This window comes from Quercus robur, chromosome 5 (assembly GCF_932294415.1).
Source record: "Quercus robur chromosome 5, dhQueRobu3.1, whole genome shotgun sequence".
NCBI classification, from domain to species: Eukaryota; Viridiplantae; Streptophyta; class Magnoliopsida; order Fagales; family Fagaceae; genus Quercus; species Quercus robur.
The window spans coordinates 66,355,804-66,422,184 of record NC_065538.1 but is presented as its reverse complement, the minus strand read 5'-3'; the positions used below and the strand labels follow the sequence as shown (position 1 = coordinate 66,422,184).

Sequence of the window (66,381 nt, the reverse complement as noted above, 5' to 3'; positions counted from 1 at the left end):
AAATTGAAAGTGCCGGATCGGCTTGAATTTCTTGTTGGATCTCAACAGGACTAGTGGGTATGTCGTCTTCGTAGGAGGGAGATTTCTCTTTCTTCTTCTTCTTGTTCTTGTTTTTGTTGAGTCGGTCACGGTTCTGGACGAAGAGGTCGATGAGAGAAGTGGGAAAGCCAGTCTGAACAACAAGAGACCCACCTCGCTTCGGCGAGGACTGAAGATCCGCCACTATTCTTGATATACGACTCCGCTTCTGCTTCTTCCATGGAAGAGGCATCGTTTTCTTTGATCTCGATGTTGATGTTGATGTTGACGATGATTTGAGAGTAGTTCTGTTCTGGGTTTTTGGTTGGGAAGTGAGTTGTGGAATCCTATGATGTTGTTTTTGTTTTGTTTTATAAAAGGAATAGTATATCCAATGATACTTATTAGTACTAAGAGACTTGGTGTTGTTGGTGGTGAGAAAAATGGAGTGGATTTTTGATGATCTTATACATTGTGTGTTGTTGTGTTTAGTAGTATTATTTTAAAGAAGTTTGGTAATCGAACCCAAGGCCAAGGCAAAGAAGTTTGGCAAAAGCAAAAGCAAAGAAAAGCGAGTATAGGAAGTTACTGAGACAGTGTTGTGGGAAAATGTCAAATAGGAAATTGAGAGTCAGACAGTCTATAGCCGCGTGTGTTAGCAGTTTTTTTATTTATGAGAACCGTGTGTTAGCAGTTGGCTTTGAATTTTGCAAAAGCTTTGAACCTTCAACGTTTACCAGAAGACAAAAACTAATACTTGTTCTTGTTTTTGTTTTTTTGTTTTTTGGTTTTTTGTTTTTCTGGTCGGTTCCTTGAATGTTGTTAATAAAATTCTATTGGAGGAATTTAAAATAAGATTTTTTTTTTTTTTAATTAACTGGATCTGGAAAGCTAATTTTTGTCTCCTAATTTTTGGAGGATAAAATCTAGCTGGGGAAGTAAGGTAAATAATGCTTATTTATATTATTATTTATTGCGTATATTTTATCCCGGATTTGTGGATTGAGTTATGGGGAGGTGAATTTTTTTTAGAACTTTTTTTATTATTAATTTTCCTTTTTACTCAAACAAGAATTAAATATGTATTTATTTAAAATATAAAGAAGATATTATTGATTAACTAATCTTAAATGTTTTTTTTTATTTTTTATTTATACTAAAACTAGTAAATGTTAAATATAAAGAAGAGGGAATATAACAAAGGTTACAAATCTTAAGATAAGAAGGAATTTTTAGAGTATTCTTGTAACTAATAATAATCTTAAAGTGGTTGGGAATAAAAATTGTGAGATGCAAGAACGGATTTGTCTGCCACAAATTTTATAACTCAATTAACATAACTTTGTGTAATTTGTAGAGACATTTAATATTCAAACTTCCTCTTCTCAAATAATTGAATTATCAAATAATAAATAATTGTGAGATGGATGAACGAAATTGTATGCCAAAAGTTTTATAACTCAATTGACATAACTTTGCGTAATTTGTGGAGACATTCAATATTCAAACTTCCTCTTCTCAAATAATTGAATTATCAAATAATAAATTATTGTGAGATGGAAGAACGAAATTGTATGCCAAAAGTTTTATAACTCAATTGACATAATTTTGCGTAATTTGTGGAGACATTCAATATTCGAACTTCCTCTTCTCAAATAATTGAATTATCAAATAATAAATTATTGTGAGATGGAAGAACGAAATTATATGCCAAAAGTTTTATACCTCAATTGACATAACTTTGCATAATTTATGGAGACATTCAATATTCAAATTTCTTCTTCCCAAATTATCGAATTATCATATAATAAAAATATAATAATTATTATTATGCACATGTTTTCCTTTTGTTGTTAATTCTAGCCTTTTACTTATCTCCATTAAACAAAGTTCTAAGTTCTAGATGGGATTGCGTGCACCTTGTTACCTGAGTATATTCCTTTGATTTCCTAATGGCTCTTGTTGCCAACTGTGTTTACTAGTGCTATTCTATAGTTTAAACTTTAAGCAGATGTTTTAGTATCAATTTTTAACAGGAGTGCTAATTGAAATTTTTGTTTGTTCTTTGGTATCTGCATGTTGTAAAGTCCGCAAGAGGGTGTTAGTTTTGTAGAGTCTGTAGGCATTGTGTCTTGTTTGTTCTATGAATATACTAAATTCTAAAAAAAAAAAAATTCTCCACTAATATGTATTGATATTAAAGAATCCCCTAGCACTGTTGGACAATTTATTTTTAATTTTGATGTTATGGGTATGAAGAAATCTTATATACTTTTAAGTGAATTTCTTCAAAGATTTTTTTTTTTTTTTTTAAATTGAATAAAAAGAAGTTGTTTACAATTCATAATATTGTTGACAAATAAATGTGTTTGCTAAGGGTTTTATCTTTTTGATAATTCCATTATTACAGTAAGCGGAGAAAGCGGATTCAAACATGTTTTAAACTTTAGGATTTGAAAATTTTATATTTTTTATTGGGGAAAAAAGTCTAAACATTCAAATAGCATGTGTGAAGATGTTAGTACTTAAAAATTACTCTCCTTTTTATATTTGCTTTCGAATAGACAAATATCATTTTATAATTAAGACGTAGCTTGTGTCAATATGCTAGGACTTAAAAATTATTATGCTTTCTATATTTAATTTCAAATAGACAAAAATCATTTCATAATTAAGATATGGATATGGATATGGATTTGCCACAAACTAAGTTGCAATAACTCCTACAAAAATGCACGTATATCAATACTTCAGATAAACACCTATTTAAATAAAAACTTCCATGTCAAAATTGAATTTTCCACCAAATAGCCACTTGACATGTGTGCATTTTGTAGGAGTTGTTGCAATTTAGTTTGCAACAAATCCTTACCCAATATTTATAACCAAATTTGTAACTAAATTTTATCCAAATTTCTTAGGATGCTTCTTCCCTTGAAATTTCCCATTTTTAACTTTCTTTAAATTCTTGTAACAAATATTAATATGTTGCCACCAACCAAGCATAACTTAATAACTTTTTTTTTCCTTACCAAAAATGCTGGTTTCAACTCTAAAGCCTCTGGCAGGTAGCTTCCCCCTTCTTTTCTTTCACGTCTTTTTCTTTTTCTTTTTAATTGTTTAATTATTTTTTTTAGAGAAAAATTACAACTTATCCACCTATAGTTTGGCTGAAATTTAAGTTGCCTAATTATAATTTGAAATTTGACATTTTATCTACTTGCGGTTAGCTCAATTAGAGTTTAGTAACCCACCTCTGTCAAAAAAATGGCTAAATATATAATTTTGCTCCACTTTCTCCTCCAAAAATACAAAAAATATAAAAATACAAGATCAAAAAGAATTTAACGGAACACTTGTATCACGAGATTTTAAATCATAAGTAGAAAATTTAAATTTTGGTTAAACCTTAAGTGGGTAAAGTATCAAATTTTAAACCAAAAATAGGCAACTTAAATTTCAGTCAAATCACATGTGGATAAGTTGTAATTTGTTTTTATTTTTATTTTTATTTTATTTATTTAATGTTTTGATGTTTTCTAAATAGTAAGTTCTTTTGGAGGGAGAGAGGGAAAATGGACTTCAATAACTGGGTTTTAGTAGAGTTTTTGTTTACTAATAAATGGATTAGGGAAAAAAAATTTGTTTCTCGATTTGTGGTGGAGTATATCTAGCTCAAGAAGTAATGTAAAGAGGGTTACATAGCACTAATTTTGGCTATATTTTTATCTTGGGTTTCACTACCGTCTAGTGGTTTTCCATTTTAATTGTATTTTTCATCTTAGACCATGGATCAAACTAAATAATGTCTATGTCAAATATGAGCGGGGTTCCACCATGTCACATCATAACCCTTTTAATAATTTATTAACTTTATTATTTGTTACATTGATTAGACAATATCAAGGTCACACAGTAATTCTATCTCAAACAAAAAAAAGAAAAGGACACAGTAATTTTTTTATATTCACGGATAAATCACAGTTGGAGGTTTTAGGATAGGATAGCTTCACAGTAGCTATAGAGTTACGAACTAAAATTATATCTATCCATTTTAAAATGAGCTAATTAAATTTTATCACATCATCAATAATTTATATGGAAATCATAATAAAAATAGTCAAATTTGTTTAAATAGTGATAACATCATAAAATCTAATACACTTTCAAAATGGTTGATTTTAGAAATTCTATGATGGAATTAATTTAAGAACTCTATATGACCATAATCTTATGACTTAAAGACATAATTTTAATGGAGAGTTTATTGTAGACATACTTATGTTTATGACAATAAGTATGTCTGGTGGACTTCAACAACAAAATAAACGAATATTTGATTTACTATTTTGTAATTAGTGATATATCAATAATTTCTAAGGTTATATGGTAAAAATTGTAATATTTCTCGCTCAATTTTAGTTGAATCAATAGAGATTAGCTTACTCATGCTATGCATGAGGTCATAACTCATAAGTTCCTGTCAACTTTTCTTTCTTTATGTTTTCCTTCTGTAATTTTATACTTTTTAAATCCCTGAAAGGTTGAAAGAAATATTACAATGTTGCAACCCACCAAACATCTCAGATTCTCTGAATAACCTTTTTTTTTCACTCAAAAACGCTGGCTTCAACTTTAGAACCCTCTAATGAGCGTTAATATTCGGCTCTTCAATACATATTGTTGCACATGGGAAATATGATTAATCTGAAAGAGTTGGCAAACGTCGGATGACTTTTTAAGAAAAGTTAATTCGAAAGGTTAGGAGGGTAAAGAGTAATTTAGGTATTATTTAAAGCTTTCATGTCACTTTTCTTTTTCTTTGTCTTTTTCTTTTTCTTTGTATTAGATTATTATTAGTATTATTTATTGTGGTTAACTATGCTTTTTTCAAGAGAAAAAATCAGATACAATACCTTGGTTATAAATTATAACACATTAGATTATTCAATTAAATTTCAGCAAAAAAACAAAAGATTCTTCAAATAAATTTAAATACCTAATTCTATTGACCAATAAAATATAAATAATGTTATTTAATGTAATTAATTGTTTGAGTTAGATAGAGAAATTTAATATATTGTATCTAAGATATTAAACTTAATGTTTTTTTTTTTCCCATTATAAGTGTATTTTTACATAATTTATATTTTAATAAATATATAACAATAAAAATAAACACATCCAAACAACATGTATCTTTACATAAGAAGTAAGGAACCTTAGTGGGGACAAGGCATTTGTGGACAAAAAAATGGATAGAAAATGTAGTGAAGCAATAAAAAGAATGGTGCACTCACATTATAATTTAATTCAACAAATCTTTCAACCCAACAATGCAATAATAGGAACCATCCTTTAATTGGTTACCTTTAGAAAGTGATGGGGAATTTGAATTTGATAATTAGCTTAAAAACACGCTGCATAGCAAACTACCACCAAAGGCTCTTTATAAAATTCTAAGTGAAAAACTTTTAGCCGCTTCCACATTTGAATAACTCCTCCATTTCACGATGATTTAAAAAAGAAAAACGAAAAAGGAACCTAACCTCGGTCAACACAACTTGTTACCATTGTTTAATCCAATAATTAAAAGATATTTCCATAGAGTGATAGACATCATCCTTTTGATTAGAATGACGTAAAGGATGCTTTTATTACAAAATTTTGCAACTTATTAAAGTTGTGGGAGGAGAACCCAGTTATGGCAAATAGTTTATTAGAATGACATAGGGGATGTTTTTTTTTTTTTTGCTAAAACATAGGGGATGTATTTATTACAAAACATTACAACTTATTTATTTATTTGTTTTTGATAAACAAGGCATTTAAACTTCTTTCAATACTTGACTATTTCTTTGGGTATGCACAAGCCCCCTCACAGTGGCGGCACCACCTTATGGCCAGGGTGGTCCTAGGACCACCCTGACTTTAAAAAAAAAAAATAATAATAATAATAATTTAAAATTTTATATTTATTTGTCTTTAAAAATTTTTTTGGGACCATCTTGAATTTTTTTCATGCTAATAAAATTAAATTTTGGTCAATAATTTGAGCAACTTAACAATATATTAGATTCTTTCAAGCAAAAAAGAAAAACTCAAAAAAAAAATTGAACTAAAATCTGAAAAAAGAAAAATTATAATAAAACTACTACAAGCTGGGCAGTGGCTTGATTCCTTCGACTAAGCACAATGCCCAATACAACACAATTTTCAACATTTTATTATTTTTTATTGCAATATTATTTTTCCTCACCAGACATATATTACTTACTTCTCATTTTTAATTATTTTTTCTTGTTTATTCTTGACCACACATGTCTTCTGTTTCCTCGATTTTTACACTTAATACATTTAAATTTTATCACATCTTCGTCTACACTTTTACATCTGCATTTTGCCTTCCTCCTTGTTTGTAACTTCTATGTCTTCTACCAGTACCAGTGCGGCAGTGGCTCTTCTCAAGTTTTAAGTCTCAAATTTCTCAATACGATTTTTTTTAGCTATACAGGTACCCTTGTTCATTTCTTTTCTTTTCATTTTTTTCCTTTTGAGATTTTTTGGTTTACATAATGCAAATTTGTTTTGGTTTTAAGAACAATTATTAATTTTTTTTTTTTAAGCACAAACTTCATGCCGGCTGAATCTTGAATTTCAGCTAGTATTTATTGAAACACCCCGAAACACCCAAAATAGACTGGAATGATCCGAATTTTTTTCCGAAATGGAATAGGGTGGGTTATTGTTTCGGTTTGTTTACTAGCATGGTATTTTCTAGCCGTTACAGCCGGAACGGAATGGAATTAATAACATTGAATCAAACCTAATTACCTAAAGGCTAAAAAGAAATAAAATTGTGTAATTTATGCTTTCTAAGGAACACTCTAAACAAAATTCCTAGAGCCACCACTGCCCCCTCTGTCTCACACACACCAAGTAGGGATGGCAATAGAGCGCCATAGAGTAATAGACATCACCCTTTTGATTAGAATGACATAAAGGATGCTTTTACAACCGATTAAAGTTTTTTGGGGGGGGGGGGGGGGGAGAACCCAATGACAAATAGTTTATTAGAATGACATAGGGGATTCTTTTATTACAAAACATTACAACTTATTTATTTTTGATAAACACGGTATTCAAACTTCTTTTAGTATTTGACTATTTCCTTGGGCATGCACAATCGCTCCTTGGTCCCACACACACCGAATAGGGATGGCAACGGGGTGGGGCAGGTTGAAGGATGGGGTCTTCACCCCCCCCCCCTCCTCAGGCACATGGTTTTGTCTTACCTCATTCCCACCTCGCTTAGTATCCCAGCATGTTGAGGAAATTTGCCCACAACTATTAGAATTATTTTTAATAAAACTTGTTTTGTTAATAAAAATATACTTGAAATTACAAATAAATTTATCCCATTAATCAAATTAATTTTAGAAAAAATTGAATAATTTATTAAAGTGTTTAATAAGATAATATCACAACAAAAACAAAAATCTCATAATACAAAATCAATGATTCAATAGTATATAAATTTGTGTATAATAAAGACAAAAGTAAATGTTAAAATTGGTACTTTATTTCCAACCTTGCTAGAGAAAAAAAAGGGCAGAAATCCTTATTGGGTAGAATAAAATAAGTTGATGATATATTTGTTTAAATAGTAGGGTTTTAGAATATGAAAAATTTACAATTTAACTCTTATCAATGTGAGGCGGGGTGGGTTAGGTCTAAAAGTTCTAAACCCTTCCTGGCCTTGCCTCACCTTGCCTCACTTTGTCCCGTGGTGCGGGGTTAAAATCTCGCCCTAACACTTTTATGAGGAGGGGAAAATTTGCGTGGGACGAAGCGGGGAAAGACGGGTCAAGCAAGAAAGGGCAAAATTGTCATCCCTAACATCGGGTTATTATAGGGAGGAATCCTATGAGAGAGGTCTCAAGACGCTAGTAAGAGATTTCAAACCTAAAATCTCATAAATATCATGATGCCTTAGGAACCACTAAGCAAGCTCTTTGGGGCTATATTACAACTTGTAAAAGTTGTGGGAAGAGAACCCAGTTTTGGCAAATGGGTCTAGGTTACGAGGCCTAAAAGACCGGAATAAGAGAGAAGTCTTAGACCAATGAGCACATGCCTAATCAAAATGGCCCCCAATGGCCCCTCCATAAAGACCAACTTAAAAGGAGGGAGGAGACAACCATTACAAGTCTCAAGAAGGAGCACTGGACGAGGATCCATCCCTTGGAATCTATTCAAGGAGCATTCCCTCCTCAGTGACATGTTGAAGCTTGCTTAGCTCCTAGATATAAGTAAGGGTTTGTACGTTCCAAACAATAAGCAATCTAAGAAGTTTAAAGGAATAAGTCTAGTGTCACAACTTGTGACACAACTTATGCCATAACTCGCTCATGTGACGAGTTGTGGTTGGTGAAGGGGTGATGGTGGGTCCATGTGGAGACAATTCTCCACCAACCATAACTCGCCACATGAGTGAGTTGTGGCACAAGTTATGACACAAGTTGTGGTAATAGACTTATTCAGTATGAAGAGGGAAGTTTCTAGAGAAAGCAACCATCCCCTCTATATTAAATGCACCTCACCTACCAATAAAGCCAAATTAATGGTTGAATGACATATCATAATAATGCTAAAAGTATCTTCTCCACTTAATACTGGTCCTACAGGTGGACGGCAGGGAGAGTGTCTCAAAGGGTATAAATAGGAATAGATCCCCTATGCACAAGGGATCCAGAAAATTTTTTTTAATTTTTTTATTTTTATATAAAAGAGGTTAGAACAAGTGTAGAACATAGTAAAGAAACTTCAAGTGTGATCTTAATCCACCATAATCCTTCTTTAGTCTTTTCGAGGATGCCTTCTAAATAATATTAGAAAAGAGTTTCTCTTATTTCTCATTAAGTACCACTATTATTATTCATCCATGACTTTTTTTTTTCTTACATAAGTCCTGGATGAATAATAATAGTGGTACGATATAGTGGTACCACTTATTTCTCTTATTTCTCCTTTTTGTTACGGTAGAGACAGTTGCCACGTTATGGGTGTGTTTGGATAGAACTTATTTTGCTGAAACTGAAAATTGAAAACATTGTAGCAAAATAATTTTTAAATATGTGAATAGTGTTGTGGGACTCATTTTTAATGAAAAAATTGATAAAAAATGAAATTTGTGGGTCCGTGAACAGTGCATATGTACACTGTTCACGGCAGAAAGTTCACTTTTGCGGTTACTGTTCATTGAACAGTAACCGCAATACTCAAAACGTGTGAAAAAAAAAAAAGAAAAAAAAAAAAGAGGAAAACGCAGCAAACGTAGGTTCAGTTGAATCCAAACATACACTATATTTGAATCTTGCCCCACACAAAAGTGATTAGATGTTATTAATTTTTACATGAATCTACTATTATTACTATTTTATTATTTATTCAACATTACAACTGCAGCAAATTTCATAATTTATTAAGATGGTTGATTATAATTAATGCAATATTATTTTTACATGAAATCATTAGTAGCATTATTTTAATTGGAACCATAGTAAAAATTAATATGAAGTTTGTTATTATAATAAAAAAAAACTTGTCAATTTAATGCTAAAATTTTTGTAACTCATCCAGTTGCTTAATTGACATTTTTTTAGTATTTTCAACGAAAACATTTAGAATTAAAATTCTCCCTCCCATCATTGTAATTATGGAATTAAAAAAAAAAAAAAACCCTTATCAATTGACTGATAGTTCATAATTGTAATAAAAAATTTGAAAAAATTGTGTCTATAAGTAAACTTATATATTCAAAAATTCGTTTTGGAGGCAAATAAATCTGAAGTGCAGAAACATGGTGCAGTGGGCACGTGGAATGTCACTGTGTGAAGGTGAAGCCAAGCCAGCAAGAGGAGTGGACCCGGCCGCTTTGCACACACAAGGTATCAATTTGCTTTTCTTTTTTTCAAAATAATAATTAGAGACAAAAAGGTTGTGGAATTTTTATTGAAAAAACAAAAACAAAATACTGATAGTGTAAAACGCAAGTGATGGAGACATTATCATGGTGAGAAACACGTGGTATGATGACGTTTGACTGACATTTTGTCCTGTCTTGTTTTGTTTCTCTTTGATTTTTTTTTTCTTTTTTCGCTTGATTGTTTTTGGGTTCTTTTGATTACAGCTGTTTTTGACCTAATTATTGTTCTTTTAATAGTGACTATCTTAGCAAGGCACGCCTGTACAGTTGAATTTTGTTTATTTATTTATATTTTTAAATAAACTTATACAGTGTAACTTGTGTTCTTAGATATCGGTTATTTTTTTTTAATATAAAAAAAAAACTCGTACAACCTTTATCTTTTTTTTTTTTTTTTTTAATTATATCTTTTTTTTTTGAAACTTTAATTATATCTTATTAAGAGAATATCAATTATGTAATTTTTAATGTAACGTTTGACTTGAGAAATCTATGTTTTAGTTACTAAATTATTAGAAAATTGAATGCATGAGAATTTTAATATTCATAAATGTAATTAGGTCAACATTTAGTTTAGTTTGATTTAAGAATATAATAAAACTCTATATTCAATTTACTTCCAGAAGCCTAACTTAAGGGAATGTATTTCGTATTCTTGTGCATCGTCGATCTCTCTCATTGACATGTATATTTAATTTACTTCTAGAAGCCTAATTTAAGGGTTCGTTTGTTTGGAAGAGTGACAAAGTGAGAGGATAGAAAATGGAAAGGAGATAGAAAAGTGAGAAGATAGAAAAAATTTAATTTTCTTCCGGCTTATTTGTGTTTGGTTAGGAGGATGGAAAAATAGAGCGATTAAAACACTTATTTGTTTGGTTTAGAAGAAAAATGAGATGATGGAAAATGAAGTTAGTATAAATTTACAATTATATCCCCATTAAATAATATAAAAAATAACACATTTTTTAATTAAAAAAATTGTGTATGAACACTTCAATTTTTTTTTTTAAAAATAGCCAAAAAAAAAAAAAAATGGAACCAGACAAAAAAAAAAAAGGGGCAACGTACTGAACGAAAGCGGAAAGCCTATGTGTAAGGCACATGACATTTTCATCAATTGGCCTCAATTAGACTTCCCCCCCTCCCCCTAGTTTTCTCCCCAATTTGGGGAGAAAAATTTCTGGTGGGCCTAAATGTTTTTTCCCTCTCTCCCTCTCAGTCACTCTCCAAACAGTTTTTCCTCCTAATTATATCTTATTAATACAGTATCAATTATATAATTTTTAATGTAACGTTTAATTTGAGAAATCTATGTTTTATTTTCTAAATTATTAGAAAAGTGATGCATGAGAATTTTAATATTCATAAATGTAATTAGGTCAACATTTAGTTTAGTTTGGTTTAAGAATACAATAAAACTCTATATTCATAAATGTAATTAGGTATCTCGTATTCTCTTGCGTCATTTCTCTCTCATTGACATGTATATTTAATTTACTTCTAAGAGCCTAATTTAAGGGAAGGTATATCGTATTCATGTGCATCATCTCTTCCATTAACAAATAAGACCCACATATTAGTGAGAGGAAAGGTTTATATAGAAATTTCTCCTAATCTAGATATATTTATTATTTCCAAAATATCAGTTTACACGTACGGTAAACTTAAATAATGTAAATAAAAATAAACATAAAAATCTTGCAGTGTTTATCTCTACCTAACGATAAATAGTATCATAAGCAATTTACCTATGTACTTAACGTATTTTTGATAAATGACAATATATGTACATAAATATATATATACTGTGGGTTGAGGCAACGAAATTGGCGGAACCATGCAATGACTCCGGGTGGGGCCATGCACGCTTGTTTCATTGTATTGGAAAGTTGTAAGATAGAAAAGAACTACTTTCTACTCCAAAGACTAACTAGTGAAGTTGATAATATGAGTTCCATTGAACAAGTTAGAAATGTTTCTTCTCCTAGATCTAGCAAATTAACTTTAGCACCAATTTTGATACTCCCTAATTCTAATAAGGTGTTTGAATTGGAGTGTGATGCTTGTAAGTTTAGGATAAATGTTCGACTTATGAACAAGACCTATATAGTATATATAGTTATTTCATTTGGGCCTTGAAGCATTGGAAACAATATTTAATCCCGAAGGTATTTGTAATTTTTTTTTAATCATAAATCAATGAAGTATTTCAGGAATCAAAGGAACTTGAATAAATTGTGTAAGGTGGGCTTCTTGGAACAAGGACATTGTGTTTTATTCCCTGACAGGTTTTCCAAGATGGTGAATTTTATTCCCTGCCTCAAGGTTTCCAATACGGTGCATCTTGCAAAAGTATTCTTTCAACTTTCAAGGTCATTGTGCGGTTACATGGAATTCCAAATTCCAATACTTCTGATTGTGATTTAAAATGTCTTGCTCGCTTTGTGGAGGAGATTTGACAAGAGCTTTAAATATAGAAGCACGGATTTTGATGGGCAAACAGTGATGAGTAGAACTTTGAGAAATTTAAATTCGTAATATTAGTTAGGATAAGCCGAAGCAATGGGATAATGCACTTGCACAAAGCTAAATTTGGCTAATACAATGTTACCCACAATTCTATTGGATGATCACTACTAGAAGGTCCCAAAGCATGCATTGGACTTATAGTCAGATTGCCTAAAGTCCCTAGTTTAAGCACTGCATCACACTATGATGAAACATTTAATTCAAGCAAAGGTAAAAGAAGAAGTTTGAGGAAGTCAATGTAAAGTGTAAGGCAGCAGCTGACAAACTTCAAAGGCACAAGGTGTTTTAAGAGGAGGATATATTCTTTTTTTCTTTTGTCGCAAAGAGAGAGGTTTCCTATTGGTATATATCTACAAAAAGCTGAAGCCAACGAAATACGACCCTTACAAAATTATGAAGAACAACATTAACAATGCGCATGTAGTTGATCTTAATTCCTAGTGACATGACAATTTCGAAGAAATTTAATGTGGCGGATTTATACTAGTAACTTTATTCAAAGATTAATTCGAGGGCATGTTCTTCATAAGTGGAGGAGATTGAGATGTAGAACAAGTGTTATTGAAATTTCTTGAAAGATTCGATATGCAGAAGTCAGGTTGCATAATTAAATAATTTTTTCTTTGCTATTGTTTATTTTTAGGCCTAAATTTAACTATTTATTTTAGCTTATTTCATTCAAGAAATTTGGTCTTTTTAGTGAAGTCATAGGAAATTTAAAAAATATTTTTGTAATTTTTTTACTTTCTTAGAAGCCTGTCAAAAGACTGAAATAAAATATTTCACGGAAAATTTCTCAAATTTCTGGTGAATTCACAATTCTTTTTCTCCTTGATTCATCAAAGTTTTGTTAAGCTAGAACAACATCTATCCGCGCTTAGTTCTGTTCTGCATTACTACAAGTCGTGACTAATAGTCTACATTGTAAACTACATGTCGTAGAGTTAGTTAGCTGTTCATCACTTTGTCAAATCTGTTACTGTTTTTTATTACTGACTGTTGGTTTGCTTTTTTATTTTATTTTATTTTGAGAAGAATTTGTTTCTTTATGTTAGAGTTTGTTGTAACTGAAAGGGGCTTTATTTCGTGTAAATAAGAACAGAGCACCCACTGCATCATAATTAATCTGAATAAATCTCATTTCTCATCAACTTAGATATCTTCTCTAAATGCATTCAGACTTCACTCCGCAAATCTTTCAAATAGTCGTTTTAATCACATTTTAATAATGAAAATCAAAAGGAGACAACAAGAATTATAATAATAAAATTACAAATGTAACGAATACACAGCAAGCAAAACAATGGACACAAATTTCCTATGAGGTTATGGCACGCAAATTGACACACTAGCAAAGTAAGTTGGGAGAAGTTGGTTCTGTATAGTAATTTTTTATGGCAATTATCATAGTTTATTAGAACTTAGACTGGATATAGTTGACAACATCGTTGTCCACCTGGAAGGCCTTAACTAAAATGTCACTAGGAATTTGAGGCTTGGACCCAAACACTGCATTGGCAATTGTGATAACACCAGGGTTTTGACTGCTTAGAGCAGCAATGACGATGGCACTTTCATTACCAACATTTCTTTGATAGTGGATGAGACCAATTGGGAATACGAACACATCACCCTTCTGTAGCACCTTTGTGATAAGGCGGTTTTGAGGATTAGAGGTGACAAACCCAACTTCAAGGCTACCTTCTAAGACTCTTAAGATTTCGGTGGCACGAGGGTGAGTGTGGGGACATGGGAAATTCCCAGAGAGTTAAGTCCTGGTATTTGTGTAGCGGTCATGGGAGTCACCCTTGACCCTGCAGGGTTTGATGTGTTGCCTGCTATATGAAGTTCACTGCTTGAAAAATCATTGGCTTCAACAATCTTAGGATCCTTGCAAGCCAAACCATTTAGGTGCACTGCCACCAACCATAACATTGCAAATAAGATACATGTAAGCCATACTATTAAAAGTTAATGATTTTTTCTCACACAACTTTCTCACAACTTATTTCACATGATTGTAAATATTCCTTTTCCACGTTTTAATCTTTTTAAAGCATAAAATCTTATTAAATACTACTTATTATTGCACACTACATACACACTTTATTTTGAAATTATGTTTTAAAATCACGATTTCAATTCATGTGATAGTGTGTGTACGGTGAGTGTATAATAAGTAGTGTGTACGGTGAGTGTATAATAAGTAGTGTGTCACTGTCATTACTTTTTAAAAAATGCATACATTGTGTGTACAATTGTGAATGTTGTGATACGAGCGGGTGAAAGAGAGTTTGAACAAATATTTATGGAGCTACTACTTATGGTTTTAACATTAAGCCTATAGGGAGTAGAAGTATACATGTTTAAGGCTCATTTTGTACCTTTACTGTTTGTATCTGCAACACAGAATCTTGGAATGGGGGAGGCCATCTGCAAATTGTGAGTATAGGAAGCTTTGAATCAAAGGAAGAAGGAGTTGTGTAGGAATAGGATGATAAAAAGTGATTGAGATTTTGGTTGTGAAAGACTTATGTATGTATGTAGCTTCCTATATATATAAGGTGGGGGCAGAGAGAGAATAGTGTAAAGACAATTAAAATGGCAAATCAAAGAAAGAAAGAGTCTTTGGACAGTTGGACTGTACGAGAATTGGTAGTATTACAGTGTGCCCGCAAGAAGGCAACTACATTAAGATATCTAATGTTCCAAAACTCATTATAGGGCCGGCTGTCACATTACATATGGCACCAAGTCCAAGTTACAAGGATTGTACATATACATAAGTGCTTCACTTCACTTGAAAACTTCTTTATTTTTATTTTGAAGAATGTATTAGATAATTGATTTGAAATAATCAACGAAAAAGAGAACAAGTTCGACAAAAACAAAACAAAAAGGTGAATTTATGATGTTTAATAAGTGAAAGATGACTGGTGAATTGATCGTAATTTGTTGTTACAATATAGAATGGATCAAATGTATATTAGTTGTTGAGGGCTGAAGGTTTTTGCCTGACTGACTTCTCTGAGCTTTAAAGCCCAGCCCAAATGGACGAAACTGAGCACTTTTTTTAAGCCGAAAATGAACAGATGAAATGAGGCCTGTTTGGACAGAGAAATGGATGAACAAAATGAGGGATCTGTTGGCCCACTACCACACCAGCTCATCAATCGCCACTAACGCCTAGATGATTAAGAGATGTATGGGGTTCTCTTTGCTGATGTGCCATTTTCAATTTTAATAACTCCTGTTGCCGACACACGCAAAAAACAACTAATATTGTGCTTTGAAGGTGCGATTTCTAATTTGAAATTATTTCTCCAATGCACGATTTCAGTTATTTTTTACATGTGTGTATAGATGTGTGTGTAATTAACACTACCCTTGCATTTTAATTAAGTGCCATATTGAGGCCCCTCGAGTCTAGGATGGGTATATTCAATTCCATAGGGAAAAAGAAAAAGGGTAAATTCCACAAACCTACCCTGAGGTTTGTGGAAATACCAATGAGGTCCACAACATTCTAAAACCTACCAATTTAGTCCTTAAAAGACAATTTTATCCCTACCCTTCAGTGATAATACCAATCTTTCCTCATCTTGCTTCTCTCTCTCTCCGTTCCTCTCCCCTTCTCTCTTCTCTCTTTCTTTCTCAAATCTCTCTCAAAACCCACCGCCCAACAAATCCATATCACCCACAGCCACTAGAAAAGTCACTGACCACCACACTCATACCATCTTCTCCGGCAATAATTTCGGCATCGTTGACCGGGAACGAAAGGCTACTCCGGCGAACGAGCCGTACAGTCTCTCAGCGTCAAGAGGAACGGTGTTCTGAATCAAAACATGTTGAAACTTATCCTCAAGCCGAGACATCGCATGCTGAATCGCTGAATAAGCTCGATCCACAATCTCCGAATCGGACCTCACCGAATAGAAAGAGAAGTTTTTTTTTTTTTTTTGTCTGAGCTGACATAAATAAATCTTACAATTTTATGGATGATTGTTCAGTAATTTTATCATGTGTATATGCATTGGTTTCTTGAAAAGCTAGTGGATGTTTCTGGGTTTGATTTAAAAATGGGTTCTTGGTGGTGAATGTTTTTTTTAAATGTGTTGATTTCTGTTGGTTTGTAGAGTAGGTTTCTGGGTTTGATTAAAAATGTGTTTTTGGTGGTGAATGGTTTGTGTAAATGTGTTGAATTTTGTTGGTTTTATAGGGTATGTTTTTGGGTTAGATTAGAGATGGGGTTTTGGTGTTGAATAATTTTGTGTTGGTTTTAACAGAGTAAAAAAAGAATTTATAAGAAAAGAAAGGAATGGCGGAACAGGTATTGGAAAGGAGCCAAACTGTGATTTTTGAGAGAGAGATCTGAGAGATAGAGAAAGAGAAGAGAGAAGGGGAGAGGAACGGAGACAGATTAGAGAAAGAGAAAGAAAGTTAGGACAAAATTGTCTTTTAAGAACTAAATTGATAGGTTTTAGAATGTCATGGACCTCATTGGTATTTCCACAAACCTCAGGGTAGGTTTGTGGAATTTACCCAAAGAAAAAACTAGTCGTATACCTTGTGTGCAAATGCACGTTGCCCAAAACAACTGAAAACGTGACTTTAGGTCACATTTTCAGTTGTGTTTTGGGCAGCATGCAATTGCACATAGCATGTGCAATAACATTACCCTTATCCATATCATACAACTAAATTTGCTTTCCATTTTTCTCTAAAAACAACATATTAATTGCCCAACTATCCACGCAATCTCAAAGTAGGCTTCCTACATTCATGCCAATCCCCACTATAAAATCAGGAGAAGATTACACTGAAGATCATTCAAACACTTAGCATAAACCCTTTATCCATCTAGCTAGAAGACATCCCATCGTCCAAGTAACATTCCAAATCTCTCTCTCCCTCTCTCTCTCTTTTTGTGTTTGGAGCCTTTCTATCCCAACAATTCAACCATGTTCGTGTTAGGAAAAGTTTAAGATTGTATATACGAAATCTCTAATTGCAATGAAGTGTTTGGCTTTCCATCTCATGCTAATTAAAATTAAGAACTACGTTCGAAAATGTCGTTTTTCTTTTTGATATAATTTCCCTAAGACATTTTAGTTTCATACCCTATGATATGCATTGATAATAGCTTAATTTTGCACATTTATATCATTATTAGAAAACATTATCATATTTATTTTGAGAAAATTCATGTATTTTATATTTGGTTTTTGAATAATGCTGAATAATCAATTTTGTGCTTAATTGAATTTTATTGCGTGAATTTGTTTTTTGTAGGAGAATGAAATTAAATAAGTGGATTTGTGCAAAGAAGATAGCTAATAGACTTTAATTTTACAGGGGCCATGATGGAGTTAAAGAAGGCCAACCCAATTAAATTTAAATCCAATTGAAGCAAGGAATCAAAGGAAATTTGCACCAAATCCAAGTCCAATTCGGATTAGGATTCCAGCTTGCCCATCAGTTAGTATGTTTGGCATAACTTTCGACTCAGATGTCCAATCGAGATGATTCAAGTTGGCTTGGAAAGTTAACTTAAAGGGCTACAACTTTGTGGTTTACCACAAGTCCAAATTCTGATCTTAAATGGGCCAAAATCATCGGTTAAGTGAAGCCTAAAAATTTACGATTTTCTCCAAACGGGAATTTAACTTGCAATAAGATTTCTTAATCTATTTAAAGGCTCTTTAGGGAAAAATTTAGAGGAAGCTAGTGTTAGGGCTGGGATGCAAAACAAAAAATTGGAGCAAGAGGTAGTGCCGCATGTGGTTTCTCTATAGCTTTTCTCCATGATAGCATTGTGACTATTTCTTTCTCTATTTTATTTGTCTAGTTTAATGTTTAGTATTTTATTCTTGTGTTTTATATTACCAAGAGTAGCTAAATTTAAAATTAGGATTGAGGATAAAACCTTATTAAGGATTATCAATAATATTTATGTGATTTTATTTTTCCCACAATAGTTGTTCTTTAATGATTTAAATTGTTTTTGCTTCATATCAATTGACTAAGACAGGATTCTAAATATGAGTTTAATCATGTTTTTCTTGTGATTTAGGATTTGCCTTAATTAATTAAATGCTTAGTTTTTTATTTCTTGATTTTAAAATTGGATATCTCTTGTGATTTGTTTGGCTACGGATATAATTGATGATTTGATTTTAATCCTAGAAAGCGAAGAAGAGCATGCTTTAGATATTTAAATAGAAGTTTTAATGATAATATTCTCCATGGTAGTGAGATTGATTTTTAGATTATCATGTAGTGGTTGGGAAAAATTAATGATCGTAAATATATGCTGATATGAATTAACAAGTTGGATCCCAAAACCTTAATTCCTTTCTCTAGATTGTTTTCATTTCTTTACTGCTTCATATTACATCTTTGCTTAGTTTAATTATTTGCTTAGTATATTTAATTTCAAACAACCAATTTTTATTAAACTAGATTAGGATTAATTTGGTTAAGATTTGATAAATTTTTCTACGTTCATTTAAGTCCTTGTGGGTTCGACCTCGTTCTTATCAAACTATACTTCAGTATGGTTTGTACACTTGCGAGTACTTAAAAATTTCACAACACCCTAAGTCCTAAAGCGTTAAATAGGTATTGAACCAATGATATTGACAACTTATTGTGCAATCATTGTAATATTTGGATGTTCTACTTTAATATATACTAATGTTTAGCCTCATACATATGCATGGATAAAATTAAAAACAATTACAATTATATGGTTCAAATTATTCTTTTTTTTAAAAGAGGTTCAAATTATACATGGTATTAGCTTACATTTTTTTAAACCATACATTTTTAAAATATATAATAATTTCTTATTATATATATGATTTAGAATTTAATTGGATTTAGATTCTTTGGTTTTTGTACTCAATAATTCACTTGCTACAAAAATAAAAATTTAGATGGACACATGGCAGAAAATTAGACTCCAATTGAAATCCAATTTAGAATCTAATTGGATTTGGACTTTTCGATTTTTATATTCAATAATTCACTTGGCAAAGAATTAAAAATTAAATGAGACACGTGGCGCAAAATTAAAAATCCAATTAAAATCTAATTGAATTTTATTCTAAGCTTTACCTATTAATATATACTAGCTTGTAACCCTATGCATATGTATGAATATACTTAAAAATATACAATAAGATGCATAATATAATTCATATATATATATATATATAATTTAAATACTATTTGTGGGGGCCAAGTAATTAGGAAGTATTATTAAAAGCAATATTAACTGGGCCTATGGCCCTATCCGAGGACGTTAGACCATCCGAGGAGGCCCAAATATGGCTATGAGGGGAGTAAAGTTAAGAGAGGAATAGAGACAATGAGAGATGGGTCCAATAAGCGTCCGAGGACAAAAGCCTTCTCGGCAACGTGTATCCGAGGTAAATCTGAGTGTAATATCATCGCAGACTCTCTTCAGAGTTACACCATGACTAAGGACAAGACTTTGTACCAGGAATAAGAAAAGAAAAATAAACAAATATCTTGAAAAGCTGCTACCTCCGCATTAAATGCCTTTCAACCAACTCTCTGACCGCATTAATGTTGAAATGATGCTTGAACAGTGATCAAGCAGCCTTACAGCTATTAGTTGATGGTTCTAAGAAGTGTTAGATGAGACAGGAAGGAGTCCTCCGAATCTAATCTACACGTGTGTGGTAAGGATAAAGCCAAGATTGTAATATATAAACCCGGAAGAATGCGCTGAAGGGGGGATTGGAACTTTTATACAATTGATGTTTCGAAGAAAACCATATGAAACAAAGAACTTAGCTTGTTCCGAGGATAAATTGATAATCATATTTGTGTCAATCCATTTTGAATCGTTAAATTTAATCGTTTTTCTTCTGGGGATAATCTAGTTCTTCTATCCACGCTCTACAAATTTATTGTTTGGGCCGTTAGCATTTGAACCCAATACGAGTTTAGGATCAATACAATTTGAGTCCTTACACTATTGATAGTCATTTTTATATTTTGTTAACTCTTTATAAAATTTTGTATGGATATTATTAGGTATAAAATATAAATTGTCAATATATATATTTATTTTATTATAGTGAAGCACTTTTTAATTTTTTTTTTTTTACGATTCATTTATTTTAGACTTTTTAGTTTTTTTACTTAATAACTTACTTGGATGAATATTTATGATGTGATCCCATATTTGATTATAAAATTACGAAATAATACTCTTTAAGAATAAATAATTCAAGATACATGACACAAAATTGGAATTTTGATTTGAAATTCTAATTTGAGTTTCTTTCAACTTCACCTATTATTAAATATATAGACTAGTGTATAATCAGTGCATATGCATGATAAAATTTAAAAAAATTACAATTACACACATATATGGATTCAAATTATTCTCTCTCTCTCTCTCTCTCTCTCTCTCTCTCTCTTATTTTATTTTATTTTAATTTCTTTTTGATATACGCATGTGTTTACTCTTTTTTTTTTTTATTTATTTATTTATCAAGTTTTTGATGATTTATTTATATTAGATCATTTGTCTTTTGCACCTCATTAGCTTACCTAGAATAGAAATTAAAAAAAAAAAGACATGTGGTGTATAATTAGACAACAATTGGAATCAAATTTAAAACCTAATTGGATTTTCTCTTAACTTTATCTATTAATATATATAAATTAGCATGTAACCCATGCAAATGCATGGATGAATTTAAAATTAAACACAAATTTTATTATAAAAATATAAATAATTAGTCAAATTATTTTAAAAAAAGCATGTAACACATGCATACATATATATATGCATTTAAAATTAAACACAATTTTTATCATAAAAATATAATTGTAGGGGTAAAATTCCCAAGACAAACAACGGGCTTTGGGCCCTATACAGAGTCCAACTACAACCAAAGGGAAAATGGGCCACCAAAATAACTGCCAGCCCAACCCTAATAAGTCCAAACTTATTTAAAGAAGACGTTCGAGGAGGTGTGTCTCCTCGGACGCGCCAGATATGAGCCCAACATGCACCCTATCCATAATAAGGAGTCATTCCAAACAAATATTGGTAGTAAGGATAAGCCTCACAAAGCAGGGAGAAGAACAAGAGCATAGGATGTCCAGAGAGAGGCCTCAACTACCGCATTAAATGCCAGGAAACTACTTTTCTGGCCGCATTAATGTGGAGAGGACAGGCGAACAGTCTTACCTTGGCCACTGCAACTCACAGAGAGGTAGGGAGGATGTCCGATGGGACAGACACTCAAGTGAAGGTCCAGATAATCAACAAGTATAGGGCTCCTGTTTCTTTAAGGAGTCTATATAAGAGAAGGGCATCCCCATGAAGAAGGGATCAGAAAAAAGTGAGGAGAAAGAGTAAAAGATTATATCCTTTAAATCAGAAACAGAGGTGCACCCATATGTCTCCTCGGACTGAGTATCCAGTAGAGATAAAGGAGGTGTTCTTATGTTTAAACCGTTGCTTGGTCTAGAATTAACTAACATTCACTTCGCCAAGTTCTAGTTCTGTAACCCGCTCTCTACAAATTCATTGTTCAAGGTCCTTTGGGCCAGAACCATCTACTTTTGGGCCTGGGCCCCAAAGACTGACCTTACAATAATAATTAGTCAATTTTTTAAAAAGTAAACGTAATTAGTCACATATTAAAATTTTTATCTAAATTTAATACTACTTATGATAATTTTTTTATTATAATTTTAAATAAGATAGAAGGAGTGGTGATCTTTGTGTTATGGTTATTTTTTTTGAGTATATGTGATTGATTTTTTAAAAATATTTTATAGTTCATTAATATTAAATTCTTAGTATTTTGCACTTATTAAGTCACTTGACACAAATATTAAAAAACTTAAGTGGACAAATGACACAAACTCAAGTTGATAATTATGGTGTGGTTCTCACATAAATTTATACATATAACGCAAAATTGAATTCTAATTGAACTTTCTCTAAGTTTTACCTCTCTCTCTCTCTCTCTCTCTCTTAATTGAAAATTTTAGATATAGACCTTAAATAACTAACCAGGGGATGAATTGTATCTCGACAACTGACACAAATTCAAGTGGATAATTATGGTGTGGTTCTCACATAAATTTAGACATATGACGCAAAATTCTCTCTCTCTCTCTCTCTCTCTCTCTCTCTCTCTCTCTCTCTCTCTCTCTCTCTCTCTCTCTCTCTCTCTCTCTCTCTCTCTCTCTCTCTCTCTCTCTCTCTCTCTCTCTCTCTCTCTCTCTATATATATATATATATATATATAAAATTGAAGATTTAGACCCTAAATAACTAACCAGGGGATTAATTGTATCTGGACAACTTTAGTTGTTTGACTTTGACCCAGTCTCCAACAAAATCTTTTGGGCTTCTCAACTTTTTTTTTTCTTTATTTAATATTTTTATTATATTAGTTGAATATGGTAATTGGGACCATGATTTTCTGTATTAAACCCAAATTCCCAATGCTTTTCTTTGAAAATTTCAAATGTGGCGTAATGTTATGAGATGGTATGTAATGATTTTTAACTTAGGATCCTTATAGAATTTAATCATATTTTATTAAAGAAAATAAAAAAGAGACAGAGATTTATAATAATAAAATTAATTTGCATGTATGAACTATATATCATTGAAAGCTATAATGCATAGTCGTAAATAACTATAATTGGATGCGTCTCCATGCATATCTACTTGAGTCACATGAGCTTCAATATGCATATAGTGAAAGAGCGTATTATTTACCATTCATTGTGAACTCTCATTGCTTTCAGGATATTTTCTTAATTATTTCCAAAAATTTTCCTAAAAATAGTTTTATAAAAGTTTATTTTGAAATCAAAAAGATTTTTCCCATAGAAAAGAAAGCATAGAGAGGGTCAATACTAAGGGGGAGTCCTAAATTTGTTTGCTTAAGAGTAAGAACTTAAACACTTCATCTTCTTTGTCATTTCGTTTTAAAAGGGGAAGTAGTATTGTGAGTTGATGCTAATTTTCTTAATTTCATGTGTTTTGAATACAATCTTATGTATCTAAGGCTTATTTTATGCTGGTCATTTTTTTTCCATACATGTTCTCTATGAGTTTAATGTATCTGTTCATATTTTAAGAAGGCATGTTTCAAGTCTCATGTGATAGAAAGTAGTCCTAATTCTTTTTCAGTGATTTATAAAGTTACTTTGGATTTCATTGATTTGTTGTTTTGTGATGTTTTTCCATAAAATCGTCACAAAAAGAACATTGAGTTGAGTCTAGAAGAAAATTGAAAAATTCAAGTTTCAGAAGACACAATCAAGTGAAATCATTATCGCTAAAGTGAATGTTAGAGCCTTAGAGGCATAAAGTTTACGAGACCTTGTACAAACTTCGTTGACTAAAAGTTGAACAGGATGTTTGCGAGACCTTTGCTTGACATTCGCTCGAGTGAATTGCGTGAATAATAAACCTATTTGTTGTGCCTTTAATTTAACCCATTTTTTTCTATAAAAAACTTTTTTTTCGAGAGAGAGGCTGCCAAACAAGAGCATATCAAGAATCAAACCTTGAACTTTATATGTGAGATTAAAAGATTATAAGTGTTGTTCATCCAAACCAGAAAAAAACTACAATCCTCTGCCAGTAAGTTCATTGGTCAGAAAACTTCTAGAGAGCTCTTTGGAACACCAAAAGTCCAGGTTGTTGCAGATGAGGATTGTTTGTGGAAAAAGTTTATGTAGAAGAAATCCAGAGTTATGGGATCCCTATGATAGGAAGGCAAGTGGATCATTTGTTGAGGATACAAAGATGTCTAGTTACAAAGGTTTTGTAAAGGTTTTGTAAGTAGACTACTAACGAAGGACAACAACACAATATCAATGGGAAAATTAAACAATTGCAAAACAAAGGATAAATCTTAGGAGTAAGCACCTAAGGGTTGTTTAGAGTTAGCACTAAGCAAAACTATAGTTGGCACCAGTGTAAGAGAAATACACATTTAATCTTATGATCAAAATAGACAAAACTGTTTTACAATAATCAAAAAAATGTGCTTAAATAGCAAACAACGAAATGCATAAAGAACCTCTAATTATTAAATGTTTAGATTTGCTTAATCTTCATGCCCAATTATTATTAGGCTCTATCCATAAGGCTATAGGTTGGGCTGTCTTCTGTTTTTTCCTCCTCTTATACGTGCAAATAATTGAAGGCTTGTACCTTGTGACTGAACTAGCTACCGTAACAATTAATTCTTCATTTGAAGAAGTTCTTCATGTGACTTTTATTATTTTCATAATTATTGCTTTCAGATTTGATAATTATTGTGATGTGAAAATAAAATGTTTTAAGGAAATTATATAAAAATGAAAAAAAAAAAAATGCTGTTGAACGTGGTTCATAATTTGAAGCAAAGGATTCTAGATGGAATGGAAGACGAATAAAGGAAAGTACATAAATCTTCTAAAAAAAAAAGAAAAAGAAGAGAGGAAAATTCATAAAAACTATATTTTATTAAATAAAATCGAAAAGGAAACCTAAAGTATCATAATAATAAAATTACAAATATAACATAGAAACAGCAAAACAATGCGCACAAACTTCCAATGAGGTTGTAAAATAACAAATTGACACACTCGCACAGAATGTGGAGAGGAGTAGGTTCTTTATCATTAATTAATGGCATATTTGGTAGACTGTAATAAGTTCTGTAATGTAATAGTTATTTCTATAATTTAATTATTTTTTAGTTTGATTATTTTTTTATTACAAAAAATAATCATTTCTTATGAATAGTTATTCTTCAAAATAAGGAATAATTATTCCTCTTTAAAAGGTTGTATTTCCTATTCCTTAGTAAGTACAATAATTTCAAATTTTAATATATTTCCAAGTAAATAAACTTTCCATATATATCTAACAATTATAAAAATAAAAAATCATAAAATATAACACTTATCTCTCTTAAATTTAAAAATAACAATTTTGTAAGGAGATATAATTGTATGAGTAAGAAATTTCCTAAAATAAATGTTAAGTTTCAGTTTAATGTTATAACTCACAACCAAACTAATGAATAAGTTTAGTTATTACATTACAACACATTTTATTCCTAGTAATAAAGATTACAATTTTTGTCGTAATCTCCATTTAGTGTACTAAACGTACCCTAAATTAATGAAATAAAATAATCATAGCTTGTCTAGAACTTAGACCGGATATAGTTGACAACATTTTTATCCACCTGGAAGGCCTTAGCTAAAACGTCACTAGGAATGTCAGGCTTGGACCCAAACACTGAATTGGCAATTGGGATAAAACCAGGGTTTTGACTGCTTGCAGCAGCAATGGCGGCGGCACTTTTTTTACCAACATTTCTTTGATAGTGGATGAGACCAATTGGGAATACGAACACATCACCCTTCTGTAGCACCTTTGTGATAAGACGGTTTGGAGGAGTAGATGTAACAAACCCAACTTCAAGGCTACCTTCCAAGACTGTTAAGATTTCGGTGGCACGAGGGTGAATGTGGGGAGGGTTGATACCCCATGGTGCGTAGTCAAAACGGAGGAGGGAAATTCCAAGAGTGTTAAGTCCTGGAATTTGTGCAGAGGCCACGCTTAACCCTTCAGGGTTTGATGTGTTGCCTGCTATATGAAGTCCACTGCTTGAAAAATCATTGGCTACAACCGTCTTAGGATCCTTGCAAGCCAAACCATTTAGGAGCACTGCCACCAACCACCACATTTGCAAATAAGAAACATGAAAGCCATACTATTTAAAGATAATGATTTTTCTCGCACAACTTTCTCACAACTTATTTCACACGGTTGTATATATTCCTTTTCTATGTTTTAAACTTTTAAATCAGAGAATCTTTTATTAAATACTACTTACTATTGCACACTACATACACACTTTATTTTGAAATTATGTTTTAAAATCACGATTTTAATTTATGTGGTAGTGTGTGTAAGGTGAGTATATAACAAGTAGTGTGTCACTGTCATTACTTTTTTAAAAATGCATACATTATGTGTACAATTGTGAATATCGTCGTGCGAGTGGGTGAAAAAGAGTTTGAACAAATATTTACGGAGCTACTGCTATTAACCTTATAGGGTGAAATTTTCAGTAGAAGTATACAGGTTTAAGGCTCATATTGTACCTGGACTATTTGTATCTGCAACACAGAAATCTTGGAGAGGGCTAGGATCAGATGCCAATGCAGCAAGGAAAAAGAAAGTTAGAAGTCCGAAGAAGAGAATGGGGGAAGCCATCTGGAAGCTTTGAATCAAATAAAGGAGTTCTAAAGGATTAGGGAGATAAAAGCAATTGAGATTTTGGTTGTGAAAGACTTATGTATGTAGCTTCCTATATATATAAGGTGGGGGCAGAGAGTATAGTGTAAATTAAGACAAAATTAAAATAGAAAATCAAAGAAAGAAAGAGTCTTTGGCCAGTTAAGACTGTACCAGAATTGGTAGTATTACAGTGTGCCTGCAACTGCAAGAAGGCAACTAAATTAAGATATCTAATTTTCCAAAACCTATTATAAGGCCTGCTGTCACATTACATATGCCATCAAGTCCAAGTTACAAGGACGGTACATATTTGTAAGTGCTTCACTTCACTTAAAAACTTCTTTATTTTTATTTTGAAGAATGCATTGATTTGAAATAATCGGCAAAAAGGAGAACAAGTTCTACAAAACAAAACAAAACAACTAATATTGTGCTTTGAAGGTGCGATTTCTAATTTAAAATTATTTCTCCAATGCACGATTTTAGTTGTTTTTTACGTGTGTATAGATGTGTGTGTAATTAACACTGCCCTTGCATTTTAACTAAGTGCCATATTAGGGGCCATCGAGTCTAGGATGGGTATATTCAATTCCATAGGGAAAAGCCAGTTGTATACCTTGTGTGCAAATGCATGTTGCCCAAAACAACTGAAAACGTGACTTTTGGTCACATTTTCAGTTGTGTTTTGGGCAGCATGCAATTGCACATTGCGTGTGCAATAACATTACCCTTATCCATATCATACAACTAAATTTGTTTTCCATTTTTCTCTAAAAACAACATATTAATTGCCCAACTATCCACGCAATCTCAAAGTAGGCTTCCTACATTCATGCCAATCCCCACTATAAAATCAGGAGAAGATTACACTAAAGATCATTCAGACACTTAGCATAAACCCTTTATCCATCTAGCTAGAAGACATCTCATCGTCCAAGTAACATCCCAAATCTCTCTCTCCCTCTCTCTCTCTTTTTGTGTTTGGAGCCTTTCTATCCCAGCAATTCAACCATTTTCGTGTTAGGAAAAGTTTAAGACTGTATATACGAAATCTCTAATTGCAATGAAGGAAGTGTTTGGCTTTCCATCTCATGCTAATTAAAATTAAGAACTACGTTCGAAAATGTCGTTTTTCTTTTTGATATAATTTCCCTAAGACATTTTAGTTCCATACCCTATGATATGCATTGATAATAGCTTAATTTTGCACATTTATATCATTATTAGAAAGCATTATCATATTTATTTTGAGAAAATTCATGTATTTTATATTTGGTTTTTGAATAATGCTGAATAATCAATTTTGTGCTTAATTGAATTTTATCACGTGAATTTTTCTTTTGTAGGAGAATGAAATTAAATAAGTAGATTTGTGCAAAGAAGATAGCTAATAGACTTTACTTTTACAGGGGCCATGATGAAGTTAAAGAAGGCCAACCCAATTAAATTTAAATCCAATTGGAGTAAGGAATCAAAGGAAATTTGCACCAAATCCAAGTCCAATTCGGATTAGGATTCCAGCTTGCCCATCAGTTAGTATGTTTGGCATAACTTTCGGCTTAGATGTCCAATCGAGATGATTCAAGTTGGCCTGGAAAGTTAACTTAAAGGGCTACAACTTTGTGTTTACCACAAGTCCAAATTCTGATCTCAAATGTGCCAAAATCATCGGTTAAGTGAAGCCTAAAAATTTACGATTTTCTCCAAACGGGAATTTAACTTGCAATAAGATTTCTTAATCTATTTAAAGGCTCTTTAGGGAAAAATTTAGAGGAAGCTAGTGTTAGGGTTGGGATGCAAAACAAAAAATTGGAGCAAGAGGTAGTGCCACATGTGGCTTCTCTATAGCTTTTCTCCATGATAGCATTGTGATTATTTCTTTCTCTATTTTATTTGTCTAGTTTAATGTTTAATATTTTATTCTTGTGTTTTACTTCAATTACCAAGAGTAGCTAAATTTAAAATTAGGATCGAGGATGAAACCTTATTAAGGATTATCAATAATAATTATGTGATTTGATTTTTCCCACAATAGTTGTTCTTTAATGATTTAAATTGTTTTTGCTTCATATCAATTGACTAAGATAGGATTTTAGATATGAGTTCAATCATGTTTTTCTCATGATTTAGGATTTGCCTTAATTAATTGAATGCTTAGTTTTTTATTTCTTGATTTTAAAATTGGATATCTCTTGTGATTTGTTTGACTATAGATATAATTGATGATTTGATTTTAATCCTAGAAAGCGAAAAAGAGCATGCTTTAGATATTTAAATAGAAGTTTTAATGATAATATTCTCCATGGTAGTAAGATTGATTTTTAGATTATCATGTAGTGGTTGGGAAAAATTAATGATCGTAAATATATGCTGATATGAATTAACATGCCGGATTTCAAAACCTTAATTCCTTTCTCTAGATTGTTTTCATTTCTTTACTGCTTCATATTACATCTTTGCTTAGATTAATTATTTGCTTAGTATATTTAATTTCAAACAACCAATTTTTATTAAACTAGATTAGGATTAATTTGGTTAAGATTTGATAAATTTTTCTACGTTCATTTAAGTCCCTGTGGGTTCGACCTCGTTCTTGTCAAACTATACTTCAGTATGGTTTGTACACTTGCGAGTACTTTAAAATTTCACAACACCCTACTAAGTCTTAAAGCGTTAAATAGGTATTGAACCAATGATATTGATAGCTTATTGTGCAATCATTGTAATATTTGGATGTTCTACTTTAATATATACTAATGTTTAGCCTCATGCACATGCATGGATAAAATTAAAAACAATTACAATTATATGGTTCAAATTATACTTTTTTTTAGAAGATGTTCAAATTATGCATGGTATTAGCTTACATTTTTTTAAACCATACATTTTTAAAATATGTAATAATTTCTCATTATATATATGATTTAGAATTTAATTGGATTTAGATTCTTTGGTTTTTGTACTCAATAATTCACTTGCTACAATAATAAAAATTTAGATGGACACATGGCAGAAAATTAGACTCTAATTGAAATCCAATTTAGAATCTAATTGGATTTGAACTCTTTGATTTTTATATTCAGTAATTCACTTGGCAAAAAATTAAAAATTAAATGAGACACGTGGCGCAAAATTAAAAATCCAATTAAAATCTAATTGAATTTTATTCTAAGCTTTACCTATTAATATATACTAGCTTGTAACCCTATGCATATGTATGAATATACTTAAAAATATATAATAAGATGCATAATATAATTCATATATATATAATTTAAATACTATTAATAGTCATTTTTATATTTTGTTAACTCTTTATAAAATTTTGTATGGATATTATTAGGTATAAAATGTAAATTGTCAAAATATATATATATATATATATTTTAAATATTATTATAGTGAAGCACTTTATTTATTTATTTTTACGATTCATTTATTTTAGACTTTTTAGTTTTTTTATTTAATAACTTACTTGGATGAATATTTATGATGTGATCCTGTATTTGATTCTAAAATTTCGAAATAATACTCTTTAAGAATAAATAATTCAAGACACATGACACAAAATTGGAATTTTGATTTGAAATTCTAATTTGAGTTTCTTTCAACTTCACCTATTATTATATATATAGACTAGTGTATAATCGGTGCATATGCACGATAAAATTTTAAAAAATTTACAATTACACACATATATGGATTCAAATTATTCTCTCTCTCTCTCTCTCTCTTATTTTATTTTATTTTAATTTCTTTTGGATATACGCATGTGTTTACTCTTTTTTTTTTGTTTATCGAGTTTTGATGATTTATTTATATTAGACCATTCGTCTTTTGCACCTCATTAGCTTACCTAGAACAGAAATTAAAAAAAAAAAAAAAGACACGTGGTGTATAATTAGACAATAATTGGGATCAAATTTAAAACCTAATTAGATTTTTTCTTAGCTTCATCTATTAATATATATATAAACTAGCATGTAACCCATGCAAATGCATGGATGAATTTAAAATTAAATACAAATTTTATTATAAAAATATAAATAATTAGTCAAATTATTAAAAAAAAATAGCATGTAACACATGCATACATATATATGCATTTAAAATTAAACACAATTTTTATCATAAAAATATAATAATTAGTCAATTTTTTTAAAAAGTAAACATAATTAGTTACATATTAAAATTTTTATCTAAATTTAATACTAATTATGATAATTTTTTTATTATAATTTTAAATAAGATAGAAGGAGTGGTGATCTTTGTCTTATGATTATTTTTATTGAGTATATGTGATTGATTTTTAAAAAATATTTTATAGTTCATTAATATTAAATTCTTAATATTTTGCACTTATTAAGTCACTTGACACAAATATTAAAAAACTTAAGTGGGCAAATGACACAAACTCAAGTTGATAATTATGGTGTGGTTCTCACATAAATTTAGATATATAATACAAAATTGAATTCTAATTGAATTTTCTCTAAGTTTTACCCCTCTCTTTCTCTCTCTCTCTCTCTCACATTGAAGATTTAGACCCTAAATTACTAACCAGGGGATTAATTGTATCTGGACAACTTTAGTAGTTTGACTTTGACCCAGTCTCCAACAAAATCTTTTGGGCTTCTCAACTTTTTTTTTCTTTATTTAATATTTTTATTATATTAGTTGAATATGGTAATTGGGACCATGATTTTCTGTATTAAACCCAAATTCCCAATGCTTTTCTTTGAAAATTTCAAATGTGGCGTAATGTTATGAGATGGTATGTAATGATTTTTAACTTAGGATCCTTATAGAATCTAATCATATTTTATTAAAGAAAATAAAAAAGGGACAGAGATTTATAATAAAAAAATTAATTTGCATGTATGAACTATATATCATTGAAAGCTATAATGCATAGTCGTAAATAACTATAATTGGATGTGTCTCCATGCATATCTACTTGAGTCACATGAACTTCAATATGCATATAGTGAAAGAGAGTATTATTTACCATTCATTGTGAACTCTCATTGCTTTCAGGATATTTTCTTATTTCCAAAATTTTTCCTAAAAATAGTTTTATAAAAGTTTATTTTGAAATCAAAAAGATTTTTCCCATAGAAAAGAAAGCATAGAGAGGGTCAATACTAAGGGGGGAGTCCTAAATTTGTTTGCTTAAGAGTAAGAACTTAAACACTTCATCTTCTTTGTCATTTCGTTTTAAAAGGGGAAGTAGTATTGTGAGTTGATGCTAATTTTCTTAATTTCATGTGTTTTGAGGAAAATTATTAGGTACTCCCGGAGTACCATAAATGCGTATTCCCTCCTCTCACATAAATGATGGGTCCCACCATTAATTTAATTAGTGGAATCTACCATTTATGTGGGAGGAGGGAGTACGCACTTATGGTACTCCGGGAGTACACAATAATTTTCCGTGTTTTTGAATACAATCTTATGTATCTAAGGCTTATTTTATGCTGGTCATTTTTTTTCCATACATGTTCTCTATGAGTTTAATGTATTTGTTCATATTTTAAGAAGGCATGTTTCAAGTCTCATGTGATAGAAAGTAGTCCTAATTCTTTTTCAGTGAGTTATAAAGTTACTTTGTATTTCATTGGTTTGTTGTTTTGTGATGTTTTTCCATAAAATCGTCACAAAAAGAACATTAAGTTGAGTCTAGAAGAAAATTGAAAAATTCAAGTTTCAGAAGACACAATCAATTGAAATCATTATCGCTCAAGTGAATGTTAGAGCCTTAGAGATAAAGTTTACGAGACCTTGTACAAACTTCGTTGTCTAAAAGTTGAACAGGATGTTTGCGAGACCTTTGCTTGACATTCGCTTGAGTGAATTGCGTGAATAATATATAAACCTATTTGTTGTGCCTTTAATTTAACCCATTTTTTTCTATAAAAACTTTTTTTTTTCGAGAGAGGCTGCCAAACAAGAGCATATCAAGAATCAAACCTTGAACTTTATATGTGAGATTAAAAGATTATAAGTGTTGTTCATCCAAACCAGAAAAAAACTACAATCCTCTGCCAGTAAGTTCATTGGTCAGAAAACTTCTAGAGAGCTCTTTGGAACACCAAAAGTCCAGGTTGTTGCAGATGAGGATTGTTTGTGGAAAAAGTTTATGTAGAAGAAATCCAGAGTTAGGGGATCCCTATGATAGGAAGGCAAGTGGATCATTTGTTGAGGATACAAAGATGTCTAGTTACAAAGGTTTTGTAAGTAGACTACTAACGAAGGACAACAACACAATATCAATGGGAAAATTAAACATTTGCAAAACAAAGGATAAATCTTAGGAGTAAGCACCTAAGGGTTGCTTAGAGTTAGCACTAAACAAAACTATAGTTGGCACCAGTGTAAGAGAAATACACATTTAATCTTATGATCAAAATAGACCAAACTGTTTTACAATAAAAAAAAAAGTGCTTAAATAGCAAACAACGAAGTGTATAAAGAAACCCTAATTATTAAATGTTTAGGTTTGCTTAATCTTCATGCCCAATTACTATTAGGCTCCATTCATAAGGTTATAGGTTGGGCTGTCTTCTGTTTTTTCCTCCTCTTATATGTGCGAATAATTGGAGGCTTGTACCTTGTGTCTGAACTAACTACCGTAACAATTTCTTCATTTGAAGAAGTTCTTCATGTGACTTTTATTATTTTCATAATTATTGCTTTCAGATTTGATAATTATTGTGATGTGAAAATAAAATGTTTTAAGGAAATTATATAAAAATGAAAAAAAAAAAATGCTGTTAACGTGGTTCATAATTTGAAGCAAAGGATTCTAGATGGAATGGAAGACGAATAAAGGAAAGTACATAAATCTTCTAAAAAAAAAAAAATAAAAAGAAAAGAGGAAAATTCATAAAAACTATATTTTATTAAATAAAATCGAAAAGGAAACCTAAAGTATCATAATAATAAAATTACAAATATAGCATAGAAACAGCAAAACAATGCGCACAAACTTCCAATGAGGTTGCAAAATAACAAATTGACACACTCGAACAGAATGTGGAGAGGAGTAGGTTCTTTATCATTAATTAATGGCATATTTGGTATACTACAATAGGTTCTGTAATGTAGTTATTTCTATAATTTAATTATTTTTTAGTTTGGTTATTTTTTTATTACAAAAAATAATCATTTCTTATGAATAGTTATTCTTCAAAATAAGGAATAATTATTCATCTTTAAAAGGTTGTATTTCCTATTCCTTAGTAAGTACAATAATTTCAAATTTTAATATATTTCCAAGTAAATAAACTTTCCATATATATATCTAACAATTATAAAAATAAAAAATCATAAAATATAACACATATCTCTCTTAAATTTAAAAATAACAATTTTGTAAGGAGATATAATTGTATGAGTAAGAAATTTCCTAAAATAAATGTTAAGTTTCAGTCTAATGTTATAACTCACAACCAAACTAATGAATAAGTTTAGTTATTACATTACAACACATTTTATTCCTAGTAATAAAGATTACAATTTTTGTCGTAATTTCCATTTAGTGTACTAAACGTACCCTAAATTAATGAAATAAAATAATCATAGCATGTCTAGAACTTAGACCGGATATAGTTGACAACATTGTTATCCACCTGGAAGGCCTTAGCTAAAACGTCACTAGGAATGTCAGGCTTGGACCCAAACACTGAATTGGCAATTGGGATAAAACCAGGGTTTTGACTGCTTGCAGCAGCAATGGCGGCGGCACTTTTTTTACCAACATTTCTTTGATAGTGGATGAGACCAATTGGGAATACGAACACATCACCCTTCTGTAGCACCTTTGTGATAAGACGGTTTGGAGGAGTAGATGTAACAAACCCAACTTCAAGGCTACCTTCCAAGACTGTTAAGATTTCGGTGGCACGAGGGTGAATGTGGGGAGCGTTGATACCCCATGGTGCGTAGTCAAAACGGAGGAGGGAAATTCCAAGAGTGTTAAGTCCTGGAATTTGTGCAGAGGCCACGCTTAACCCTTCAGGGTTTGATGTGTTGCCTGCTATATGAAGTCCACTGCTTGAAAAATCATTGGCTACAACCGTCTTAGGATCCTTGCAAGCCAAACCATTTAGGAGCACTGCCACCAACCACCACATTTGCAAATAAGAAACATGAAAGCCATACTATTTAAAGATAATGATTTTTCTCGCACAACTTTCTCACAACTTATTTCACACGGTTGTATATATTCTTTTTCTATGTTTTAAACTTTTAAATCAGAAAATCTTTTATTAAATACTATTTATTATTGCGCACTACATACACACTTTATTTTGAAATTATGTTTTAAAATCATGATTTTAATTCATGTGGTAGTATGTGTAAGGTGATATAACAAGTAGTGTGTCATTGTCATTACTTTTTTAAAAATGCATACATTATGTGTACAATTGTGAATATTGTGGTGCGAGCGGGTGAAAAAGAGTTTGAACAAATATTTACGGAGCTACTGCTATGGTTTTAACATTAACCTTATAAGGTGAAATTTTCAGTAGAAGTATACAGGTTTAAGGCTCATATTGTACCTGGACTATTTGTATCCGCAACACAGAAATCTTGGAGAGGGCTAGGATCAGATGCCGATGCAGCAAGGAAAAAGAAAGCTAGAAGTCCGAAGAAGAGAATGGGGGAAGCCATCTGGAAGCTTTGAATCAAAGGAAGAAGGAGTTCTAAAGGATTAGGGAAATAAAAGCAATTGAGATTTTGGTTGTGAAAGACTTATGTATGTAGCTTCCTATATATATAAGGTGAGGGCAGAGAGAGTATAGTGTAAATTAAGACACAATTAAAATAGAAAATCAAAGAAAGAAAGAGTCTTTGGCCAGTTAAGACTGTACCAGAATTGGTAGTATTACAGTGTGCCTGCAACTGCAAGAAGGCAACTAAATTTAGATATCTAATTTTCCAAAACCTATTATAAGGCCTGCTGTCACATTACATATGTCATCAAGTTACAAGGACGGTACATATATATAAGTGCTTCACTTCACTTAAAAACTTCTTTATTTTTATTTTGAAGAATGCATTGATTTGAAATAATTAGCAAAAAGGAGAACAACTTCTACAAAACAAAACAAAACAAAACAAAAAAAATGAATTTATGATGTTTAATAAGTGAAATATGACCGGTGAATTGATCTAATTTGTTGTCACAATATAGAATGGATCAAATCAATCAATCAATCATATACTATATAATAAAAGTTGGGTTTAGAAGCTGTGGTTGTACCAAGTGGCTATATCATATTGCAGAAATTTTTTTAAAATTTTTAAAAAATAAATATAATTTTTTTTGTACTTATCTTCTTTTCCTATAATTTCTAAATTGATAAAAATCGTAATTTGATTACAATCCAAACTTTTCATCTAAACCTTTTATTATTATAATTTATAAGTTGATAAATTTTTTTACTTTGATTACAATTCAAATTCTTCATCTAATCCTTTCTTATTTAAATTATATTAATATGTGTAAAAAAAAAAAAAAAAACAAAAACAACATGGTACACGTAAAAAAACAAAAAAAAAAACAGCAACAATTATCATCTATTCCTTTTTTAAATTAAAATTATATTACTTCGTGTAAAAAAAAAAAAAAACCTATAAAAAAAAAAGCAACATATTCAACAGCAAAATCTTCCTCTTCATATGTGACTTTTTTTTTAGATAATTATTGTTCATACCGATTTACCAAAAATGTTTTTGTATAAAGTTAAAAAAAAATTGTAAATAAGGTGATAAGTATTTGAGTTTAAAGTAAACACCTTCTCTTTCTTCTCCAAAAAAAAAAATGTATCTATATATAATTGTAAGGACACGATTCGTAACGACACGATTCGTAACAACTCGCAACGGTGTTGGGTTTGTACGTAAAAAGGCCCAAACAATATCATTTGTAGAGCGTGGGTTTGAAAGGCTAGGCCTTGGTCACTAGATGGTGGGTTTTTCGTGGTGTTCATACATGGTTAAGTCGTCTTCGCCCTAAGAATCTTTCTCCTGGAGGCGGGCTGGGAGGCTTTGGTTTTTGGCCATTTTTCCCAGCCCTCTCTCTGGATTGTTTACTTTTCCTTTTATACTAGCTTGTGTTCCTTATCCTTCGTCCACGTGTAGGACCGGCATTCCAAGACTGATACTTGTCCCATCAGCCCATACCCAGAGTGGTTGGGGGTGGTTGTAAAAGCTGAAGAGTATGGCTCTGTCAGGCGCAGAGTATTGAATGGCAGTAAGGGCAGCTTTCCCTGGTCGTTATACTTTCCAGCATACCCATATCTATTGACATAGATATTTTAGATTTTTTTCCCAAGCTATTTCTATACCATTTTTGCCCCTCCTTCCTGTGAGATCTCGGACATGCCAAGGACTGAATTGTCCTCGGCTGTGTCCCAAGGCTATTTTGTACTTGTATTACCGATCCTGGGCTATGACTTTCCTCGGCCTGGACCTTCGGGCCTCAACGAGTAAATGGGCCTAGCCCACGAATTATTGAGCCCCACAATAGCCCCTCAAAATCCTGCTGTCCGACCTCTTGGTTGGAGAGGAGGGTTTTGATAATGCTAAGCCTTTATTAGGGCTCGTTTAATTCTGTCCTTCATTAATGTTGGTGTCTCTTCATCTACCCAGGAAACATTCCGGACTACGAGACATTCCTCTGATTTCATTCGTGATGCGTTCTTGCCGTTTGATTATCCAAAATGCGCCTTTAATGATTTCCCTTTACGAGACCATTCAAATTCGACGGTATTTGACGGTGTGGGGAAGTGGAACGGGTATGTTCTAGTTTACAGATTTTCTTGGAAATCTGGACAGATTAAATACCTCTCGTTTTGCCCTTCATATAAGAAGAAAGGCATGAGGTTATTTCTTTCATATAGAGACCCTTTCAATCCTTCTGAAACCAGAAACCCTTAGCCACCTCCAGAGTTTTCTTTATCTGCTAGTTACATCTTAAAGTGTGATACGTTTGAGATAGGAGTGAGTAATGAAGGAACCATACCCTTCTCAGAAGTACCATGTTCTTATGAAGCTAGAAATGGCTCGGTCAGGGCAGGAATGGCAGAGACTCAAGATCCTTCTTACCCTCCTTTCAGCCAAAATCCGAAGCAGGGCTCGTCGCGTCAAACTTTTGGCGCGACTGAGCTGGGATCACCCATTATCAGTACCAGCCGCTCTCTTACGAGTATAGCTAACATGACACTAGCGTGTTAGGAGTCAGGACTGACGTAGGGACAAAGTGTCCCTGCTTCTTCCTCTCTTCCTTCACTGGTGCCTCATTTTGCCTCTCTTTCTTCTTCTTTCCACCGCCAGATCCATCTTGGCGCTTTTCCTTCTTCCTCTTCTTCTCCTCCTTCTTTCTCTTCTTCTCCTCCTTCTTTCTCTTCATCTCCTCCTTCTTCTTCTGAAGAAGGTCCTCCTCTCAATATGGGCGCTACTGGGGCAAAGTTTGGAAGAACTTTGAAGACGAGTTTAAAAAGACGTCTGACTGTTTATTCGTCATATTGTTGTTGTTTTTTATTATTATTATTATTATTTTTGTAATCCACCTTCTGTATAGGCTTGTCTAAGCCCTTCTTTGTACGTTGTAATACCTCTTTATATTAATAAAAGTCGTTATTGCTTTATTTCACATGCTCTATCTCTTTATTTCTGAAATGGTTACGCCGTGAATAGACATACTATCTTGTGAATTCTTTTCATTCTTACACTTTGACCGATGTCTAGGACTGAAATCCTAGTTACTAACAAGATCTTACTCTGTGTTTATAGAAACTATTCGACTTAATAATACTGAATCGAACAAATGATACTTAGGGCTGAAACCCATATCAAGAAGAAAAAGAAAAGATATTATGATGAGCTTATTGGGGTGGTTTGGCACAATACCGCCGACCTTAGAGCACAATACTTAGGGCCGAAATCCCTTATCAAGGAAAAAAGGCGCTATTATGAGCTTACGAGTGCTGTTCGGCTCAATAATACCGACTTGAACAAATGACACTTAGGGTCAAAACTCTTGCAAATGGAAAGATGCTATCATGAATTTAATAGAGTTATTTGGCACAATAATGCCGACCTGAGAAAACAATACTTACCCCAAAATAGCCGAGATGACAACTGAATGCTCGGTGCGGTTTAGGAGGTAATCATCCGAAGATATATAACCCAAAAATGAACAGCCCCTCCAAGTTGCTGAGTAATAGGGTGTTCCACCATCTTCCTAACAACTTTCATAACTTTAACCTTTTTCTGGTATTTGAGCCGAGGATTGAGCAACTTAGAACTTTTATTAAGTAACCGACTTTTCTGTCCAAAACTCAGTTTTTCTCATTTAAGTAGTTGGTTTCCCCATAGGTTTGAGTCCGAGAACCATGCAATACCTTGATTCTGTCAAAAACTCAGTTTTCTCATCTAAGTAGTTGCTTTCCCCATAGGTTTGAGTCCGAGGACCATGCAATACCTTGGTTCTATCCAAAACTCAGTTTTCTCATCTAAGTAGTTGGTTTCCCCATAGGTTTGAGTCCGAGGACCATGCAATACCTTGATTCTGTCCAAAACTCAGTTTTCTCATCTAAGTAGTTGGTTTCCCCATAGGTTTGAGTCCGAGGACCATGCAATACCTTGGTTCTGTCCAAAACTCAGTTTTCTCATCTAAGTAGTTGGTTTCCCCATAGGTTTGAGTCCGAGGACCATGCAATACCTTGGTTCTGTCCAAAACTCAGTTTTCTCATCTAAGTAGTTGGTTTCCCCATAGGTTTCAGTCCGAGGACCATGCAATACCTTGGTTCTGTCCAAAACTCAGTTTTCTCATCTAAGTAGTTGCTTTCCCCATAGGTTTGAGTCCGAGGACCATGCAATACCTTGGTTCTGTCCAAAACTCAGTTTTCTCATCTAAGTAGTTGGTTTCCCCATAGGTTTGAGTCCGAGGACCATGCAATACCTTGGTTCTGTCCAAAACTCAGTTTTTCTCATCTAAGTAGTTGGTTTCCCCATAGGTTTGGGTCCGAGGACCATGCAATACCTTGGTTCTGTCCAAAACTCAGTTTTTCTCATCTAAGTAGTTGGTTTCCCCATAAGTTTGGGTCCGAGGACCATGCAATACCTTGGTTCTGTCCAAAACTCAGTTTTCTCATCTAAGTAGTTGGTTTCCCCATAGGTTTGAGTTCGAGGACCATGCAATACCTTGGTTCTGTCCAAAACTCAGTTTTCTCATCTAAGTAGTTGGTTTCCCCATAGGTTTGGGTTCGAGGACCATGTAATACCTTGGTTCTGTCCAAAACTCAGTTTTTCTCATTTAAGTAGTTGGTTTCCCCATAGGTTTGAGTCCGAGGACCATGCAATACCTTGGTTCTGTCCAAAACTCAGTTTTTCTTCAAAACTCGGTTTTTGGCATAAGGTCTTGGTTTTAGGGGGATTGGCTCCTCGGCCAAGCCCCCAGAACCATCCATGCGATTGACGCTACAAAGCGTAGCCCCTAGTCAAGAATCATAGCCCCTAGTGGAACTCTACGCTAGAACACTATAACCGGCTGTTAGAAATGACAAGGGAACTGTCTTGACCTACCGTCTATGCCAACACATAAGCCTTTCCCACAGACGGCGCCAATTGTAAGGACACGATTTGTAATGACCCGCGACGGTGTTGGGTTCGCACTTAAAAAGGCCTAAACAATATCATTTGTAGAGTGTGGGTTTGAAAGGCTAGGCCTTGGTCACCAGACGGTGGGTTTTTCGTGGTGTTCATACATGGTTAAGTCGTCTTCGCCCTAGGAGTCTTTCTCCTGGAGGCGGGCTGGGAGGCTCTGGTTTTTGGCCATTTTTCCCAGCCCTCTCTCTGGATTGTTTACTTTTCCTTTTATACTAGCCTGTGTTCCTTATCCTTCGTCCACGTGTAGGATCGGCATTCCAAGACTGATACTTGTCCCATCAGCCCATACCCAGAGTGGTTGGGGGTGGTTGTAAAAGCTGAAGAGTATGGCTCTGTCAGGCGCAGAGTATTGAATGGCAGTAAGGGCAGCTTTCCCTGGTCGTTATACTTTCCAGCATACCCATATCTATTGACACAGATATTTTAGATTTTTTTTCCAAGCTATTTCTATACCATTTTTGCCCCTCCTTCCTGTGAGATCTCGGACATACCGAGGACTGAATCGTCCTCGGCTGTGTCCCAATGCTATTTTGTACTTGTATTACCGATCCTGGGCTATGACTTTCCTCGGCCTAGACCTTCGGGCCCCAACGAGTAAATGGGCCTGGCCCACGAATTATTGGGCCCCATAATAATAAATGTTTGTTCTTCTTAAAAAAAAAAAAGTTTGTTTGTTTGTTTGTTTGTTTGTTTTAGTTATAAAAGAAAAGTTTCCTTTTTTCCAAAAAAAAAAAAAAAGTTTTCTTTTTTCTTTCTATTCATATGACCTTTTTTTATTCCACTTTTTATGGGATTTATGAGATAGCAACAAACAAATTGATTAGAAATCTTAATTCCAATAGGATTTATATTCTATATAAAATGAAACTCTACTTTTATATATATATATATATATATAAATCCTTTTTGAAGTGAAGTTTATTCCAATACGTGAATGCCTAAATCCCATGACAGGTATGCATTATTTCTTTATTATTATTTTTTCATTTTGTTTAAGCTATTTTTCTTTAACTTCAAAAAAATTAATAAAAACTTCTCACATATGTTTTAACTCAATTCATAATATTAAACTTTTGTACTCATTTATTCTCTTTTACAATAATTAGTTCAGGTTTTAGTTACATACTCACTCTTTCATCTCTCAAAGTGATAGAAAAAACAAACAGGTTTATTCTTTTTTATTTTTCTAAATTTATATCTTAATTTATAATTTGTCTTAATTTCTTATTTAAATTATGAATAAGTTTGATTATATTCTTTATATTGAATGTAAATAGTTGTTCATAGGTTTTTGGTTGTTTTATATTCTTCAAAAAAAGAAAAAAAGAAAAAAAGAAAAAAAAAGAGTTTATATAAATTTGACCATAAAGCTAAATAGATAAGCTTAAGAAATGTTTACTAATAATAGTTTTATTAGTAACTTTTTATTAACATGATTTTTTAAAAAAATTGAAGAGACATAATTTATTAATGTGATTTAAATTCTGCTAAAACTTTTTTAAGGGATTGGTTTAAAAAAATTTCAAAGTAATTTTCTAATTATTAACTACTACACAAAGGGATTATACACATGCTACACATGCTACACACGCTACACATGCTACACACGCTAATTTTCAAAGTAATTTTCTAATTTTCAAACTTTTTAAGATCATTTTTCATGCATATACACATGCTACACAAATGGATTATAACAAGAATTAACTAGATAGGGCTAAGACTTCACCACCTCTTTTCTATAATAAATGTTAAATTCATATAATTTTTCATGCATATACACACATTTAGCATGCAATGCACATGACTTAAACTTTAAGTTTCTTCTTCCATGCTTTCAAGGACAAAAATTAAATTCTCATGTGAATCTCTCTCTACTTCTAAATTTTAAATGTTTAATAAAGTTAGATTGTTCCTTATTATTGAATTGAGGTTTCTACTTAAACATGATTTAAATTATTGTTTTGGATAGTTTTTAACTATTAAATTTAAGGGTTTTCTATTTAAATATATGTGAATAATTGAGCCTTAAAGTTCAATGTATTATTGAAAATCGTTTTATATATGAAGTATATTTTTTAGGTACCTCTACCATCTTCCATTCAATAATATATGTGTATATATATATATATATATATGCATTTTATGATACCTTAGTCTCACACATCATGCATTCATTATGTAACTTAAATGTAAAATGTTCATTTATTTTTATTATTTATTTTAAGTAAATTAATAAAATAATTATTTACATATGAATTTTGATTAAGCCGTGCATTGCACGGGCATAATACTAGTATATATATAAAATCAGAGAGCTCATGCGAGAGTACTTAAGGTCCTGCCATGTGACGCTTTAATTTTGTATTTAGCCATTTTTACCGTTGCCCAATAAATTATATTAACTTATTTTTACTATTATATAAAATGTGGGCTATTCTTGACAATTAGACTAAATGTTATTCTCTATAATATTGACTTCCTTTTAAAAATTGACCAAACCTTATGACAAACCCGAGCTTAGTTATTACTTTACATATTATGATTCAAGTCTAACCCTTCCCACAAGTAAATCAAAACTAAATCTCTTACTCACTTACAAACTTTCTTCCTCCTCCCCTGTATAAATGATACTTCTAGAAAATTTCATTCTCATGAAATCATCTCTTCCTTTTTTTCTCAATTTCAATTCAATATGCTTTTGTCTATTAACAATGTTCTATGCAATTTATGCAGGCAAATTCTCTTTGTCATCGACCGGTGCAAAAAAAAAAAAAAAAAAAAAATATATATATATATATATATATATAAATCTTGAGATTCTTGAGGTGGCTGAAATAATTAATAAGTGCATATTTCTAAAAGTTATAATAAAAAAAAGTCTAATAAATAGCATATACTATCTCACAAAATGTCATTTACATAATATTTTCTTTCAAAAAAAATCCAATGATAGGAATGATAAAGAACATGATTCTATAGGAACAATAAGCAACATTGATACAAGATTCAAATTGAAGTTTTTGATGCAACTGAAAAAAAAAAACTTTTGTGATTAAGATGCTGAGAAATAAACTGAGGTACAACTTATTTAAATAATTAAATTATCGTAAAACTATTGATCATAATATATATTAAATTCCTCATATGCATATTGATATTAGAGAAGGAATCCCACATGATTTGAAGAAAATTTTAGGAAAAAAAATGCATTTTCATACTTCATTTGAATGAATTCAATCTATAGAATGGTTTTGAAAATTACACAATTACTATGATTTTTGATTCACCTTCAAATAACAAAAAGGTATGGAAGAAAAAAAAATACACAACCCAATGTGCTATATTAACTCTTTTGCTACACTGTTCCTAAATTAAAAAAAAAAAAAAAAACATTTACAAAAAACTGTCATATCATTGAAATTTAATATGAATGCAAATACTTAAGAAAAATCTTAGCAACAACAAATTTGCAAATCCAAACTTTGTAAGATCCAGTCAAGAGTCTTTCAATACCAATTCATTAGTGATTAATACAAATAATGCAACAAAAGGAAAAAGTGATGAAAGCTCAAAAATTGAACAAATAGGGGTGGACCAAACTTCAAATATTGAAAATAAAGAAATAGATTATGATGTACATAACCATCAAGCATCGCCATTCCACAATAACAAAACATTGAAGAAAAAAAAAAAAAGATTTAGTAATGAAGGTCTTTATTACATCACATAATAAAGATCAATAATATGAAATAAATTAATGTTTTTATCAACTTTTATTACACAAAATTACTCCAAAGTGTTTTTTTTTTTTTTTTTTGCTTATTATTAAACTCATTACTAGCAAAGTTTTATAACAAATATACTATAATATATGTATAACATTTTCTAAAAAAAAAAAATTATATAAAAAATTATAACATTATTTGCGCATTGCACAAGCAACTTACTAATATATATTATTTGTTGAGGGCTGAAAGTTTTTGCATGACTGACTTCTCTGAGTTTTAAGGCCCAGCCTAAATTGGCGAAACTAAGCACCTTTTTTAAGCAGAAAATGAACGGATGAAATGAGGCCTATTTAGATGGAGAAATGGATGAACAAAACGAAGGATCTGTTGGCCCACTACCACCTAATACAACACTAGCCCATCAATCGCTACTAACGCCTAGATGATTAAGGCATATATGGAGTTCTCTTTTGCTGATGTGCCATTTTCATTTTTTTGTAACATCTGTTGCCGACACACGCAAAAAACAACTTTTATTGTGCTTTGAAGACACGATTTCTAACTTGAAATTATGTCTTCAATGCACGATTTTAGTTGTTTTTTACTTGTGTGGATAGATGTGTGTATAATTAACACTATCCTTTCATTTTAACTAAGTGCCATATTGGGGGCCCTCGAGCCAAGGACTTTAACGGGTATATTCAATTCCATAGGGAAAAACCAGTTGCATACCTTGTGTGCAAATGCCTGATGCCCAAAACACAACTGAAAATGTGACCTATACAGCTAAATTTGCTTTCCCTTTTTCTCTAAAAGCAACATATTATACATTTATTGCCCAACTACCCATGCAATCTCAAAGTAGGCTTCCTTCATTCATCCTCACAAAGGAGCTAACTAATTCAATGGAAAACGTAACCCCCTTTCCCTTGTGGATAAAACAAAATTTCCTAACCAAATCTTATTTCGAAAACCAAAAAAATGGGGTGCAACCAGTGCTTGAAAATGGTGCATATCCATTACCTTGTGCAAAAGCAAAAAATTGGCTTCTTAGTAGGGGGTGTAGAGAGGGAAAGTTCCCGACCTATCACAAATTGACACACTAAGACATCAAGGAAGACACCCACAACACAAGCAGCATCAAGAAGATTCAGCAATGTAGAAGCTCTGCTGGAATCAAGCCCTCCAGGAACTTCAAGAACTTCAACTTTCTAATAAGAAGAAGATTTAAAGAGATATCATCCAAATTATTTTCTTATATCTCAAAGTTCATGGGAATCAAGCTCAAAAGCCTCTAGAAACTTTAACAAACCATAAATCGAAGAAGCTTTATGGATTCAAACCTTCAATGCCCTAAAGAATTTCCACCACAAACCTTTAAAGAGGAAGAATGCATGAAGAACAAAGGATTTCTAACAAGCTCATAGCTAGAAATTCGTTATAATTCTGTTTTAAAAATTTTCCATCCATTCCTCAAACAAATTGAAGCATATTTGTGTTCGAATCTATAAAGTTGTAATTTTCAACTATCTTGTGTTGGTTTTAATTCTGTGCCAAATTTGATTGTAATTTCTTCAATCATTTTTCTTTGTATGTATGTGGGTTTATTTGTGAGGGATGAGTGTGAGAAATCGGTGAAGAATCAAGCATCAAAAGGTGAATCAGTGGAATTCGCGACTAGCTTGTGAGTAGCTAGCAAGATGCAATCCGCGAAAAGGCCACATATAGAGCACATGACTGGAAGTTGAGGAGTCATGCCTGGCTGTCAGGTTCGCGAGTGTTTTGTGAGAAAGGCCAACCCGTAAAGTACCCGAGAAACTTTCTGTTTGGCAAAAAGTTGTGTTGCTTTACCAAATTCTTTACTCACACTATAAATACCCTTATTATCCACGAATTGTAAGGAGTGCTTTTTAGAGAGAAAACCCTAGCAAATACACTTGAGATTTAGAGATTGTTATACCCACAATCATTTACACATTTCCTTGTGATTTTCCTCAACTCCTACCTCTCCATCTCTAAATCTTTGAGAGGTTGTTAGTTGAAATACAAACACTTACCACATCCATTCTGAGTGTCAAGTGAGATTTTGGTGCTGTTAGGAAGCATTGGAAGGATGCAATTGGGCTGAATTGTGGGATCTAGGAAGTTAGAGAAGACAAGACTTTGAGAAGTCTGTTGGTAGCAGGAGCTTGGAGGGTTCAAGTAAATGGGGTAGACTAGGCTTGGAGGGTCTTTTGTTATTCGTGTACTCTAACTTTATTCTCTAATGAATCGATTTCGACTTGGAGGGTCGCGTAGAGGTTTTTTGCAGAGTTCTTCGGTTTCCTCTTCGATAACACGTCTTGGTGTTATCTTTTGCATCTCTCTTCTCAACTCTTTAAACTTTCATTTTATTGTTGATGATGGATGAATTTGGCTTAGGGTAGTGTTATCGGTTCATTGCGCTTATTTACTCTTGTTCCGCACTTAGTCTAAGTTAGAGTAAAAGCAATTTAGCCGTAATTTTTAATTGTGGGTCTGAACAAGCTCTTATGTTTTAGCACAAATCTGAGCTTTTAATTGGTATCAGAATGGGTACACTTGTCGAATTTCAATATCCTAGTGTGATCTAAGACCTCGTGTGAGATGGATAAATTTCAATCTCTTAATGCACCTCTCTACTTTGACAGGAGTAACTATGCTTTTTGGAAAATATATATGCGTGTTTTTCTTTATGCTATTGATGAGACGGTGTGGGATTCTGTTGAGAATGGATGGGTAAGACCTACAACAGCCAAATCCGAATGGGATAAAGCTACTCTTGCTTTGGCAAACGCCAATAGCAAAGCTATTAATTCTATTTTTTGTGGTCTCTACTCACAAGATTTCGCATGTGAAGACTATAAAAGAGGCGTGGACCATTCTTGAGACAACTTACAAAGGTACCAAGAAGGTCAAGGACACCAAGCTTTGAATGCTCACTACTCGATTTGAGGAATTAAAGATGAGCGACGATAAGTCATTCGATTCCTTTTTTAGAAGACTAAATGAGATTGTGATTGCCAAACTCAATCTTGGAGAGAAGATTGAAGATGCCAAAGTTGTGAGGAAGATCTTGAGATCTTTACCCGAAATTTTCTGGGCTAAGGTCACCGCCATTGAGGAGAGAAAAGATTTGGATGAGATTAGGATTTAAGAGCTTATTGGCTCTCTCCAAGATTTGGATGGAACTTAATATGTTCAGATTGCTTATAGAATTCTTGAAGCTGATGCAAATAGCCAGAAACCAAGCTCTTTTTCAATGGATGGTGGAATCAGGGTGTGGAAGGGAATTTGGAAGATTCGGACACCAAATAGAATCTGTCACTTTGTTTGGCGAGCTGCAAGGGACTCCCTACAAAGCGGAACCTAAAGACTAGGCATATTCCAATTGATGATATATATGCTTTATGTGGGGATTATCAAGAATCTCTGATGCATCATGTGTGGTTGTGTGAACAAGCCCAATAAGTTTGGCATTCAGATATGAGTTTTGCCAAGTATTATAGGAAACCTCATAGAAGCTTTTTTTGATTTGCTGGAGGAGGTGATGATTAACGGATCGGGTAACCACGTTGCATTGTTTTCTACAATTGCTTGGTGTTTATGGCAGAGGTGTAATCTGTTGCGAGAAAATCAGTCTACCTGGCCACTTCATGAAGTCGGAGATAGAGCTAAAGCTTTAGTGATGGAGTTTTTGGAGACAAATAAACCAGCTGCAAGGTTGACTGTGCGAGCTTCTTCAGTTTGGTTGTCACGCCCTCCAGAGAGTTTCTATAAAATAAATTTTGATGCTGCTCCGTTTGAGAATCTGGGTTTAGCAGGTATCGAGGTAGTGATTTGGGACTTGAATGGAGAGATAATTGCTGCGCTGTCGCAAAAAATTAATCTACCTCACTCATTGATGGCTGAAGCAACGGCAGCACACACAGCAATTTTATTTGCACAAGAGCTGAGTATTCATAAGGTCTTAAGGTTGTTAATGCTCTGAAGGCCAGTGACTGGTGTAAGACTTTGTATGGGAATGTCATAGAGGAGACACGCAGACAGCGGCTTCATTTACAGCAGTGTCAGTTTCAGCATGCGAGACTTGAAGGAAATAAGTTAGCTTATGTGCTCACTAGAAGAACAGTTTTATCTGCAGATTGTGATGTTTGGGTAGAAAAGCTACCCTTTGATTTGGATGATGTTTTCCAAATCGATTTTATTCAATAAAATTACCTTACATTTTTCTCAAAAAAGAAAAAAAAAAAGACACAAATAATAAAGAAAGTCAAAGAAAGAAAGAGTATTTGGCCAATTAGCCTGTACGAGAATTGGTAGTATTATAGTGTGCCTGCAAGAAGGCAACTAAATTAACCTATCTAGTGTGTGTTTGGCTTTAAATTAAAAAGTCATCTTATTTTATTTTTCAACTTATTTTTACTACTATTTATGGGTCTTACTGTACTTTTTGGTATTATTCATGGGTTTCATTGTACCATTTTAGCTAATTTTTATTTTAATCTACAATATTTTCAGTAAAAAGTTTTCAGTTTCAACAAAATAAGCGGATTCCAAACATACTCCTAATCTTCCAAAACCCATTATAGGGCCGGCTGTCACATTACATATGCCACCAAGTCCAAGTTACAAGGACGGTACATATATATAAGTGCTTCATTTCACTTAAAAACTTCTTTATTTTTATTTTGAAGAATGCATTGCTTTGAAATAATCAACGCAAAAGAGAACAAGTTCTACAAAACAAAACAAAAAGGTGAATTTATAATGTTTGAATGATATACAATATAGAATTTGAGTTCCATCTATCACTACTATAGAATAGAATGGATTGCTACCAAAAAAAAAAAAGAATAGAATGGATTAAATATATGGTTGTTGAGGGCTGATTTTTTCGCCTGACTTATCTGCGCTTTAAGGCCCAGCCCAAATAAACGAATCCTAACAGTCTTTTTTAAGCCGAAAATGAAAGGATGAAATAAGGCCTATTTGGACCGAGAAATGGATGAACTGAACAAGGGATTTGTTGGCCCACTACCACCTAAAAACAACACCAACACATCAATCACCACTAACGCCTAGGTGATTGTAGGGAGTGAGGAGTTTTCTTTGTTGATGTGTCATTTGGATTTTCGTTTATTATTACTACACATAGCTAGTTACATATAACTCGTATAATCGTGTTTTTAAAACACGATTTTAATTATAATTGTGAAAGAGTGAAATTGTGTTTTGAAAACATGACTTTTAGTTATATATCCCGTTCACACCATATGTAATTATTATCACTCTTTGATTTTAACCAAGTGCCATCCTTAAAGACACTCGAGCCAAGGACATCGACAAGTGCATACAATTTTCCATACCATGCAGCTAAATTTACTTTCCTTTTTCCCATCTAAAAACAACATATCATACATTTATTGTCCAACTATGAGGTGCAACCACTTGAAGACGGTGCATATTAGCATATAATATACTCATTGCACTATTCAGAAACAAGATATTGATTTCTCTTTAGTGAGATCTTAGTATTTCCCACCAAGTCAAGCCAATTCCCACTATAAAATCAAGTTAAGCTTACACAAAGATCATTCAGAGAGAATATACCCTTTATCCATCTAGAAGACATGCCATTGTCCAAGTTACATTCCAAGGGTCTCTCTCTCTCTCTCTCTGTGTAGATACTTTCTATCCCTGCAATTTAACCATGTTCGTGTTAGGAAAAGCTTAGGACTCTGTGTATATTAAATCTCTCATTGCAAGGAGAAAATGGGTTTTTGTCCCTTTTGTTTTAAACTTTCCAGTATTTTGCCTCATTTCTCAAACTATTTAGGAAAATGTCCTTGTTTTGAAACTCGATTTTTTAAAAATTGAGTTCCAATTTAAAAATCGAATTTTGGACAATCGAGTTATACAGAACTAAAAATTAAAAAAAAAAAAAATTTGGAACTTGAGTTCCTTGAATTTTTTTTTTTTTGGAACTCGAGTTCCAATTTTTATATTTTTTATTTTTAAGTCCATGTTCGCTATAACTCTATTGTCCAAAAATCGAGTTTTACATTTGGAACTCGACTTTTAGAAAATCGAGTTTTAAAACAAGAGCATTTCCCTAAATAGTTTGAGAAATGGGACAAAATATTGGAAAAAAAAAAAAAAAAAAGAGTAAAAGCCCATTTTGGCCCTCATTGCAACGAAGGAAGTGTTTTGGCTTTCCATCTTATGCTTAAAATTAGGAACTACGTTTGACAATGTCCTTTTTCTTTTTCTTTTGATATGACTTCCCTAAAACATTTTAATTCCACACTCTACTAACTCTTTAAGTGTTGGATAGGTATTGAACCAATGATATTGACAACTTATTGTGTGCATCATTGTAATATTTGAATGTTCCACTTTCATATTCATGATAGCAAAATTTAGATAACTAACCACGGGATTAATTAATGTGCAGTTCTCGACAACTTTAACAGTTTCTCCCAGTCTCCAACAATGTCTTCCACAGCCTCTTGACTTTTTATTTATTTATTTATTTAAATTTTTAAATTTTAAATTTTTTATTTTAATATTCTGATTATATTGATTGAATATGGTAATTCGGATTGTGATTGTGTGAATTAGTCCCAATGCGTTTATTAAAAAATTCAAATTTGGCATAATGTTATATGACGGTATGTATATGGTTTAATTTAATTTAATTAAAAACAATCAAAAGAAGAAAAAAAGAATCATAATAATAAAATTAATTTAATGTATGAATTATCATTGATAACTATAATGCGTAGTCATAAATAATTATAATTAGACGTGTCTCTATGTATCTACATAGGTCACATGAGGTTCTATGTGTATCTGCATCATTGTATTTAAAGCTTATTTTATGTTGGTCATTTTTTCCGATTCATGTTCACTATAAATTTAATGTATTTGTTCACATTTTAGGAAGGCATGTTTCTTTTACTCAAAAAAAGATGTAATAGAATGTGTAGTCCTAGTTTTTTTTTCCTAGTAATTTATAAAGTTACTTTGTTTTTCATTGATTTGTTGTTTCATGACATTTTTTTACGGAATCGCTAAAAGGAGAGATTATTGGCTAAATTCTTATGTCAAAACAAAGTGTTGTAATTTATTCAATTTTTTGTTTGTATTAAGTTGAGTCATGAAGAAAATTGAAGAATTCAAGTTTCAAAAGACACGATTAAGTGAAATCATTAACGCTTGAGTGAATGACAAGTATAAAGTTTACAAGACCTTGCTTAACTTTGTTTGACTAAAACTTAAATAGGATGCTTGCAAGATCACTGCTTAACATTAACCTGAGTGAAAATTGCGTGAACAATAAACCGATCAGTTATGCCTCTAGTTTAACCTATTTTTTCTATATACACTAAGACTTTTAATAGAGAGAGAGAGAGAGAGGCTGCCATACAAGAGCATATCAAGAATCCAACCTTGAGCTTTACATGTGAGATTAAAACATTGTAAGTGTCGTTTATCCAAACCAAAAATAAAAAACTATAAACCTTTGCAAATAAGTTCATTGGTCGAAAACTTCTAGAGAGCTCTTTGGACCACCAAAAGTCTAGGTTGTTGCAAACGAGGATTGTTTGTGGAAAAAGTTCATGTAGAGGAAATTCAGAGTTATGGGGTCACTTTGATAAGAAGGCAAACAAATCGTTTGTTGAGGATATATAGATGTCTAGTTACAAAGATTTTGTAAGTAGGCTACGGTAACCATTTCTTCATTTTAAGAGGTTCTACATTTATTGGCCACTTCATTACTAAAATGTGTATCTTTTATTATTTTCATTATTATTAAAATGAAAATGTTTACAGGAGATTATATTAAAATGAAAAACATGCTGTCAAATGAGGTTCATAATTTGAAGCATAATATTCTGAATGGAATGAAAGACGAATAAAGGGTAGTACATAAATCTACTCAAAAAAGAAAAAAAAAGAAAAAGAAGACGAAAGTAAATAAAAACTATATTTAAAAAAAAAAAAAAAAGAAACCTAAAGAATCATAAAATTACAAATATAATATAAAAACAGCAAAACAATGCACTCAAACTTCCAATGAGGCTATAACACACAAATTGACAGACTTGCACAGAAAAGTGGGGAGGAGTAGGTTCTTTTTTCATAAATTAATGGAAAAATATTCATAAATGGGTTGTCTAGAACTTAGATTGGACATAGCTGATAACATTGTTATACACCTGGAAGGCCTTCGTCAAAATGTCATTAGGAATATGAGGCTTGGACTCAAACACTGCATTCGCAATTGTGATAACACCAGGGTTTTGACTGCTTAGAGCAGCAATGGCGATGGTGTTTCCATTATCAACATTTCTTTGATAGTGTATGAGGCCAATTGGAAATACAAACACATCACCCTTTTGTAGCACCTTTGTGATAAGGTGGTTTTGAGGATTAGACGTGACAAACCCAACTTCTAGGCTACCTTCCAAGACAGTTAAGATTTCGGTTGCATGAGGGTGAGTGTGGGGAGGGTTGATACCCCATGGTGCGTAGTCAATACGTGCAAGGGAAATGCCAAGAGAGTTCCTGGTATTTGTGTAGAGGTCATTGGGCTCACCTTTGACCCTGCAGGATTTGATGTGTTGCCTGCTATATGATCAAGTCCACTGTTGGAAAAATCACTAGCTTCAACCATTTTAGGATCCTTGCAAGTGAAACCATTAAGGAGCATTGCACACCAAGCATAATATTGCAAATAAGAAACATATAAGCCATACGGAGAAAAGTTAATAAATTTTCTCACACAACTTATTTTACATAGTCAGACGCATCACTTCATATCATCTCTTGTCTTCATATATCATCATTTCATATATATATATATATATATATATATGAAATGATGATATATGAAGACAAGAGATGATATGAAGTGATGCGTCTGACAAAGGTTTCAATAAAGCCAACAAAGGTCATATTGAAGTCTTTTAAAAAGAAAAGAGAATCTACGTACATTGCTTGCATGATATTCCTATTGCCATGTTTCTCCTGACAATGTTTGGACCAAGAAAAGGACAAAAAAGTTCAGATGTTTTTAAGTCAAAAAGTGGAAAAAATACTATTCACTTTTACTGTTCATGGATTACTGTTCACTGACACTGTTCACTTTTTACTGTTCATGACACTGTTCACTCTGAAATTTTGCCTATTTAAGGGGATTGTCCCTTAAGTTTGGGGGTTTTTTAACTCAAGTTTACTTCAGATTTCTTTTCCCTTAGAATTCCTTCCCTTAGGAAGCCTTCTTAGAGAGAGAATTCACCCTACTTCCACTATTACTACCTTGTTCATCCTTGTTCACTACAAACTTTGTAACTCTACAAATCTTCTAACTAGGACTAGTTCAAGTTTTGTAATTGTTAACTTGTACTGTTGAGATCTTGTATTCATTACTACTGTAAGTGTTTATCTTACTTTCAATAACAAGTATTTTCAGTTTATGTTCATTGTTATATTTGTTGCTACCGCCACTTTAGACGGATTACCACCATAACAGACGGTTCTAAATTACTTTCATTTACTTTGAATTATTTTCATATATACTTGGCTGGTTCTACTGCCTTATAATTGTTCTTGCTTTCAAGTTATTTATTTTCAAGATACGTATCTTATTTTCATTACAATATTACTGTGCCACTCTTTAAAACTGAGAAACTTTTGATTGATTTACCCAGTCAAAGAGAAAAGGTTATTTTTAAAACTTCTCAGTCCAAGACTCTTGAAATTGTTGAAAAAATGCTTTCTGATTTAAAAGTTAAAACTGAGGGTACTTCTACAAGTGCTCCAGCTGCCCGAACCACTACGAGTATTCCAGCTTCTCGAACTATTTCTAAAAAAGAAATTGTTTCTGAGGAAAGTACAGATTCTGATACTGTTTCTTCTGTTTCTGCAAAAAGAATCTTTGATGATGATTTCTCAGAAATTAAAAGATTTGTTGGAAACTCCAAACCCATGTCTTTTACTAAAAACTGATATTCAAAACTCACTCCTCCTGATATGCAATTTGAAGAGAGATCTTTTTAAACACATTTTTCTGTTTCTGCTGATAAGCTTTATGAATGGAATATTGATGGTTTGTCTGAACAAGAAATCATTAATAAAATGAGTTATATGTCTATGGTTGGTATTGCTTATCAAAATAACCATGATCTTGATCAACCTGAAATTGTTAATTTACTTGTTACTGGTTTTTCTGGTACTCTTCGGGGATGGTGAGATTCATGTATTACTGAAGAATCCAGAGAGTCTATTAAACATGCTGTTAAAAAGAATGATGAAGGATTGCCTATTTTTGATGAAAGTATTGGTCGTGGTATTCCTGATAGTGTTAATACCCTGATCTATACTATTCTCAAACATTTTGTTGGTACTCCATCCAATATTTCATCTCGTGTTTCTGATTATTTGAATAATTTGAGTTGTTATACTATGTCTGATTACAGATGGTACCAAGATGTTTTTACTTCCAGAGTGATGCTTCAGAAAGATTGTCATAAGCCTTATTGGAAAGAAAAGTTTATTGACGATCTGCCTCCTATCTTTGCTCATAAGGTAAAACAAGAATTAATGGGAAAAAATGATTCTATTGATTATGATAATTTAACCTATGGTGATATTTTCATTACAATGTTACTGTGCTTCCGTATCTTCCCATCAGCTGTGCGTCCTTCCCCCTTTATGGTATCAGAGCCATTATTTTCTGGTCGGTGATAGTGTTGTTGTGTCTTTGTTTCTTGTCCGTGTCTACCCGAAACTTTGATATTCCGTTGTTGTGTTCCCTTCTTACCGTCGTTGGCACCACCCTAGTCGTAAAGTGAATTCCTAGAACCGAACTTTAAGGCCCGTTTGAGCCAAGAGAGGGCGTGTAGGGCATGAGAGGTATAAGGTTGGTTAGGGTATGTGTTATGAAATGCAACGGTTGTGAGAAAAACATGATAACTGAGTGTTGAACCTAGGATAGTATGGATAGGTTGTGGAGATCCAACTCCTCTATCAGCTCTAGGACTAGTTGTCCTCTTGATATTGTAAATGAAGAAGATCACACTATTGATGATAATGAGTTGATCCCTGATTTTCGTAATTGGAATGTTCCTAAAGTTGAAACTAAAATTGTTTATGAAACAAGTTTTGTTGAAATTGCTTTTCATTCTGCTTACAAAGCCAGAATTGTTGAACAAATTTTCTCTATTTCTAAAGTTCATGAAAAATGCTGTTTGTTCACTAAAAGAAATATTAATGACTTCCTTGCTACTAAAAAATTCAGTTATTTGCATATTGGTATAGTTCAAGTTGCTGTTAAACCACTTACCCAAAAGGGTATTAATGCTTTTGTTCTCATGTGTTTAAGAGATGCTAGATTTAAGATTTTTAAAGATAGCATTCTTGGTAGGATTACTGCTTCTATGTATGATGGTCCTGTTTATTTTAACTGTTATCTTGATCTTACTCTTGCTTTGGATGATCCTAATATTGTTAAAACTTTGACATTGAATATTGCTTCATTTGGTTATCACATGGAAGAAGGTAGTAAGCCTTTTGATTTGATTTATCGCATTTATTATAGATTACTGGGTACTCAAATGAACCCATGCGCTAAAATCCCTAGAGAACCTTCTGGTAAAACCATGTTAATTCAATGTTCAACCCTGATGCTAAAATTCAAATTCCAAAAATGATTCAATGGCAAGATGTTAAGCTTCCTAATGATTGGTTGTTAGAACAAGAATCCCCTCCTGCTAAACCTGTTTTTTGATGAACTTGATCTCACTCATATTCAACAATATCTTGATGCTACTGTTAAAATAAGTTTTCAAAATAATCCACCTCTGAGGATCAACAAAGGAAGACATTCCTTTGCTGGATCTGAAAGTATTTCAAAAAGAGATCAAGAGATCAATGAATTTTTGAAAAAGAATTTGGAAAAATCCTATGATTTTTTTGAAAAAGAATCTGGAAAAACCCTATGATTTAAAGCTAAAAGGAGTTTCCAGTAGTAATTCACAAGTTAGCACTCCTTTCTATTCTACTAAAGCTGAATCTTCCTCTCCTTATGGCAATGTTGCTGTTGATGATGAAGAAGACTTTGTATCTGTTACTCCATCAGATTTTGATTCTCCTTCTATTGAAAATCCTCTTGTCTACCAAAATCAATTAAGAGTTTTAACTGTTTTAAACGATGATTTTGAAATTGATTGGGATTCTCTGTACAATGAGTTTATGCTTTCAAAAAACAGACCTAAAAGAAAATATTTCCAAAATAATTTTGCTTAGTCTGAAAAAGACCGTGTTAAGAGAAAATGGTTGGGAAAGATGAATCAATGGAAAAAACATATTTTGTTTTTTGATTTTCTTGAAAACCATTATGTTTCAAAAGATGAGGTTTCAAACCAACATTTAAATGTGATAAAGAAATCAAATTTTGTTAAAATAGATAAAACCATTATTAGGTCTAGTCATCCTCCTCTTGAGCCAATTTTGATATCTACTAAGAAGGATGAAGTAACAAAAGAGGAAGTGAAGGCCTCTCATTTCAAAATTGATGATGATTAAACTCCCATTGTTAATCTTATTGAACAAAACAATTTTACTAATCAATCTTTACATATTATTGGTCAACAGCTTGACCGTATTGAAGAAAAAATTGTTGAAAAACCTGTTTCTGAAAAATCTGTTTTTGTCAAAACTGAGAAACCTTTGATTGATTTACCCAGTCAAAGAGAAAAAGTTATGTTTAAAACTTCTCAGTCCAAGACTCTTGAAATTGTTGAAAAAATGCTTTCTGATTTAAAAATTAAAACTGAGGGTACTTCTACAAGTACTCCAACTGCTCGACCTATTTCCAAAAAAGAGATTGTTTCTGAAGAAAATACGGATTCTGATACTGTTTCTTCTGTCTCTGCAAAAAGAACCTTTAATGATGATTTACCAGAAATTAAAAGATTTGTTGGAAACTCCAAACCCATGTCTTTTACTAAAAACTGGTATTCAAAACCCACTCCTCCTAATATGCAGTATGAAGAGAGATCTTTTCAAACACAGTTTTCTGTTTCTGCTGATAAGCTTTATGAATGGAATATTGATGGTTTGTCTGAACAGGAAATCATTAATAAAATGAGTCATATGTCTATGGTTGGTATTGCTTATCAAAATAACCATGATCTTGATCAACCTGAAATTGTTAATTTACTTGTTACTGATTTTTCTGGTACTCTTTGTGGATGGTGGGATTCATATATCACTGAAGAATCCAGAGAGTCTATTAAACATGCTGTTAAAAAGAATGATGAAGGTTTGTCTATTTTTGATGAAAGTATTGATCGTGGTATTCCTGATGGTGTTAATACCTTGATCTATACTATTCTTAAACATTTTGTTGGTACTCTATCCAATATTTCATCTCGTGTTTCTGATTATTTGAATAATTTGAGTTGTCCTACTATGTCTGATTACAGATGGTATCAATATGTTTTTACTTCCAGAGTGATGCTCCGGAAAGATTGTCATAAACCTTATTGGAAAGAAAAGTTTATTGACGGTCTGTCTCCTATCTTTGCTCATAAGGTAAAACAAGAATTAATGGGTAAAAATGATTCTATTGATTATGATAATTTAACCTATGGTGATATTTTCAGTACTATTAAAAAACTTGGTATTAATATGTGTAATGATGAAAAATTGTTAAAACACCAATTAAAGAATAAAAGAAAAGCTAAATATGAAATGAGTAATTTCTGTGAACAATATGGTTTGCCCCCTATTGGTTGTGAAAGACTCATGTATGTAGGAGCTTCCTATATATAAGGTGGGGGCTGAGAGAGGACAATATAAAGACACAATAAAAAAGGAAAATGAAAGAAAGAAAGAAAGAAAGAAAGAGTTTTGGCCAATTAGACTGTACGAGAATCGGTAGTATTGCAGGCAGGCAAGTAATTAAATTATCTTCTAATGTTCCAAAAACCCATTTGAGGGCCGGCTCAGGCTGTCATATCTGCCACCAAGTCCAAGTTATAAATGCTTCACTTCACTTAAAAACTTTATTTGTTTTATTTTTAAGAATGTATTAATATTAAATGATTGATTTGAAATAATCAACGAAAAAGAGAACAAGTTCAACAAGACAAAAATATAAAAATAAAGAGTTTTATGATGTTTGATATGTGAAAGATGACTGTGAAGGCTGAGGTTTTGGGCTTGACTTCTCTGAGGTTTGAGGCCCAGCCCAAGTGGGCGAAACCAAGCACTTTTTTTAGGCCGAAAATGAATGAATGAAATGAGGCCTGTTTGGACCTTGAAATGGATGGGCAAAACAGGGGATCTTTTAGCCCACTAACATCTAAAACCGCACCAGCCCATCAATCATCACTAACGCCTAGATGGTTATGGGATGTGTGGAGTTTTCTTTGCCCGATCATGTGTCATTTTGATTTTTGTTAATTATGGTTATACAGACATCCGTATAGATAACCTGTAAAATCTTGTTTTCAAAACATAATTTCAATTACAATTGTAAAATGGCAAAATTGTGTTTTAAAAATACGATTTCAGTTGTGTCCTATTCTCGTAGGTGCAACTATTCTTTGATTTTAACCAAAGGCATCAGCTAGTGGATAAAATTTTCCATCCCATGCAGCTAAATTTTCTTTTCTCCACCTAAAAACAACAAATCATACATATATTTCCCAACTATGGGGTGCAAGAAGATGGTGCATATAAATGATATAATGGGTCCGTTTGGATTGAACTTATTGTTGCTGAAATTGAAAACTGAAAATTGAAAACACTGTAGCAAAATAATTTTTAAATGTGTGAATAGTGCCGTGGGATCAATTTTTAATATTTTTTAATGCGTGAACAGTGCTGTTACAGTGCGTGAACAGTACTGCTATAGTGTATGAATAGTGATTTTTGTTTCTGCACAGTAACTTCATGTGATTTTACTGTTTATGCACTAAAAAAAAAAAAAAAAAAAACACGCTGAAACTGAAACGCGCAATCCAAACGGCCTCAATATACCCATTGCCCTAGCTATGCAAAAACAAGATACTGATTTCTCAGTAGTGGGATCTTAGTATTTCCCACCAAGTCAAGCCAATCCCCACTATAAAATCAGGAGAAGCTTACACTAAACATCATTCAAACACTTAGCATATACCCTTCATCCATCAAGAAGACATCCCATCGTCCAAGTAACATTCCAAGGCTCTCTCTCTCTCTCTGGATTCTTTCTATCCCAACAGTTTAACCATGTATGTGTTAGGAAAAGCTTAGACTCTGTATATGAAATCTCTCATTACAATGAAGGAAGTGTTTGGCTTTCATCTAATGCTTAAAATTAAGAACTACATTCGACAACGTATGCACATCTTTTTTTTTTATATGATTTCCCAAAAACATTTTAATTCCATATCATACTAGCTCTTAAAGTGTTGGATAGGTATTGAGCCAGTGATATTGACAACTTATTGTGCATCATTGTAATATTTGGATATTCCACTTTAATATCCAAGATTGAAAATTTTATATTTAGACCCTAAATAACTAACCAGGGGATTAATTGTGGCATTTTTGAGAACTTTAGTGGTTTCTCCCTAATAAAATTAATTTGATGTATGAAGTATATATCATTGAAAGCTATATTGCATAGTCATAACTAATTATAATTAGATGTGTCTCCAATCTCCATGCATATCTACATGGGTTATATGAGGTTTAATATGCATATAGTGAAAGAGAGAATGTTATTATTCATTGCGTTTTTTCATTGCTCTCAAGATATTTTCTTATTTTAGAATTTTATTTTTCAAAAATGGTTTTATAAAAATATATTTTGAATTCAAAATGAATTTTCCATAGAGGAGAAAGCTTATGTAGAGGGTCAATACTAAGGGGGAATCATAAAGTTGTTTACTTAAGAGCTTAAAAACTTCATCTTCCTTGTCATTTCACTTTAAAAAGGGATGTAGTATTGTGAGTTGATGCTGATTTTCTTAATTTCGTGTGTTTTAAATACAAACTTATGTATTTAAAGCTTATTGTATGTTGCTAATTTTTTTCTATACATGTTCTCTATGAATTTATATGTATCGGTTCATATTTTAGGAACGCATGGTCCAAGTCTCATGTAATAGAAAGCATTCCTAATTTTCCCCCCAGTGATTTATAAAGTTATTTTGTATTTCATTGATTTGTTGTTTTGTGATTTTTTTTTGCCAAAGAGAGTCAATTTCATATAGGAGACCATTTCGGTCTAGTTAGAGAACAAAATATTTTGGTACTTGTGGGGGAACACAAAAACTCAAACCAACAGTAACAGGATAAAATGTCTAAGTGACTGACTTGCACAATTTATTTATCATAAACATAAGGTTGAAATTCCACAATGGGAGGCCCAAACAACTGATTAAGAAAGCAGGAGTGAAGATGAACTATTCTAAGATACATAAATTGTTTTCTCGAGGTACAGAGATCAAGTAAAAGTTTACTTTACCCAACTCTTATCACTTCCTCTTTCTTGTTCTTCTCCACAATTTTTCCTCAATCTTTTTCATCCCCCTCTCTGTTGCAGCCTCCTTCCCTTTTATAGGTATTTTCCCTTCCCTTATCTCCCCAGCTAGCTTGCTTCCAGTTGGATTTTCGGGATACTTGTCACATCACCCCTCTGTTCTACCCCCCTTTCATCATGAAATAGGATTTTTAGGAGTGTTTGCATTGTTTAGGCTATCCTATATACATTTAATGTGGAAGAGATTAGGTAGAGAACCTCTCATTAATGTGGACAAGGACGGACCTAGACTATGCAAGAGGGGGGCCATTGCCCCCCCCCCCCCCCAATTAAAAAAAAAAAAAAACTAGTATAAAAAAAATTAAGATTTGCCCTTTTATATATATATATATATATATATATATTTGTCTCTCTTCCTCTAAAATATTTAGATATTGACCTACAAGAAAATAAATAAATAAATAAAATTCATGCCCCTTTAACTACAAAACCAAAATAAAAATAAATAAATATGGACTAAACAAAAATCGCACACAAAATAAGAAACATTTATTTTGTATGTTATACTTTGTTGATGTGTTTTATAATATGAAATGTTTAAGAAATACTTATTTTGTAGGTAGTATTTTCTTGAATATGAAATAGATAGTTTTTATTTTCATAATTTTTTTTTTGGTTTTAAGCTTTGGCCGCCCCTAGGTATGAATCCTGGTTCCGTCCCTGAATGTGGAGGTGACTGCCTTTGTGATTCTTATCCTTTCAGGGTGTTTCATGAGACAAATCTGATGAGAATGACACCTTAGATAATAAAGGGGAATCGGTTGCTCGCTGTCCCTCTTGTGTTTTCTAAAGGACGATCCATGCTTCTTCAGCATGGTATTGGTAGCTAACTCAGATCTCCACAGGAACTATTCTGGTGAGTTACCCTTTACTCTTCAGGCGCTCTAGCTTCTACCCACATTGATGGGCTTGACCCATCTCTTCAAGTATGACTTTTTGGGCCTTTAGGCCTCGGCTCTGAATCAAGTTCACCCCCCCCCCCCCATAGTATTAGTGTACCATTTTGAGATTACTACTATATATATATCTCTAGTTGAAACACTTGAAATATACCCAATACAACCGGTACAAACTGGTAATTTTTTCAATACATTTTGGAGGAGTATCGGTACCTGTTTAATGGTTAGTATGATATATTTTTCCAGTATGGCTAGTACTAGGATGTTATTGACTTCCCCGGTTTTGCCACAGAATTGTCAAGGGAGATGTGATTAACTAAATTCTTATATGAAGAAAAGGTGTTGTAAGGGTTGTAATTTATTCAATTTTGGTTTATATAAGTTGAGTCAAGAAGCAAGTTGAAGAGTTTAAGTTTCAAAAGACATAATCAAGTGAAATCATTAATTCTCAAGTGAATGTTAGACATAAAGTTTACAAGACCTTGCTTTAACTTCGTTTGACTAAAATTTTTAACAGAATGTTTGCTAGACCTTTGCTTGACATTCATAAGATTCTAGATGGAATGATAGAAAAACAATTGAAAGCACATAAATCTTCAAAATAAAAAAGAAAAAGAAATAGGAAAGTACATAAAAACTATATTTTTATTAAAGAAAATCAAAAGGAAACCAAAAGAATCATAATAATAAAATTACAAATATAACAAAAACACAGCAAAACAATGCACATAAACTTCCAATGAGGCTAAGACAAACTCAGTACAAAAAGTGGGGAGGAGTAGGTTCTTTAACATAATTAATGGAATGGCCATGGCTTGTCTAGAGCTTAGACTGGATGCAAGCTATGAAGCACGGATGTGGTTGGGAGGGTGTTGCCCCTGAGTCCGATGCGGCTGCCCGCGCGTCGGTGCCACGTTAGAGATTTTTTTTTTTTTTCACAGATTTGCACCAAACCGGGCTGATTCGGTTAGAATCGGGTTGTATTGGCTGAATTGGGTCGTATCGGCTGGCGATCGAAATGGTTGAATCAAGCTGAAATCGGCCTTAAACCCTTACTCTTCTTAACCCCCAAAACCCTTCATAAACAAAACCTTCCCTTTTTGCCCACCACAACCATCAGAACCAGGTTCGTCCCCAATTCTTTTGCTTTTGTTTATTTATTTATTTTTTTGCTGTTTGGTTAAGTTTTGATAATGTATGATACAAATGTTTTATTTTTGAGTGAAGGGTATGTTCTTAGTAGTATAATTGAGTCCACGATTTTTGTTTATGGAGTTTACATTTTGTTTATAGGGTGACAAAATTGATGAAGAGAAGTGCCATTCATGTCATAAATGTCTCATCTTTATGTTTATTTTTGTTTTGTGTTTCTTGCTTTCTTCTTTCTTTGTTTTGTGAATCAAAGCATAGTAATGTGTTTTTTAAGAATATTTTAATAGTAAAAATATATAAAAAATATAAATAAAAATATTTTTAATAATTTTTTAACTGTTGCACCCCGCCGCACCCGCACCCAACTTTTTTCAGAAATTACCGAGTCCCGCATCCGCACCCAAATCCGGAAATGCACCTGTGCTTCATAGCTTGGAAGGCCTTCGTCAAAATGTCACTAGGAATATGAGGCCTGGTCCCAAACACTGCATTGGCAATTGTGTTGACACCAGGGTTTTGACTGCTTAGAGCAGCAATGGCTATGACATTTCCATTACCAACATTTCTTTGATAGTGAATGAGACCAATTGGGAATACAAACACATCACCCTTTTGTAGCACCTTTGTGATAAGGAGGTTCTGAGGATTAGATGTGACAAACCCAACTTCAAGGCTGCCTTCCAAGACAGTTAAGATTTCGGTGGCATGCACTGCGGTGAGTGTGGGGAGGGTTAATACCCCATGGTGCATAGTCAATACGGACAAGAGAAATGCCAAGAGAGTTGAGTCCTGGGATTTGTGCAGCGCTCATTGGGGTCACCTTTGACTCTGCGGGGTTTGATGTGTTGCCAGCTATATGAAGTCCACTGCTTGAAAAGTCATTGGCATCAACCATCTTAGGATCCTTGCATGCCAAGCCATTCAGGAGCACTGCCACCAAGCATAATATTGCAAATAAGAAACATGTAAACCATTTGCGTAAGTCACAATATATAGGCTACTAGAAAAAGTTAATGATTTTCTCTCACAGCTTAATTATTTCACATGGTCTTTACACATCTCCTTTCCATGTTTAAGCATTTTAAAATGTGTATATTGCATGTGCAATTGTGGATATGATGTATGCGAGTATGTGAACAAATATTTACTGACTGGAAAAGCAGCATATAGTTATGGTTTTAACATTAAGCCTACTGGGTGAAAATTTCAGTAATAGTATACATGTTTGAGGCTCATTTTGTACCTTGACTGTTTGTGTCACCGACACAGAAATCTTGGAGAGGGCTAGGATCCGATGCCAACGCAGCAGTGAAAAACAATGCTAGAAGTCCAGACAAGAGAATGGAGGACGCCATCTGCAAATTCTATATATGTATAGGAAGCTTGGAAATACTTATGTATGTAGCTTCCTATTTATAAGGTGTGGGCTGAGAGAGTATAGTGCAAAGACACGATAAAAATGAAACTCAAAGAAAGAAAGGGTCTCCATGACAGTGCAAGAATCGGCAGTAATGCAGTACTGTGCCTGCAAGAAGAGATAAAGTTTATGATATATAATGTTCCAATAGCCATTTGAGGGCCGGCTGTCATATGTGTCCTGCATGGATGGTAGATATATGTTACCAAGTCCAAGTTTGAAGGATGGTACTTAAAAAATTTGTTTTAGAATTAATGTATTAATATTATATTAAATAACGGGTTTTTGAAATCATCAACGAAAATGAAAAAAAAAAGGTGAAAAACAAATAATAATAATGAGGTGAATGTATGAAGTTTGATATGTTAAAGATGACCTGTGAATTCAATTGATCCTACTTTCTTTATATTTCCCCAAAAATATTTTAAAAATAAATTCGATTAAATTATTTTTGTGCATTAGTCTCTTATTCTTTTATTTGAAAATAATTTAACTTGGCACAATGATATTAAAAGGTGTACGTAGGTTGTTGTTGTTATTATTATTATTTTAAATAATATAAATGATATTTATAGAATTTGATCTCTAATAAAATATGGTTCCTATGCATTGTCTTTAATTTATTTGTCTTCCTTTCCACCTTATGCTTGAAATTAAGAAATACCTTCAATAACGTCTTTTTTCTTTTCTTTTCAGTAAATATTTCCACAAAACATTTTATTTCCATACCCTACTAACTCTTGAAGTGTTGGATAGGTATTGAACCAATGATATTTGTCTGTTTATTGTGCGTCATTGTAACATTTGGATATTCCACTTTAATATCCCTAATTGAAAATTCTAGATTTAGACTCCTAAGTCCAAACAACTAACTGATGGATTAATTGTGGTGTTCTCGGCAACTTTAGCAATTTTTTCCAGTCTCTGATGGCATCTTCAATGACAATTTTGTTTTTGAAAGCTCGAATTTGTGTAAAACACAAGAGCTTGTTTAGATCCCCAATTAAAATTATGGCTAGATTGCTTTTACTCTTACTTAATCAAAGTCCGGATACAAGAGTAAATGTGTGCAATGAACCGATACTACTCTAGTGCATAAATATGAACAACAAACAATAAAAGTAAAGTACAAGAGTAAGGGAGAAGAGATGCAATCACAAAATAACACCAAGACGTGTTATCGAAGAGGAAATCGAAGAATTCGGTGAAAAATCTCTTCGTCACCCTTCAAACGGTAAATCGATCCACTAGAGAATAAAGTTGGAATACATGAATAAAAAAAGACTTTTCAAGCCTAATCTACCCAATGTACTTGAGCCTTTCAAGCTCCTGCTACCAACTGACTTAACAAAGTATTGTCTTCTCTAGCTCTTCGGATCTCGCAATACACCCGATTGCATCCGCCAAGTCTCACCGACTTCTTTTGGCAAATCTCCAAAACTTCCCAAGCTCCAAAACACTCTCTACACTCTGAAAAGGTATGGGTTGTGTTTGGGTACAAATCTTCTCTCAAGGTATGACAATGGGAGAGTGAGAGAAGAAGAAGAGGTTAGAATGATTTCTCTCTAAGGATGAATAACTCTCTCTCTAAAAGATGGGTGTGTGTGTTGTAGAAAACCTATCTAGGGTTTTTCTCTCTAAATGATCTTCAATTAAGTTTGAGTCATCACCAACTTAATATTAAATCCAATACAATAAAATCTCACAAAAATACAAGGAAACAAATTTATACAATTACAATACTTTTTGTCATGGAATAAGCCAACACTAATGTTATGAGAAAAATCATAACTTAACAGTTTTGTTTTATTTTAATATTTGATGATACTAGTTGAATATAAATCCTTCGTCTCCACTTTATGCTCCACTAACTATAGTATAATTGAGGATTTTTATTCATATTGGGGTTGAATAGGGTTTAATAGGGACTAAGATTGTGTGTATTAAACTATTAATTCCTATTTTTATTTTTGGAAAACGCAAAGTGCCACAATGTTATGGGATAGATTATTATTATTAT

The 66,381-nt window shown here is 32.5% G+C and overlaps 3 protein-coding genes and 3 pseudogenes across 3 annotated transcripts in view; all 6 read right to left on the bottom strand.

Moving 5' to 3' along the window:
- Nucleotides 1–603, bottom strand: part of LOC126726739 (uncharacterized) — a 1,891-nt gene extending 1,288 nt beyond the window's left edge. Inside the window, exon 1 of the mRNA XM_050432087.1 lies at nucleotides 1–603. This exon is cut by the window's left edge and continues 1,288 nt beyond it. Coding sequence (XP_050288044.1) covers nucleotides 1–271 — 271 coding nt within the window. The 5' untranslated portion in view covers nucleotides 272–603.
- Nucleotides 604–13,949: 13,346 nt separating this feature from the next.
- Nucleotides 13,950–16,413, bottom strand: LOC126728569 (putative germin-like protein 2-1; annotated as a pseudogene).
- A 9,345-nt stretch (nucleotides 16,414–25,758) lies between these two features.
- On the bottom strand, nucleotides 25,759–26,837 carry LOC126729149 (putative germin-like protein 2-1). Its single transcript, XM_050434843.1, has 2 exons — nucleotides 26,726–26,837; nucleotides 25,759–26,285 (listed from the first exon to the last, which is right to left on the bottom strand). The coding sequence occupies exons 1-2, from the start codon at nucleotides 26,835–26,837 to the stop codon at nucleotides 25,759–25,761; spliced, it is 639 nt and encodes a 212-aa protein (XP_050290800.1).
- A 7,613-nt stretch (nucleotides 26,838–34,450) lies between these two features.
- On the bottom strand, nucleotides 34,451–35,537 carry LOC126729148 (putative germin-like protein 2-1). The gene is made up of 2 exons (XM_050434842.1): nucleotides 35,426–35,537; nucleotides 34,451–34,977 (listed from the first exon to the last, which is right to left on the bottom strand). Exons 1-2 carry the CDS (start codon nucleotides 35,535–35,537, stop codon nucleotides 34,451–34,453), a joined length of 639 nt encoding a protein of 212 aa, XP_050290799.1.
- A 16,933-nt stretch (nucleotides 35,538–52,470) lies between these two features.
- Nucleotides 52,471–53,006, bottom strand: LOC126729146 (putative germin-like protein 2-1; annotated as a pseudogene).
- Nucleotides 53,007–63,322: 10,316 nt separating this feature from the next.
- LOC126728568 (putative germin-like protein 2-1) lies at nucleotides 63,323–64,299 on the bottom strand (annotated as a pseudogene).
- Between the last annotated feature and the right edge of the window lie 2,082 nt (nucleotides 64,300–66,381).

Coding starts and splice junctions, on each gene's coding strand:
- LOC126729148 (XM_050434842.1), bottom strand. CDS start 35,537: ATGGCTTCCCCCATTCTCTTCTTCGGACTTCTAGCTTTCTTTTTCCTT. Junction 34,978..35,425: donor TGCGGATACAAATAGTCCAG/GTACAATATGAG, acceptor GGTTGGTGGCAG/TGCTCCTAAATGGTTTGGCT.
- LOC126729149 (XM_050434843.1), bottom strand. CDS start 26,837: ATGGCTTCCCCCATTCTCTTCTTCGGACTTCTAACTTTCTTTTTCCTT. Junction 26,286..26,725: donor TGCAGATACAAATAGTCCAG/GTACAATATGAG, acceptor GGTTGGTGGCAG/TGCTCCTAAATGGTTTGGCT.